The sequence below is a fragment of the Xyrauchen texanus genome, chromosome 4 (genome assembly GCF_025860055.1).
Source record: "Xyrauchen texanus isolate HMW12.3.18 chromosome 4, RBS_HiC_50CHRs, whole genome shotgun sequence".
NCBI lineage: Eukaryota > Metazoa > Chordata > Actinopteri > Cypriniformes > Catostomidae > Xyrauchen > Xyrauchen texanus.
The window spans coordinates 4,454,022-4,522,713 of NC_068279.1; the positions used below are offsets into that span (position 1 = coordinate 4,454,022).

At 38.1% G+C, this 68,692-nt stretch overlaps 2 protein-coding genes across 2 annotated transcripts in view; one reads left to right on the plus strand and one right to left on the minus strand.

The window, feature by feature from the left end:
* LOC127643052 (netrin receptor UNC5C-like) overlaps positions 1-8,786 on the plus strand; it is a 200,441-nt gene extending 191,655 nt beyond the window's left edge. The window contains exon 16 of the mRNA XM_052125591.1: positions 4,817-8,786. Within this exon, the coding sequence (XP_051981551.1) occupies positions 4,817-4,979 (163 nt within the window). The 3' untranslated portion in view covers positions 4,980-8,786. The remainder of the gene's footprint in view (positions 1-4,816) is intronic.
* A 3,332-nt stretch (positions 8,787-12,118) lies between these two features.
* LOC127643057 (bone morphogenetic protein receptor type-1B-like) lies at positions 12,119-55,363 on the minus strand. The gene is made up of 11 exons (XM_052125606.1): positions 55,178-55,363; positions 34,044-34,194; positions 32,432-32,531; positions 31,539-31,641; positions 26,406-26,502; positions 25,969-26,107; positions 25,539-25,731; positions 23,534-23,831; positions 18,181-18,356; positions 15,740-15,870; positions 12,119-12,893 (listed from the first exon to the last, which is right to left on the minus strand). Exons 1-11 carry the CDS (start codon positions 55,254-55,256, stop codon positions 12,768-12,770), a joined length of 1,593 nt encoding a protein of 530 aa, XP_051981566.1. The 5' UTR covers positions 55,257-55,363; the 3' UTR covers positions 12,119-12,767.
* Positions 55,364-68,692: the final 13,329 nt, after the last annotated feature.

Here is a 68,692-nt window from a genome sequence, read left to right on the forward strand (position 1 = left end):
TAACTTTTGAAAAATGATTGTACATTATTGACCTTATATCATCAATCATATCAGTTTGTAACTAAAACATAGAAATAACAATCATCTATTAGCATTTTCAGAGATTGCAGTGCCGTTTTTATTTATAAAACAACAGAAGAACAACTTCCCACTCTAAAAAGATCATTTAGAGAGCCAGAGAGTTTGGAAAAGATGAACAGTAGAACAGCAGGGGAACGGAAGAGAAATATCCTGTTCAATCACTCTTTTCTCTCCGTCTGTCAAGAGAGAATGAAGAGATCTGTCCCCAAAATCTACTTCTACATCTACACTAATGTCTATGTGCATAATTAGAGGAAAAGACAAAAAATAAATAAAAAGGTGCAGAACCCCTCTGGTTGGGGTATTACTGTAGGCCTTTAAAGGTAAGGTAGATCTCATTTCAAACGAGAGAGAGTTTTGGTTGGAGAGCACGCTGTTCACCTCTGAGGACAAACAGCGCATAAAAGAGGAATTTGGAGGCAGGAGACGAGAGAGTTAGAGTTCACAGGGGACAAGAAGTGCAGAGGAAGAGATAAAGGTGAGAGGATCCTGAGAAAAACAAGTTAAAAGTTAAAAGAAAGACTCTTAAATGTTCTTCATCAGTCATAGTAGACTCAACGCCCCTAGAGTTTGTGAAGTAGCTCTTTTTACAAAGATGTTTTTGTTCTGTTCCAGATCATAGAGGGATTCTACGTTAAACTCAGATTTTATGTTGGATGTTTAGGCTTTGATAAATACAGTATCCCTGAGGCTAGGCAATATGACTGTGTAAAGGTAGAAATGTGTCAACATTGAAAGATTTTAGGGGATTGTTCACCCAAAAAAGAAAATTCAGTCATTGTTTACTCACTCATGTGTTTTTATAACCCCATTTGATTTTCTTTCTTTTTCGTAAAACAAAGGGAGAAATTGTGAAAAAAACAAATGTGTGCTCAGTGATGTCATACAATGCCAGTTTATGGTGACCACCTCTTCAAGCTTCAAAAACATGCAAAAGTCCATCCATCCATCCATCCATCCATCGTCAACCGCTTATCCTGTGTACAGGGTCGCGGGGGGCTGGAGCCTATCCCAGCTAACATTGGGCGAAAGGCGGGGGACACCCTGGACAGGTCGCCAGTCCATTGCAGGGCCACATGCAAAAGTATAATTCAGAAATCTTACAAATTATTCCATGAGACTCACGATTGTTATGAAAACATACGATGAGGTTTGGTGCGAAACAAACTGAAATCTAATGTGTTATTTAGTAAAACTGTTGACAGACTGTTGATCTCTTCTGCGCATTTATGAGACTGCAAGAGAGCAAGTTGAAGCAGCCTCCGTTTGCTAAATAGGGCGTTCAGGCGACAACCCGTTTGGCTTTCTAAAAACAGGTCCACCACAGCGATAGAAACAACAGAACACAACACTTCTGAACACAAACCAGAGAACTGAACTTACTAAACATGTCTGATGAGTTTGTAGTCGGAAAATCGATGCATTTCTATGCCCAGCCTTATTTTGTTTGAAACAGAGTACTAAATGAAACAGAGAGAGAGATGGAGTGGTAGTGGGCTAAAGCACAGGTCTGTTAATCAGCAAGGTCACTGGTTCGAACCCCACGGCCACCACCATTGTGTCCTTGAGCAAGGCACTTAACTCCAGGTTGCTCCGGGGGGGATTGTCCCTGTAATAAGTGCACTGTAAGTCGCTTTGGATAAAAGCATCTGCCAAATGCATAAATGTAAATTTCTGGAATGTCTGGAATGTTCTTCTCCATTCTGAACCGGTGAGGGCGATCATTTGAGACAGACCTCCAACTGAAGAGAGTGATACCTCATTGAAAACAATCGGTAGGTGTAACATTCTTGGCCAAAATCAAGTACTCAGATGCTGGCTTCGATATACTGTTATGAGAACGTTTTTGGACCAGTGCCAGTTCACAGCGGGCGGGGTTTCACTGCGCTGTGCTGACAATAGAAAACAAGCGATTGACAGCCAGTGCTTGGCAGTAACAAATTACATGTAATTTGTCTGGATTATGTAATCAGATTACAAAAAACAAGTACTTGTAACAGTAAAGTGCTTAAAGTGCTCGTATTGAGCTTTTAGAAATTGAAATACTGGAATACCTGGAACATCTGCATGTTTTGTTGAAAAGTGCTACATAGTGCTTCAAATTAACAGGGAAAATGATTATACATTTAGCATGCTTGAGAAACACGTTAATTTTCCACATATCTTTTGATTATATTCGCAATATCTCCCACTCACGGCATATGTATTTGAACCGCCCAATATTGAAAGGGGCCAGTTGACCGATATGAAAAGCGACCAACCATATCGCGTTTTTTAACAAATGTCTGTGCTTTATGTTGTTGCCAAATGTCAATGTGTATACACAGACCTCTACAGCTTGCATATGCGACCAGATTTCTTTACTAGGTGGCCACTGGCCAGAGACTGAGTTGTGTAGTGGCGAAAACTTTCATTATGTGTGTTGTCGCATGAACGCCCACTGTGAGGAAATCGACCTCATGGATTAGCTGCATGGACGTCACCATCGCTTTAGTTTGAGACGGGATATGCCATAGTTACATTTGCATTGCACTTAATGATGCCATCTGTGACTGGTTAAACTTTAGCACAGACTTCACGAGTTTCTTTCTTTGAATGCTTATGACTCATGCGAGTTTAACAGACTAGTTTAAAGTGACAGTGCTCCATTTAATGTGTGTCCATCAAAGATGGGATACACGCAGTAGTAAGTTCGGTTCTCTGGTTTGTGTTCATCTGTGTTCTGTTCTGTTGTTTCTAGATAAACAAAACGTGTTGTCGCTTGAACGCACTATTTGGTGAGCGGAGGCTGCTTTAACTTGCTCTTGTGCAGTCTCATGAATGTGCAGAGGAGATCAATGGTCGGTCAACAGTTTCACTAAATACTACATTAGATTTCAGTTTGTTTCTCACCAAACTTCATTGTATGTTTTCATAACAATCATGAGTCTCATGGAATAATTGATTAGACTTCTCAATTATACTTTTGCATGTTTTTGAAGCGGTGCCATTGTATGACATCACTGAGCACCAAATTTTTTCACAATTTCTCCATTTGTGCGAAGACTAAGACAGTCAAATGGGGTTATAACAACACAGGGGTGAGTGACAGACTGATGTTTTATTTTGGGGTAAATGAATATTCAGTAAATTCAGCTTGGCAGGACTGCTTTACATTATTTACACATGAAGAAAACCATTTTCTTCAACGTCAGGTGATTTCATGTCTGATGGAAACTAACAGATTCCAACCTATTATATATATATATATATGAAGGTTACATTAAAACCTTTTTCCTGGCCTTCATCATTTATTTCTGGTACTTTTCAAATGCATTTTATGTATAGATTTTACAGGTTTAGCCTGACTTTCAACATCGGATCTGATACCCGAGTGTGACCACTGTGTGCATTTTCAATTCGGAGTGTCTATTTGCACCCCGGAAATAGCATCTGCCACAAAGGGCAGCTATTTGCACCCCAGAAGTCTGGTGGAGCCACAGAAATATATGACAAATGAACCAATAGATGCCGCTGCAGTGGCGTGGGGTGTGAAGTCGGTGTGTGATTGTGTACTGTTGTCCTAGTGACTGCGGTTCGATTTTGCTTCTTTTACCCATCCGATTTCCTGTTTCCACTCTTAATATTTTCCTTTCCACTACTTAAAGTTGTAAAAATTAATATAAATGTTGATTTCATCACAGTGATTTGGTCTCGGTGAATGTAGGCGAGTGCAGAGAAGTATTCGATCTGGAGACGGGGTTAAAACCAAGGTTATTTTTTGATGGTATGGTTAAGTTTAGGGGTAGAGGTAGAGGTTAAAGTAGTCTGGTGTGTCTGGTGGACTCTAAATAAATTGCAGTGATGCCAATATACCCCATGTTAGTATTTAAATATTGGTGCAAATAGCATCTGCCTTTTCAATTTCCCTTTTTGATTTGTAACTAGTAGCACCTAATAAATAAGCCAAAACATTTAAAATTGTAGCACAAATAGTTTTTCTAAAAATGTGTGTCCACATATGTGGACAGCTAAACTTAGTTATTCAATTTTAAATGATACATAATACCAAGCTATACAAAGTCAGATTTTTTTCATCAAATTGTTTATTATGTTTCCAGGAGTGTTGGTTATTCATGTTTTTGAGACGTTACAGACATTACAGATTTTCTATAAAGCTGAAATTAATATTCTATTAAAAGTATAGGCTAGCATCATTCAATCACTGCCAACCATGTTAAAATAAAATGTATCACTATAAAATTCTGAATCTATGTACTAATAATCATTGTCCCATGTTTGCTAAACATGTTGAGTGATCCAAACGTCATCTGCAGCCTGAAACTGAACTTTTGGTCAGATTTTATGAGTGAATGCACTTAGCTGCATAGAAAGCTATAGGATGCACCCTTGCTCCCTATTTAGTGAATGACTTAACCTCCAGTGTGCTGTCTTTCTGCACTGGTCTCAGAACAGTTTGAAATGCACCTTATGTTCATCCTAACTCCATATAAAGCCTCTGAAAGCAACATTTTCCAGCGTTTAGATGAATACATTGACTCTCAATCTAAAAATGCTCAATAAATATATAGGAATGGATTTACTAATGTTAATTAATGTTTGCGCCATTTCACAAGACTTTACTTTCTAGAAGTCCACAGCACCAGTAGTTGAAGAATCACGTTTACATTTACCCTGATGTTTTTGGTCATACCGTCCACCACCAAGTACCCCTGTCATCTCACTTGTCTTGCAGGTATCTGAACTACTTTGCGACTAAGACCAGTCCTACAGGTGTCATTCTGGACCTCTGGGAAGCCAAACACTTTCCACATGGGAACCTCAACCAACTCGCCACTGTTCTGGAGGAGATGGGTCGTCATGACAACAGCATAGCTTCCTTGACGAAGGAACACTGATCCTGTACGTTGATGTCTAAGCATAAAAACATGGCCAGATTGAGCTCATTAAAGACTCGCCACTGTTACTGAACTGGAAAAACGAGCAAATCGTCAACTGAACGAAGTCAAAAAGTCAGAGCTTTTGCCATATTGAGAGTCGACTGCCTTTTGCACCATCTCAGTTTAGCATCTTATTTAGTTTCCATGGAAACATGCGATACTGCTGTACATGTACGTGAATGCCGCTGATTTGGGATTGACTGCCGGGCTGGATGTCTAGAGGGGTCAAAGGTGAACCAGGAACAGGGTCAAGACACAACAGACTTGTACTAGACAACCAAACCGCTCACTCAGACCCCCGTATCACTCTTCAAAGTCCTAAAACCCTTCCAGTTTGCACGTGTAGGGACTGCCATGTTATCCTAATGTGCGTTTGCACATAAGTAACAGAAATCTCCTTCCTGTCTCCCTTAGTGATTGTTTTTACGGAATTTTGTGGTGCCATCTAGTGGTTGCTGAAACAAACGCTCATGTAATATATTTTGAGACATGAAAATATAGTATTTAGTGTGTGGACAGAGTACCTTAAAGTGGCCTTTAAAAATCCAATTAACAATTTCAATTGTATTATTTTTATAACGCCGACATATGTAAGATGGAAATAATTGTGTTTCTTTGTTGAACAAAAGTGCATATGTGTACTTGCCAGGGATTAAAGAATAATATTGGAAATTGATTTTTGATTTTCTTGGAATGCATAGCGTTAAACGTGAATTTTATTATTATTATTTTTTACTGGCTGAAATGTTGCATTGTTTATCGCATTTAACAAATAAAAAGTTTAATGTCAACATTACACACACACAATTATTGTGGAAATCATAGTTTGTGCCGAAATGTGATAGAATCTATAATTATCGTTATTAATATAATACATTAATATGAGGTCTACTACTTTGTCATTTGAAATATGTTTTATTATATCAGTGGGTTCTAACATCAAGTTGCCACAGTTTTATTGTCGGAACAATAATTGTAGCAACTGTTATTTTTGGCAGAAGCTTTGATTACCATGTTTGATTTTTGAAAGGGGTTTTTGTATCTTACAGTGTGTCCGATTCTGATCAACGCGACAGGTAATTTGTTTAACAGTTATTTTAGTACTTTTGAGGAAGTAATATTTGGAAATAAAATGCCATTATTATTGGATTTACTACCCTCTGCAGCCTGTTACCAAATTTTGTGATTCTTTTATATTTTAACTAACACGTAAAAAAAAAATAAACACGTTTACAGTCTTTATAGTATTGATGAAATGACTGTTTACAAACAAATGCTCCGCCCGCCCCTTCCGGGTTCTTTTGGTAGCCCAGAAAAGAACTGGTGTCTATGGGTGCTTCACTCAAATTGTGCTGAAATTGCCCCTTGTTTGTGGGGTTGGAACACCCCGTGTAACTACAATCTCTTTAAATTTCCACCAGATTGTTGCATCAGGAAAAACACAAGGGGCATCTGTGGCTCAGGTGGTAGAGCGGGTTGGTCACTAATCGCAAGGTTGGTGGTTCGATGCCCGGCCCACATGACTCCACATGCCAAAGTTTCCTTGGGCAAGACACTGAACCCCAAGTTGCTCCCAATGGCAGGCTAGCACCTTGCATAGCAGCTCTGCCGACATTGGTGTATGAATGTGTGTGAATGTGTCACAGTGTAAAGCGCTTTGAATACAGCTAAGGTTAAAAAGGCGCTATATAAGTGCAGACCGCATACATTTTACATAAATGATGAAAATTCACAGGTCACCGTCATTGTTATCGCGTCTGCACTATTAGACCCAGTTGACTGGATTGCACAATTGCAACTGTTGTTCGATATTAACTTTTCACGAAGAAATCACGTAACCTCTGATAGTGCTGTCACTGTGACAGATATGATGTCAAATATGATCTAACAATGATCTTATCTGATCAAGATCACCAGATACGATAGAACTGGAAGAACGGGACCCGTCTCCACCACCGCAGCACATGGACTGTTTGTGAAAGGATAAGTGAATACAAATAATGTCATACTGCTAAAATGTCTTTGCATTTATTTTGAATGCAGTAAATAATATTGTTCAAGCGATACGGCTGTGTGTACGTTTTGATATGGAATACGATCATATTGAAGAATATTGTTATTTGTTGTTCGTGGGTTAATAATGTAAGAAGCTAAGACACATATTGCATGTCTAATGGTAGTTTTGCATTTCTTAGCCATTAGAAGTGTGGTAAACATGTGAGGATGTGTCTTCATCAACCTGTTACATGTCCAGCATGATCACCATTGAAGTCTGCTGCTCGAAAGAACCCGGAAGCACGGTTTCCTGCGGTGTGATGTCAGAGTAATTTCATCTATAGTTTTTAGTTAAAAATGTCATTCATTCCCTTGTTGATTCTTATACAGTACAACCAAAGGCGTAGATTTGGCTTGAACATTTGGCGAGGATATCTCCCCCCTGGAATCTACGCCCCTGAGGTCCACTAATTACAACGAAACTCTTTAACTACACATTGAGCCCATTTACATGCACACCAATACACTTATAACTCCCAAAAATCAGATATAAAATAAATAAAATCAAAACAAGAATTTAGTTTTTACATGAGATTTGAAATAATAAGAGATATTCTCTGCTGTTGACGTCAAACCGGGAAGGGGCATGCAAGCACACATTGGGTAAGCATGGCGGTGAATGTGTTTACATGCAACGTGAAGTCAGTGTAATGGCAAAAACCTACCCGTTTATGACCTTACAATAATTGAAAGCCATTTAATGCATTTACATGATCACATGCATAGTTTTGCTTTTTCCATTATTACAAAGGTTGCACTAAATATCATGGATAAAATGTGGTTGATGTAGGAAAACCGTGGCTGATTGTCATAAGGGATGGACAAAGCTATTTCGAGTGAATGCAAACAACTGCCAATGAATGTGAATCTTATTGTGATTGAAGGCAAAGCAACTTCGGGACATAAATACCCTCCCTGTCCTCTAAGGGGCCCTGTAGACAGATGGTTAGAGGGGCTGAAAAAGTCACAGGGCTTGGTGATGTCAGCTGAAAAAGAGCAGCGTATCAGAGGGGGAGCGTGGTGTTATATTTTGATACAAATCAAACTTTGATTTCTTTGGATTAGAATAACATGCACAGATGAATCGTTAATAGGATCTACAGCAAGACCTTCAGTCTAACTCAAAAGACCATTCCCATATTGTTCTCTAACTGTTAATGACAGTCTGTGCAACCTCATTGCAAAGTGACTGGAACCACATTAAGACTTTCCGTAACAGTTTGTGCTTGGATACTTAGAATAAAGCATCCACAATAGGAGTTCTGTAAACAAACACTCGTCACACTAAATGTGAATGTTAGTGTGCTTGTAACGGTGCTCACAATGTGATGTGAAACAAGAGCTCATTATTTGTGGATCTCTCTGTATTATCACTGCCTGTGCCACCTTTTGCACAAACGTGTAAAAACCTCTAACCAACTGCCATTTCTGTACAATTCACCACGTCTCCAAAGAGGAGAGGATAAAAGCCAAATGAATGGGCAAAACAAAAAACAACAACAACAGAACCCCCTTTATTTAAGTGTCAAGCATAGCAAAGCATTGAATAATTTAGTCTGGCGTAAATGCTGTGCCAACTATGCAATGTTTGCTTCTGTATAGAATGATGCTGGCAAATGTGCTTTATGTCGTGCGTGTACAGTATAGAGCGGATTAGAATAAAGTAAGTTCATTAAAAACACTCAAAGTAAAATGCTTATTTAAAATAAGTCTGCAGCCAGTTTCTGTACAAAATGTATCAAAAGTTTTTTTTTTTTTTAAATAAATTATATTTTTAATCAGCACTGAAAGTGGTCTTGTGTTGGTTATTTCTTGACATCTGTTCTGTTTTCATGTGTGTGATCAGATATGTGCCTTTACAAACATCTATCATGGTTAAAAGTGGTACTTAAATTCACCAAAGTGTCATTCAATTGATCACAAAATATAGTCAGGACATTACTGATGTATAAAAAAAACAGCACCCTCATTATTTGAAAAAAGTCATTTTTTTTATCAAGTCTAGACAGACCCCACTTCCTTAACCTTATCCTTGAGTAATAATACTAAATTGCTAATTTGGTACTAGAAAATTACTTGCCATTATATAAATCACAGTTGAAAGCTATTTGGCTCATTAAAAGAAGCTTAACATTGTCTATGTGTTTCTTTTTGAGTTGCCACAGTATGCAACAGACTGGCATATCTTACGGTCAATATTAAGTCAAAAATGTCAAAAAAGATACTCTAGTCTAAACTCATCAGTAAATCTGAGCTAAAGCGCATAACTGTTAATCAGAAGGTTGCTGGTTTGATCCCCACAACCACCACCATTGTGTCCTTGAGCAAGTCACTGAACTCCAGGTTGCTCCGGGGGGATTGTCCCTGTAGTAAATGCAATGTAAGCTGCTTTGGATAAAAGCGTCTGCCAAATGCATAAATGTAAATGTCTATAAAATGCTTGAAATTGCCAAAAAACTGAAGATTTCAAACAAAGGTGTAACTACAGTCCTCAAAGATAAAGCACAACTGACTCTATCAAGGACAGAAAGAGATGTGGAAGACCAGATGTGCAACTAAACAAGAGGATAAGTACATCAGAGTCTCTAGTTTGAGAAATAGATGCCTCACATGTCCTCCGCTGACGGCTTCATTGAATTCTACCCGCTGAACACCAGTTTCATGTACAACAGTAAAGAGAAGACTCAGGAGGACTTATGGGAAGAATTGCAAAGAAAAAGACACTTTTGAAACAGAAAAACAAAAAGAAAAGTTTCGAGTGGGCAAAGAAACACAGACATTGGACAACAGATAATTGGAAAAGAGTGTTACGGATCTAAACCCCATTGAGCTTTTGTGGGATCAGCTAGACTGTAAGGTGTGTGAGAAGTGCCCGACAAGACAGACACATCTATGGCAAGTGCTACAGGAAGTGTGGGGTGAAAGGTCACCAGAGTATCTGGACAAACTAACAGCTAGAATAACAAGGATCTGCAAAGCTGTCATCGCTGCACATGGAGGATTTTTTGATGAGAACTCTTTGATTTATGAAGTAGTCTTCTTTTTTTTTTTTCAAATTGTATTAGTAATTTTTCACGTTATTAATGTCCTGACTATACATTGTGATCAGTTGAACGCCACTTTGGTGAATAAAAGTACCACTTTCTTTCCATAAGAGCCAAAATCTGTACGATATTCCAAACTTTTGGCTGTCAGTGTATATATATACACACTACCGGTTAAAACTTTTGAAACATGACTGAAATGTTTCTCATGATCTTAAAAATCTTTTGATTTGAAGGCATATGCTTAAATGTTTGAAATTAGTTTTGTAGAAAAAAATACAACTGTGCCACCACATTCATGTATTTAATTACAAAACTAAAATTGTATTTAAAAGAAAAAGTTTTGATTGAGAAAAAAAAAATTGATTGAAAGAATAATTTATGACTTGGACCAAATAATAAAGAAAAGCAGCTAATAAGTGCCCAACATAGATGGGAACTACTTCAATACAGATTAAAAAGCATCCCAGGGTGGTACAAAGGGTGAAGACGTAACACATATTAGATTTATTTTGGATTTTGTTTAGTGACAACATAATTCCCATATTTCCATTTATGTTATTCCTTAGTTTTGTAGACTTTACTATTATTCTAATATGTGAAGAAGAAAAAAAAGATATAATAAAAATGAGTGTTTCAAAACTTGACCGGTAGTATATATATATATATATATATACATATACCCAGACCCCCTATATATACACACACCTTTTAAATCCGCATCAACAATATGTTGTGATAATATGTACTTGGCTTTGTATTAAAAGAAAATGGAAAAATATATCAAATATTTCCTTAAAGGGAATTACAGTTTCATTACAGGGCATTTTTGCCACTTTCAGTAGCATGTTTGCCCCTAAGCACCCATTACTTTTGGACCCTGGTTGGATGCAGGAAAAATGGGCAAGCGTGAGGATCTAAGTGACTTTGACAAGGGCCAAATTGTGATGGCTAGACAACTGGGTCAGAGCATCTCCAAAACGGCAGGTTCCCGATATGCAGTGATTAGTACCTACCAAAAGTGGTCCAAGGAAGGACAACCGCTGAATCGGCGACAGGGCCATGGGCACCCTAAGTTCATTGATGCATGTGGGGAGTGCAGACTAGCCCGTCTGGTCCGATCCCACAGAAGAGCTACTGTAGCACAAATTGCTGAAAAACTTAATTCTGGCCATGATAGAATGGTGTCAGAACACACAGTGCATCACAGCTTGCTGCGTATGGGACTGCACAGCTACAGACCGGTCAGAGTGCCCATGCTGATTCCTGTCCACTGTCGAAAGCGCCTACAATGGGAACATGAGCGGCAGAACTGGACCATGGAGCAATGGAAGAAGGGGAACTGTTCTGATGAATCACGTTTTCTTTTGGATCATGTGGACGGCCGGGTGCATGTGCGTCGTTTACCTGAGGAAGAACTGGCACCAGGATGCACTATAGGAAGAAGGAAGGCCGGCGGAGGCAGTGTGATGCTCTGCTGGGAAACCTTGGGTCCTGGCACGTACCACCTACCTAAAGATTGTTGCAGACCACGTACATCCTTTCATGGCAACGGTATTCCCTGATGGCAGAGGCCTCTTTCAGCAGGATAATGCATCCTGCCACACTGCAATAATTGTTCAGGAATTGTTTGAGGGGCAAGACAAAGAGTTCAAGGTGTTGACTTGGCCTCCAAATTCCACAGATCTCAATCCGACTGAGCATCTATGGGATGTGCTGGACCAACAATTCTGATCCATGGAGGCCCCACCTCACAACTTACAGGACTTAAAGGACACAGGACACCTTCAGAGGTGTTATGGAGTCCATGACTCCACTGGTCAGAGCTGTTTTGGTGGCACGAGGGTGACCTACGTGATATTAGGCAGATGTTTTTAATGTTGTGGCTGATCAGTATATATAACCACAAAGGTCAGAGTGTAAAAATATTCACATCAGAAACATTCAGTGAAATAAGAACATTTATTCAAGTACAGTGATGCTCTCAGTTATGTACACAATAAATAAGGCACAGGCCATCAAGGCAAACCACAGCTTCTATGACTTTAAATACATTTTCAACATCAACCATAAAATTTGTTGCAAGTTAGATTGACTGGCAACAGGGTTAGAGACAAATCTGACACAATCATAATGGTGTTGCACGAGCTGAACAGATTGTCGTAAGGAAAAACGCAAGTCAGTCAGTTTCCAGCTCTCAAGAAAGTCTTGAGCTGAAGACAGTTTTTGTGAAGCACACATGTCCCTTCTTGCTCAATGAGGTCCTGCTTTATCCCACAATACTTACAGTCCTCGTAGAGTAATGTATTATGACAGACGTTTCGGGACATTCCACTCGTCACCAATAGGGGGAGCTCTCATTGACCTTTATGTCACACAGAAGAGCTTCAGGCACTGTGTCGGCAGATTTCACAGCAAGCAAAAGGCTGTATTTCTGTCCTTCATTCAATCACAGAGATGTGCCTTCATTGGCATTGGCCAACAAAGGTCTTTGGTGTCGTTCCTTTGCCATTGACCAGTCAATTTTCAGGATGCTCTGCCACAATGATCACCACTGCCGTTGGAATCCACAGTAGGACGTTGTGGGTGGGTGGGTGGGTAGGTAGTTCAGCGTTAGCCTCAGTGCTAATGGATTGATGGATTGTTCTCAGACTTTAATGTCCTGAGACTCCGACATCTTGGCTAGTGTCTTTTTAACGCGCAGGGCGGTTAGCCGGGAGGCGGGGTTATGCGCCCAACATTCTGTCATGAGCTTTCCCATCTGTCTGAGACACTGAAATAACACACAACAACGTCACATTTGTGTCGGAGTTGGATTCAGAATTGGATGTTGAATACGGGATGCTGAATTACACTTTGAATCGGAATGACAGGAAGAGAAATTCACGGAAGTCACACAACAATTTCATTAGTCAAACACAAGTTTTGTGACAAAACAGAATTACTTCAGATTATTTAACTCTAATTTTGGGCTATTAATGCCTATTTAATCCTTGATAGGTAGAATATTTTTTTTGGTATTTCACATTTAATGACAATTTATTTTAAGGGTCGGTAATAATGCAGTAGTTAAGCATGAATATGAATGTCATTAATCATTAAATGCATGCATAGTAAGGCTATCTTAGCCATAACTTACAATAGATTACTAATCAATATTAAGCCAGTAATTAGGGCTGATTAGTATTAGACTCCCTGTTCTAAAGTGAACCTTTTACCTATTCAAGTTATATGTTTGTTGTGCATTTATAAGGTGGTATTAAGTTTATTGAACTACATTAGGAGAGTAATTATGACTAATTAGAATTGGTTTTACCTAATTGTTACTGTAGAATTGCTTTAAAATAAAGACAATTTTACTCCTTTTTCTAATGTAAAACATTCACTTACACAAGTTATTAATTAGTTTGACATCAGTTAGGCGTTTACAGTATTTGCATTAAGCTTCAAAATGTTTTATGAGAGTTTTATTGTAAATGACATAACAATAGGCTGAATAGGTTAAACTTTCACTTTAGAAGTTGTCTTAGTATTTTTTAGTAACAGCTTTATAATACTAATTAACAATTAAAGGAATATTCTGGGTTAAATGCAAGTTTAGCTCAATCGACAGCATTTGTGGCGTAATGTTGATTACCACAAACATTAATTTCGACTCCTTTTCATAAAAAAGAAGCAGCAAAAATGGAGGTTACAGTGAGGCACTTACAATGGGAGTGAATGGGGCCCATTTATTGAGGGTTTAAAAGGCAGAAATGTGAAGCTTATAATTTATAAAAGCACTTACATTAATTAATCTGTTAAAATGTGTGTATTATTTGAGCTGTAAAGTTACACATTTTTAAATTGAACATTTTACAGTAGGATTTGTTGACATTACATCGTCATGGCAACGAAGTTCTAAAATTGGCTATAACTTTACACCAAAAATTTTAGTAAGCGATATTATCACACTCAAATCATGTTTACACATACTGTTTTTTTTGGCTATGCTAAAAAGTGTATTTTAACATAAAAAATTGCCCCCATTAACTTCCATTGTAAGTGCCTCATTGTAACCCCGATTTATGCTTTTTTGTTTCTTTTCTTTTTTTTTTTTTTACATTCATTTTTGTGGTAATCAATGTTATACCACAAATATTATATATAGATTGAGCTTAACTTGTATTGAACCCGGAATATTCCTTTAATATTGTTTAGTAAACTTGATGAACTCTGAAATTGAGCAATAATTACATTACTTTATATACACAAAAAAAAAAGTGTAGCCAACTCTCCATTCAGTTAATAAATGAATTAATGTCTTATTCATGCTTATTGTGGATCCTTAAAATAAAGTGTCACAATATTTTCATCTCCATATTTACTGTGTACTGTATATATGCTACTATCCAAATTTCTATAAGTGGCATTTCAAACATGTAATAATTATTTTCTGAAAATATCCCTTAACTCTTTCCCCGCCAGCGTTTTTAAAAAAAGTTGCCAGCCACCGCCAGGGTTTTTGACGATTTTCGCTAAACTTTAATGGCCCGCAGAATATTTTCTTCCTTGAATATATGAAGATGCTATATATCAAAATAAAGAGCTGAGCCTCTGCTTTTAGGCAAAAAAAACGATTTTATTTTATCTTCAATTGTTCTTTTTTATTGCCACTTGAACAGAGGTAGGTTTTGTCAAAAACAAAATTTCGGACAAAAAGCTGAGAAAAAGGCATTTTTATCAAACAAGTGCTTTAGTATTAGTATGGTGTTCCACTTCACGTTTGAGACGATCGCAGTCTGTTTCTTTGATCAAAGAGTTGCGTACTCTTTCAAAACATGCTGCTGGTCTGCCTTACCGTATACCACCTAAAACACGGATGCCCGGAAAATTCCGTGTTTGGCGGGGAAGCGTTTTTTCATAAAACCCGGAAAATTCTGTGTTTGGCGGGGAAAGAGTTAAGAGTGTTTCACATGAAACCTGTGAAGAAGAATAAATCTAAAGAAATATAAAAAATGTGGATATTTTTAGGACCATTAAGATTTTTTACATTGTGACATTATTTTCACTAGTTACACACATTTTAGCCCCAATTCTCATTAACGCAACCTGGGGGGGAAAACGTATATAATGTATATATATATATATATATTATTTGACTTGTAAAGTATTCATACATCATCATAGTAATCTCTTAGTACTGTCTTTTGGCTTTTTTATAAGAAAATATTAAATAATTAGTCTCCGGTTTAAAAGTCTATTGCACACTGGTCTGTCTTCCATTGTTTATTTATTGTCTCACATTTTTGATTGTTTGCTCTTGTTTTTGTCTTGCACTGTCAATAGTAGCACTATGGGGACTCAGTTAAACATCATTTCATCCATCTGTATACTTGTATATACAGTACATGTGCTATATTGATTTGGGGTTAAATCCGACCAGGATATTTTCATGACAGGTTTTGTGAGAATCCTCCTATACTACACTTAAAGCAGTTACATGCATTAATTTTAGATTCATTTTTAATTACATCTTATATTCAAACTCAAAATGCAATTCTGAATCCAGTTTCCTACCTTCATTTAAATACTAGATTTTTAAAAAGGCACTCACAAGTGTGAGTTTTGAGCGTTTACCTCATCGCTGCTCCAGCGGTTGGGGAAAGACGGCCGTATTCTCTTGATGCAGACAACCTCTCTCATGTCCTCGTATGATGGATCATTCGGCACATGATCATGATATGGTAACTGATATTCCTCTACAATACCTGCAAATGTGATGAAACATTGATCAATGCCCATATAAAGAGCCAGAAGGTAAGAAAAATCACAAATGAGATCTCTTTATGTAAAATATAAAACTGTTTAGAGATTGAATAGAGAGCAAATGGATAATTTTGAGAAATCATTGCACATGTTTTCCTTACATTTACATTTACATTTATGCATTTGGCAGATGCTTTTATCCAAAGCGACTTACAGAGCACTTATTACAGGGACAATCCCCCCGGAGCAACCTGGAGTTAAGTGCCTTGCTCAAGGACACAATGGTGGTGGCTGTGGGGATCGAACCAGCAACCTTCTGATTAACAGTTCAGTGCTTTAGCCCACTACACCACCACCACTCCACTCCACTCCTTAGAAACTGTCTCAAACTGTGCACAGATTTTCAAAGATACTAAAGTCTGTAATGAATAGTCAAAGAACTCAATATGATCTCATGTAATGGTTAAAATGATCATTTCCATTATTTTGCTAAAGAAATGTCATCATTTGAAATATTAAAAAAAATACTGTTGCCAATTCTTAGCTATGAATTCTTAAAAACAAAAAACACAAAATGACATCAAACAGTAGCTCTCATGTGGAACAAGGTGTAAAAACTACAAAATATTTCATGACTCCTTTTGACCAAAATGATGTCATGTTTTGCCCATTATTTACTGCCATTAAAAAAATATTGATATCCCAATACACAATAGTAATATACAATAGTTATACACCGATCAGCCACAACATTAAAACCACCTTCCTAATATTGTGTAGGTCCACCTACGTGCCACCAAATCAGGGCCAACTTACATCTCAGCATGCCATGGTCCAAATCACTGAGATCACATTTTTTACCCATTCTGATGGGTGATGTGAACATTAACTGAAGCTCCTGACCTGTATCTGCATGATTTTATGCACTGCACTGCTGTCACATGATTGGTTGATTAGATAAACGCATGGATGATTGTTGGTGCCAGACGGGCTGGTTTGAGTAGTTCTGGGATTTTCATGCACAACAGTCTCTAGAATTTACTCCGAATGGTGCCAAAAACAAATAAACATCCAGTGAGCGGCAGATCTGTGGATGGAAATGTCTTGTTGATGAGAGAGGTCAACAGAGAATGGCCAGACTGGTTCGAACTAACAAAAATCTACGGTAACTCCGATAACCGCTCTGTATAATTGTGGTGAGAAGAATAGCCCCTCAGAATAGCATCAGGGGGACCTACACAATATTAGGCAGGTGGTTTTAATGTTGTGGCTGATCGGTGTATATTTCTGTAATAATTTAGTATACAACATTCCTATACAGTCTCAAGCCTTTTATTTTGAAATTAAATTTTCATATGATGCTACAAGACTGAGGCAAAAAAGTCGAATATGTCACAATTGAACATTTCTAAGGGATATATGGATGCTAAGCGCAACCCTACAATAGGTAAACTGATAAATACAAAACAAAATAAGAGATGCTTATGTGCAACCAGAGCTCAGTGATGTGCTTAAATGTAACCAGAGGGCTTTCAGTTGCTTCAAAATGTTGAACATGTTGAAGATGGGGAAATGACTGTGGACCTCATGTCGTATTCTCAAGCATATTTGACGCTCTTGCAACACAATGGAAAAATTGCACCTGAGATGCCTAGAAGTTTAATGATGCTGAATGAGACCACTGCAGGATATTTAGAGATTTTAGCACTCATGGCAATCATATTGCCTACTCTTCCCACATCTAATAATGATGTGGAGGGAGCATTTTCACAAGTGACACTACTTAAGTCAATTTGCCACGTCATGGATGTGCGCAAAGGCCTGAACACTGAACAGCTGTCGGGAAACTTTGACTCTTCTGTGCAGTAGCCAATTCAACTGGCTGTTTAAAGATGTATCATTTCAATGCATAAGTGTCATTAGGGTTGTAAAGGCTATGCTTTGGTATTATGGTTAAATGTGCTTGATTTTCATATACACTATCTGGCTGTTTTTTTATATATTTGAGTGGGTTTTGAACAATCATTGGGCTGGAAAACATCAAACTAATCTGGCAACAACAGTTTTGTGCTCCTTCCATTCATGGCGAAATGCTCTCATCTTTTCCTTGATCCACAAAACCTCAGTCCCATGGGGTAACTTTACATTTGTTGACACATTTTGACATGTTTTGAATTACGTAAATGTGCAACTGAGGTAAATCTGTAGCACTTTAAATATAATGCAGTCAGCGAACACAACTGTGTGTCATACTTCACAACAATTGTCTTTGTCATTTTTGAATGGATGAATGAGTGAATGAATAATAATACCTCCAGACACGCATCTCCTGCCGATCTCCCACAGTATGAGGCCAAAGCTGTACATGTCTGCCATGATATAGGACTGAAAATGATTTCTGTTTAGAGTCTCATCCAGAACTTCAGGAGCCATGAAGCGTTTGGTGCCCACACGTGTGTTTAGTGGGATGTCCACTTCATTAGTGTCACTGTTAGATCAAACAAAACTGTGTTAATACAATAATTACATTCGGATATTTAGACAGTACTGTAGGGTCCTTCTTTATCAGCATATATACTTGAGCAGGGTTCAAATCACTTTCCTAGTTTATTTAGTATTGGGGAAGCTACTTTGAAGCTATTAATAATTTAAAGGTGCAACTTTTTGTTCATGTCATCTTGGACTTACAGTGACACCTAGTGGTGTGGATGTAGCATCATTCAAAATCAAGTTTTCAGTAACAGATGCCATTGTAGAAATGTTGTATTTACACCCAGTCATGATTAATTTAATCCAAGAGTGAAAGTGTCCAATAGCAAGACGGTTACTGAGATTAAGTGAGCAGCTGGTCATGTGATTCTAAAATGGCAGCCCTCATGAGGGCGCCCCTGCCCCATGTACAACAAAACAGCTTTTATAAGGTTACTGATATGACTAGAGTCCTTATCTCATGTGAGAGCTCATGATTGTATACATGTTTCAAAATTACAGTTAAAGAGTGCACCTTCAAAAAGATAAACTATTCGCCACTCTATTTAAAATGTAGTTATCTACAGCAACAAATACAAAAGTCGCTAAATACACTGAAACTCTACAAGAGGGGCATTTTTTTCTATTATTATAATTTATAAAAATTATTGATGTACTGTTTTAATTATTGAACAATCAGAACTGTATTTATCTGACACAAAAACAATGAGGATCTAATTTAAACTGTATATACACATTTATTTACTCTAAATACAACTAGTAAAAATACAAAAACAACAACAACACTGATTTATACTGTATATCTGAATTGACTTATGTATTAATATGTACTAAATAATAGCAGTGACTAATATTTTTTTCAACAAAAACATACACAAATATATAAAAAATGAATAAACAAAAATAAATGCATAAATACCAAAAAGTAAAATGGACTTTTGGACGCAAGGAAACATTCTGAAAACATTACTGAAATTATATTTGTAATTAATTATTTTTATCTTTTTTACTGATTAATAGAAATGAACCATCTGGAATTCTTATTTTATTGAATTCTAGACATGTGCATACATTGTTACATAAAACTATGTCCAACAACAACAATGTCATGTTTTGACAAGCTACAAGTTACTTATTAAAAACGTACATTAAATGAAATTAGAAGATTATATTATAAAATATTCTGTTACGTCCTGAGACGTATTATTATTAGTAGTACTGTTGCTGTTTTTAGTTGTTTTCATGTTAGTTTGTTTTTTCAATTGGCCCGATAGAATCCTTTATTTTTGGTCACACATTATACACACAGTTTTTTGCATATATACAGTGAAATGTATTCGTTTTCACATATCCCAGCTAAGCTGGTGTCAGAGTGCAGGGTCAGCCATGATACGGTGCCCCTGGAGCAGATAGGGTTAAGGGCCTTGCTCAAGGGCCCAACAGTGTCATCTTGGTGGTGCTGGAGCTTGAACCCCCGACCTTCTGGTCAGTAACCCTGAGCCTCAACCACTGAGCCACCACTGCCCTGATAGCACATTGCTATCGGGACATTGGCATGTGCTATCAGGTCACTTGGGTATCACGAAAACATTTTGTCTCCCAATACTTTTTTGGCCCAGACTTATATATGCTGTGACTAACATTTGTATGCCGTTCGCCATATGTCAACTTACCGGGACGCCAAACCAGAAAGTGCCAGTTGCCACTTTTCTACCGAATCCGGTCATGAGAGAACCCTTTGAGCACCTAATTTTGGATTGTGTAGGTCAGTTACCCAAATCCAAGTTGGAACACGAATATATCCTGACACATATGTGCACATCGACGTGTTATCCGGAAGTGACACCATTGTGCTCGATCAAAGCTCAAGTGATAATCAAAGAATTAGTCAAATTCTTTGGTAAGCCAGGTGCGGTGCAAACTGATCAAGGGACAACATTTATATCAAAGGAATTCACACAAACTCAAACTGAGTTAGGTGTCAAGCACGTACCACCCAGTCTCACAGGGCGTACTTAAATGATTCCACCAAACCCTTAAATCGATGCTGCGTGCCTACTGTGTCGTGAGTGGAAGAGATTGGGCTGAAGGTCTTCCATTTCTCATGTTTGCATTTCGAGAAGCAGTGCAGGGGTCTCTTGGCTTCAGTCCTGCTGACCTCGTATTTGGCCACACTACTCGTGGGCTAGCTAAAAACTCTTCCCCTGTCTCTATCCTTGACTTTGTCAACTCGTCTCGTGAAAAGCTTAATAAGGCCCGTGGCCTTACTAGCGAGCATTGGCCACTGCTCAGCCGAGGATGAAATCCTGCTATGATAAATAAAAGTGTACATCGTAGTTTTCAACCTGGTAACAATGTTCTTGTCCTCCTACCTGACTCTGGTTCTGTGTTCCGAGCAAAATCTTCGTGCCCAAATAAGATCAAGGAAAAACTCTATGACACTGACTATAGCCTCTTTTCCACCACCGGGCCGAACTGTTCATGTTGCCGATCCGAGCCACCATGCACGGTTACAGATTTTTTCCCTACTGTGGTGCTGAAAACAGACTTTGAATGTACACAAGAAATATGTCAAACATTACCTTGGTAACACAAGAGTTTAAGGACCGTGTGAAGTGTTTACTTTGCCCAAATATTCCACTTCACCAGCTACCGAGAAAAAACAAGTAACCTTGGCAACTGACAAGTGACCGATCTAGAGTCGCGATGTCACTACAGGCATTCCAACGGCACACTTGAGCATGGTTGTCGAATTTTGGGCCGAGAACAGTTACTAATCGTGCGGTGCCCAGGTGTAAAAGCTACTGTAACCATTCCTCACCATGCTCAGAGCCGTTCGGCTAGACGGTGAAAAGGAGACTTATGTCATTCGCACCCTGATTGCAGGCGTAAAACCCATGTGTGTCACATAAACATGTTGAAGAGGTTTGTTGTGCACGTCGAAAAGTCCACTCCCTCGCCTGTTTCTGTGTCCGTTATATCTGTTGCTGTCTCTTCTGCTGGTGATATGCTGGAAGTGGACAGGTTAATTGAAAAAAAGAAAAGCCCAAGCTGTAGCTAAGTGGTTAGAAAACTCTGCTATACTGAGTTCTCACTCATTTGTCCAAAAAACAGAGTGAACAAATTATCCAGTTGATACACGCCCATCCATTTTTCTGATGTGCCTGGCAGAATGACTGTGTTAAGCCATGACATTGATGTAGGATCTATTCCCCAGTTACCTGCATGCATTACCTACTAACATCCCAATAGAGTAAACCCTGGAAAACTTGACATGATGAGAACCAATTAGGAGTACATGCTACAACATGGTCTGGCTGTACATAGCTGTAGTACTCCCTTGTCTGCTGGTGCCTAAAGCGGATAGTTCATATTGCATCTGATATTGGCAAGTGCCCCTTACTACACGCACATCTGAGATCTCCACGTTCGTCACTCCAGAGCATTTTTTCTGCAATACGGTGCTGCCGTCCGGCATGCGAAACGTGCCTGGTACATTTCAGCACCTCAAGCGGATAGTTTTAGCCGAAGTGCCGAATTGTGACATGTGACATGATGAGATCATCTGGGAAAACAAGTGGTCATGGTTGTTTCAAGCCAGTTGATGCTAAGGTGCCTGCCATACTTGAGTTCCCCACACCATGTAACAAATGTGAGCAACTACGGTTCTTGGGATGAGTGGGTATTACCAGTGATTCTGTCAGAACTTTTCGACACTAGTGTCACCCCATACTGACCTTCTCAGTACCACCAAGATTTTTAAGTGGAACCCTGAGTGCAAAAATGCATTCAGTGCTGTGAAAGATCTTCTGTGCCATGCTCCTGTGTTGTCTGCTCCTAATTTTGACCTACCTTTTAAGTTGCAGGTAGATGCCAGTGCCACTGGCGCTAGAGCAGTTCTGCTACAAGAAAATTATTGTGGTACTGGACCACCCGATCTCCTACTTCTCATAGAAGCTTTCAAAATGCCAACAATGCTACAGCACGTTCGAGAAAGAGACCCTTGCCCAGCTGTTAGCCTTAGTACTGTCTCTATTGTTGTTTACATTGACCATATCCCCTTAATCTTTCTCTCTCGCATGTCTAACGCCAACCAACATTTGATGTGCTGGGCCCTTATTGTCCAGGAGTACAACCTCGATCATCACCACATACGTGGTACAGACAACTTAGTGTCAGATGCACTCTCTAGGGCAGTGGATATGGAAAGTTAAGTTGGTTTATCTCAGTGCTTAATGTTGGTGATTATACTACTTGTGGAGTGCCCTAATTAGTCTGTTTTACAATCCGTGGGTTGTAAAATTAATGGCGGGGTGTTACATCTGAGACATATAATTATTATTATTATACTGTTGTAGTTTTTCTTTGTTTTCATGTTGCCTCAGTGGACAAATAGTTTTTGTTACTTATTGTTTCCATGATTTATGCAGCGCTCTGCTCAGTCAGGTGCTGATTGTGTTCACCTGCTGCTAAGTTGCTGCATGATAAACTCACTTACACTGACTGCCTCTTGCAAGCAGAAGGCCAGCATAAAAGCCAGCCGATGCCTCACAGACAGAGAGAGATGAAAGAGAGAGACTGAGAATTTGTCTCCCCCACAGGGATTCCTTTTCTCCAGCCCCAGACATTTTGTTGTAGTCCAATTGCTACTGTTGGAAATTCAGTGTACTGTTATACAAGATATAAGTGATTGAGGAAACCAGTAAGGAGGTGGCTGCCATTTTTGTTTGGGAAATCCATTTTCCCCTGTTTATCTGAGCTAGCCAGGGGTAGAGGGAAGTTTTATTGTTGTTTATTTAATTCTTTGTTTTGTGTTACATGAAAGTTACAGGTGTAAAAAGGAGTCTAGAATCTTTTTGTTTATTATTTTGGCCTTGTTCCCTCCCATTCAATTTCAGTTTTACCCTTGTTGAAAGAGTATTTCTAGTGCTGGGGCTGGAGACGTGATGTTTCCTGGGTTCTCTCTCCACTTTTGTTACTTCAAGTAAATTGATCTTGTTTTAAGGATGTTCAGATAATCATACTTGTCAACAAGACTCAAGAAATGATTGAGAATATGATTTTTGTAGTGCAATACTACCGTCTACAATCATTAGCAATACTACTAATGAAAACCGAGCTCAAAGAGGTATTAAACTGAAACATGAACCTGAGGTTAACCAAATTCACTCTGACCTGATGAATTTAACGGCGAGGCCGAGGTCAGCGATACAGCAGGCTCCGTTCCTCTTCACCAGGATGTTTTTGCTCTTTAGGTCTCTGTGAGCGATGGCCGGTTTGCCCTGCGTGCCAAAGATCTCGGTGTGAAGGTGGCAGAGTCCAGACACAGAGGAGTAGGCCAGTTTCAGCATGGCTCTGCTGTCCAGGGTGGTGGATTTCAGATAGTCGTACAAAGAGCCATTCTCATGATAATCAGTGATGAGGTAGAGTTGAGTCCATGAGCCCGTGCCTTTAATATCTGCAGCTATGAACCCTGGAGAACACAACACACAGAGGTTAAAATGAGTAAATGAGACTACAATAAATAACTTCTGACCCGATACATTTCACAGCAACGCCACGATGAAATTAAACGTAATAATTCATTTCATTTCAGGGAATTAATTGCTAATCAAGTGTATTACATTTTATGTTACTACATGGTTATATCCCACTAATAACAGACCTAATGTTCACTAGTGTTGGATAGTAGCATGCTAACTACAGTACCTAACTAGCTAGCATGTCATTAGCTCAGCTGTAAATAAATTCAAACTGTAAATTCTTCTCCAGTAACAAGCTATATTTTCCCAATAATTTGTGATGTAACATTACAAAATGCAATATCACTGTTTTATTAATCACCTTGTATTGCTCATACAGCTTCACTGTTCAAAGAATTCTACATTCATATTTAAGGTTTAAATGTATTAATGTAGAAGGAAATGTGTATGTTTTAAGTGTCACCATTTTTTTTACCATTTCAAATATGTTCTCCCCTTTTCTCCCCAATTTGGAATGCCCAATTCCCAATGCACTCTATATCCTCGTGGTGGTGTAGTGACTCGCCTCAATGCGGGTGGCAGAGGACGAATCTCAGTTGCCTCCACGTCTGAGACCATCAATCCGTGCATCTTATCACGTGGCTTGTTGAGCGCGTTACCGCGGAGAAGTAGCGCGTTTGGAGGCCCATGCTATTCTCCGCGGCATCCACGCACAACTCGCCACGCGCCCGACCAAGAGCGAGTACCACACATTATAGCGATCAAGAGGAGGTTACCCCATGCGACTCTACCCTTCCTAGCAACCGGGCCAATTTGGTTGCTTCGGAGAGCTGGCTGGAGTCACTCAGCACGCCCTAGATTCGAACGTGCGACTCCAGGGGTGGAGCGGTGAGCTTCCAAGGCCCCCCTCATTTCAATCAACTTTTAGCTTATTTGCAGTTCATTTAAATCATCCTGTGGTGTAACAAACATATTTATAAAATTACAAATATTCCACGTAGTATCTCAATTGAAATTAGATCATAAAACTGCATACATAATAATTACACAAGAATTAGAACAATGTTGTATAATATCTTAGATGAAGTATAGTATGCAACATTGCTGTCAATGCTTGCCATTTAATGTCAACTACCTACAGATAGTCAGTAATATAAATTAGAGTGGTTGTTATTTTGAAGCCTATTGTGCAATATGTTTTTATTAGGTCTGTCAATTAAGTTAAATTGAATGACGGTCCTAATGCAAACATATTGCACCATTAAAAAACTTGCTACTTTTCATAAGTAACTTGTAGTATAGTTTACTACTATATAAAAATAGTAAGATTGCTTTAGTTGAATTACTTTAGATTATGAGTATCTTTTAGCTTGTTAAAGGTGCACTACGTATTTCTTTATTGGCATCATCTTGGACACTGACACCTAGAGGCAGCATCATTCAAACGCAATATTTTTCAATATAGAATTCCATCTCGTCATGGAGTTTTCATCTCATGTGACGTGAGTGGTCAGGATTTTAGACATACATTTCAAAATGACAATTAATCACTTTCGTTTTAAAACTTTTTGAAAGCGGGAAAAACATATTAAGTGCACTTTCAAGCTACAGTTTCCCCAATAGTTCTCAACAGTAAAAGCATAATGGTATCATAACCAAAGCACAACACTGTTTTGTGTAAGCAGTGTGTGTCTCACCCAATATATTCTCATGTCTCATGAGCACAGTCTGATATATCTCAGTTTCTCTAAACCAGCTGGCCTCTTCAGTGGTAAAAAACACCTTCACAGCCACTTTCTCTCCCCTCCACCTGCCCATCCACACCTCTCCATACCGACCCTTCCCAATCTGGGTCACCATCTGGATCTGCTTCGCTATAGTTCGCTGCACCTGAAGACAGCATTCAAAACCCATGTTACTTCTATAATGTGACATATTTCCGAGTGAAACAGGATATTCACAGAGAACGAAACGTAGTGCTTGTTCTTTAAAAATTTTTCGTAGAATAATGAGCACTGATTAGTTGTGCACAATAAGACTGAGGGGATTCATTAGGAAAGGGAATGGATGTGATATGTTATCTTTAAAAGCTGACTGTGTGTAGTGTGTGTAGTGTGTGTTTCTCACCAGCAGGGGGAGTCCTGACCCTGAGCCGGAGCTCTGAGACTGTTCTATGAGATCCCTCAGGGATTCACCTGGAGGAATGAATGTTTCGTCCTGCTGTAGACCCAGACTGTAGCGCGGCAGTAACTCATGACGCTTGTACCTGAAACACCATACGGACAAGAGTTCAACCAAGACAAAAACATCCATTGTGGAGTTTAAGGTTACTCTAGTCTGTCTCACATAGCCAGACTTTTGACTATCAGCATAAACGCTGGTCCACAGCGCAGCTTATTCTTTTAAAAAAGTGACTGAGGATATCATTCTGCCTTACATCTCCTTTTGTGCTCCACTGAAGAAAGTCAATCAGGTTTGCAACAACATGAGGGTTTGTAAATGACAACAGATTTACTACTTAAATATGTGTGTGTGTCTGTGTGCGTATGTTACAAATGACATACCTGAAGTAACAGAAGATGATGATAAAGGTGAGGATGAAGCTACAGACCATCACAGAGACGAGTAGAGCGATATGATGAATGTCTCCATCCACATAACCTGCAAACACACAGTCAAAAATGAGCTGTGAACACACAACACTCATCAGACCGAGCTCACTGGCTTCCCTTGTGAGCTGTGTGTGTGTGTGTGTGTGTGTGTGTCTGTGTGTGTGTGTGTGTGTGTGTGTGTGTGTGTGTGTGTGTGTGTGATGCCGAAATAAGAGCTTTGTCTGTACAGTACACTCACTGAGCAGCACAGGTGTGAGAGTGTGAACACACAGGTGTTTGTAACTAAGACAGATACTTATATTTTGCTGTGTTGATTGACAGGAGTCTTATCATGACAAGAGGATTGTGATCAATCCAATGTGTGTGCGCATGTTTGAAAAGTGTCCATTCGCACTCACATGCCCAAAAAAGGGAATTTTAAATGAATATACTGTATAGATGCCATGAACATGTTTGTGTGTCATTCAGTTGAAGTCTGAGTCCGAGCATCACTGAGCAGCACCGCAGAGGTCAACCAGCTCCTGTCCCGAAGAGCGTGTGAAGCGATCTGATGCACGCGCTGTCAGCAGAGGCTCGCGCCAACTACCGCGAAAATATAAACAAACAAGTATGTACTTTAATAGTGAACGCAGAGCGCTCCCGTTTCACTTTAAACAATTGTGTAATGGCAAATGTTCCTGGTTCATACACGCTGTGTTAACAACATGCTGTGGCACAGATGAAGGAGACGCACTTACTCTATATATGTGGAGTGAGAAAATGATGAAATGAAATCTCAAAGGTTTTGTTTCATGACAAATAAAGGCTCCTGGGTTTAACCTGTTGATACGCACATCCATTTTGTGCCCATGAAAATGACATTCCTGAACTTAAATGGCTGTATTTACGGGACCCTTTGCAGTATGGACACAGTTGTAGTATCTATTGGAAGAAGACACTTTGGTCTTTATTTCACAAGTTTCAGAATTAATATAATGTTGTTGTTTTTTTAAAGTTAGAGAAGCTGAAGTTTATAGTAATGGAAATATTTTGTGCTGAACATGTTTTTATAATCTAAAAAACAATAATAAAAGTGCCAAGACAACCCAGAAATACAATGTTCTCAAAGCCACGAGTCTAAAGAAGTTACGTTTAATATTTGAAGATGATCTAATAATAAATGAGGTTCCTGCAGCTTTATTCTCTGTAAAATCTCTGGAAGTGTTCAGAGTAAAATTAAGGCTCCGCCTCTCAAGATGTCACAAAATCTGACGGCACCGCTTGACTATTATGAATGAAACAACGCCGCATTTTTAAAAATAGACTTTGGAGACGGCTGGTTTTGTTTATGAGACTCTAATATATCAGATCATATACAGTTTTACAACATGAATGCTGCTCAGATTGCAGTTTGTTGAAGAAGGATGACGAAGGGTAAATCTTTCAGGAGAGATCTCATGTAAACAATGGAGAATATATCAATATTTCTCAGATTTATCACTTTTATGGACAAAAAGTGCTATTGGATGTTTTTCAATGAATGCTTGTCATGGACGATTGACCCAAGTGTGTTGAACTGGATTCATCTGGCGATCGTGATTTCATAATAAAGGTATAAAGTCCCGTTTTCATATTGCAAGTTTTCATTTGTACTCCTGCACAAATAACTCAATCACTGTTTCTGGAGGATTGCTATCGTGAAACAGAGATCGGATATCAATGTTGAACTCTTAGACCTTTGAAAAGATGTAGAATTTGTTAACATTAATTACATTTATAGGCGGTAAATTATATATTAAATGTAAGCAGAGTGACGTCACCACCGAGTGCGAACAATTGCGTATCAACAGGTTAATCAGAGCCGTAACAATGAAGAAATTAGGAAATAAATATTTTACTATTGCATAATATCATACAAATGTAATATAAATATATATAAATTATATTTTATTATTTATTAAAAAAAATATATAAAATATATGAGTTCAAAAAACAAGTGTAAATGTAAATGTAAACCAAAAAGAGATTATTAAGTATTTAGAAATATAAAAAAAATTATTTATCATGTCATTCATAAGGAAATCACAGTTTATCCCTATTTTATTATTTTATTTATATATTTCAAGTTAAATAACACACACACACACACAAAAACACTGAATCTGAGTTAGGGGGTGATTCTTACACATCCAACAGGGGCATAACTAAAAAGGTAAAACAATATAATATATATATATATATATATATTTTAAAGTCAATGTTGTACTGAATTGCTTTATTTATCATACATTTCCCCCTTAGGCTAACCTATAGTGTTAGTCAAGGACATTTCTGTGCCAAAAACAGTAATAATTTAGATTTCATGGACATTTGCCACCCTGTCTGTGACCCTTAGAATTAAATGGGTCTTTTTTAAAACATCTGTTAACTTCCTTTTTTCATTTGAAATGAGTTGCAGTGATTGGTTGCGCTGCTTGTTTTCTGTTGGGTCTAAATATACTGTAGTTTGCACTGTAAAGCCTGCAGGTTTACAAAACAACTTGCAATGACATAAAATGACTTCTTAAGGTGTATGAAGCACCCTTAATGGGACAATTAATTGTCACAGCCCTAAAACAGACAATTAATCATTATAATCATGTTTGACAATTAATCATCAGCCAAGTTTCATAATTGTGACGACCCCAAGTTGTCATATATATAGATTTACATATATTTTTTTTCATTATATATTATATGTATAGATTATACATTTAATTTGAATTTTTCACTTTTGATCCTTCTAATCACATTTTGGCATGTGTACAATTTGTTATTGTATATAGCAAGTGATACAAGCTGTTGTCACTGTTTGAAATTTCATACAAACTTAGTATTAATTAATAATTATATTATAAAAATAATCATTTTAGAGCTACTACATCAAAACTATATGCCAACATTTTTTATTTTTTTTTACCAAACCCTTGCATAGATGTGGCACAGGCCTATTTGTTACATTCTTTTTCCTGCGTAGAGAATTACGAGGCGGCCGCCTCCCTCAAATTTCGTGCCGCCTCCGACTGTCGACGAAACTCAGGCAGGCAGTAACATGCAGACAGACAGACCCCAAGTGGTGCTCAAGCACCCGCCCTCTTTCACAAGATATGTGCCCTTTTTGCAAGTCCATCCATCCATCCATCTTCAAACGCTTATCCGAAGTCGGGTCGTGGGGGCAGCTGCTCCAGCAGGGGGCCCCAAACGTCCCTATCCCGAGCCACATTAACCAGCTCTGACTGGGGGACCCGAGGCGTTCCCAGGCCAGTGTGGAGATGTAATCTCTCCACCTAGTCCTGGGTCTTCCCCGAGCCCTCCTCCCAGCTGGACATGCCTGAAACATCTCCCTAGGGAGGCGCCCAGGGGGCATCCTTACCAGATGCCCAAACCACCTCAACTGACTCCTTTCGACGCAAAGGAGCAGCGGCTCTACTCCGAGCTCCTCACGGATGATTGAGCTCCTCACCCTATCTCTAAGGGAGAAGCTCGCCATCCTTCTGAGGAAGCCCATTTCGGCCATTTGTACTCGTGACCTAGTTCTTTCGGTCATGACCCTTTTTGCAAGTAATTTCTCACATTTAGTTTTTATAAAAATGTGGCCCTTGGCATCAATTCTCGATTAAACGTGTGCCCGACATCTGCATTTAAGTTGTATTTCTGCGAGACCACACGAGCCCCTGCCCCTCCCCCTCTTTGACATTCTTTGTCACTGGCTGGACTGGTAATCTGGCATACCGGCATTTTCCGGTGGGACAATGCACTGTGGGGCCGATCAGGGGCGGACTGGCCATTGGGAGAACGTGCCGGTGGGTCGGCCGCGATACACCGAGTTATGCAGAACAGACCACAAAACAGAGCCTCGATATGCAGAAGAGGACAGCGAACCAGTGGTTTTGTAAATAAAGAAATCATACAGGAAGCGCTTTCTGCGCTCAGTCTCAGTGAACTTCTGTCTGGAGCGTGTCACGAAAATGAACTGAAACTCAGTGTATAATTGCCTCGCAGACATGAGAAATATGTCTATAGAAAGCTTGAACTTTTAAATGAACCAATTTAAATTGAAAACAATTATGCTCCGATTGTGTAATCCGTATGAAAGCAACGAGAGGCACAGTCTTACCCGTTTGAGCTCATTATGGTTTTTGGGAGAAGACGCTGTGAATTTACCTCAGAAGAAGAGCGTGAGCTGATACTGCCTTTCTAACACAAAAAGTGTCCCACTCAAGTTAATTTTGTGAATGAAAACTGGAGTCTACATAATCTATGCACATGTACGCTTTACATTAAGTTTACATTGATTTGTATAACAAGCGCTAAACTGGTATCTTTAAGAGAATGGTTGCTCCGCGAGCAGCTACGGTTGAATGAGCGCAGCGCACATTAACGAGAGAGAAGTTGCGCGGTTGTTTTTCCCTCATCCGTGAAGTGTAAGATAACAAATAATGTTTATTTTTATCTTTTTGATCACCAACTGACTATAAATAACAGAAAGGATTTTAAAAGAGGGTGCCTGAGTCTCGTCTTTGGAAACTTTTACTTGTATTATGTGAATGACTTGCTGGTACAAATATTTATTGTTCAGGCTTTCAAATCTACAAGCTCTCGAGTTTTGCAACACTTTTACCTTCCAACAGACATCCAACGGGCACATTACTGGTCATGCTTTTCCCCACAACAGTCCAAGGAAAAGTTGAACCAAAGTCAGAGCTGACGTTGTTAAATGCAATGTCAGTTCCATGTCACAGCTGATCTAAAGGGATGGTGACAGCTTGATCACGAGCGATCCCACTGCGGTCAAAAAGGTCAATTTCATTCAGGAAGTGCGCTCATGAGACATGCTGTAAAAGACAAGGCTGTATCCAGCTTCTTATTCAGTAAAAGGATTGCAGCCTCAAGTTCTTCTTCGTCACTAAACAACTCAAGCTCTGGCGAGTACAATCGGAATATTTACTCACCAGTGGCTAATAAAATACCTATTTTAGTCGCATAGCAAGTGATTTACTTGCTTTGTAGAGGGTGGTTATGTCTATGAGATGTCCTCAGTAAAACAGTGTGTGTATGTGTACTCACTGGGTGTTAGTAGAGGAGGCAGTGTGGGGTTCAGGTCTCTGTTACAGTAGTCCTGGTCTGTACAGCACTCAAGTGCTCGCCTCTGCTTAGCGTTCCCTGTGTCCTAAGCACACACACATACTATATTAACACATCAGGATCTCATGTTGGCTGTATACATGTTTAACACTTGCATGTTTAATTCATGAGAATAGAGGGATTTTTGTTTTGTTGATCAATGCTTAAAGGCAGTATAAAACATAACTTTAATTGTATTATATTAAAACAAAATATTCAGGGGGAAAAAATGTAAGGGCTTGAGTTTTAACAACTGGGATTTGATTGGATCACAAAAAAGTGGGCTGTGATATTATTGGTTAATGTTATTTTACCCTGCCCACTCTGACTTGGTTACATCAGCAGAAAATAAATAGTTGTTTTGGGGTGGAAAAATGATGTGATGGAAATGACATTCCCATCTCGGATGGATCCCACTCCCGCTTGGCCCAGCTACATTTTACACCACTCTCTGCCCGCAATGATTTTCATGCCAACCTCCCGTTCCCGCACCCCATATTTTTTTTCTCCCACATTGAGACTGTTTATTATTATCAAAAATAAATTGTCAATTTAATGTAATCCCAAATTCATATTTTTTTAATGCAACTCACTTTTTTCTCCATACAATGTATTATGATTTGATTCAGAGGGGAAGATTTTCAGTGAAGAATGACTTTACTTTTGGTTTGATCATCACACAAAGCTGTTGTATGGCTTCAGAAGACTTGGATTATAGCTCAAAGGTCATATGGATTACATTTTGGGGCTTGACAGCATAAATCACCATCCACTTTAATTCCATGTAAAAGCCTTCTGCCTAATGTCTTACTTTAAGGAAGTATTTTATTACTCACTCGGCACTGAAACTCTGATCCGACCAGACCCAGACACCCTGACGTCACCAAGACGATTCCACCCTCTTCTTCCACCATGGTGAAGCAGTAACCATCCGTCCTAAGCACAAAACACACAAATGATCCCGTGTATGTGTACATACTAAGGATGGTAAGATTCACCGATTTGAATCGGTGCATCGGTATAAAAGTTAACGATGCAATGCATTGATTTAAAAAGTGTGCATCGGATACAAGTTGGCATTTGTATCACGATGCATCGTTTCTAACATATTTGCATCAGTAAAAAACGATTTATATATAATTAGTAGATGCGCTACACTTTTATTATTTGAAAAGTGACCAATAATTTGTGACCATATATTATATATAGATTGATTTCTCCTCTCTAAACTGTTTCTCCAACGCATTCTCTCATCGCCACTGCTGCTACGTGAACATGACGTATCACAACACTACGGAGACCGAGGCGTGTCCTGACAGTCACATACGTCGATCGCAAAGGCAATGCTGGTAGATCGCACAATTTAAATGTTTTTTCGTTAAATTTTTATGCAAATAAATATAATGGCTTCTTTTAGTTTCTGTCTGATTTGCACTTGACGAGTACATTTTGACCAGGTGAGATTTTTGTTTATTCAGTTGCCATGACAACTAGGTTCGCGGCTTCCAAGGGCTTCTGAGAACAGAGCACGAAATTGCGAAGCTAGCAGTTTTTGAGGCTAGCTACCAGCAGCTACTGCCCGGATTATACAAAACTGTCTGATTAAATTCAGTGCAAATCATCAGAATAAGGTAAATGCCCTGGCTATTGTAATCTATTGTGCAGTAGGTGTTTTGGGTTTAGTGTTAAAACAGAATGACATCAACATTGAACATTATTAGATATTTTTTAATTAATTAGAAGATGAATTCCATGTAGGGATACGTGCAGTAGTCCCAGCAAACATTTTTTTTTTTTTAATGAAAATGTGTTTTTTTTAGTAGGTAGATCTTATTGAGTTGGTCATTTAAAAGTAGATCATCATGCAAAATGTGTGGGCACCCCTGACATAGAATATAGATTATCATGGCAGAGGCAGAGCTGCATCTTCCACCAAGTAATTACAAATCTAATTTTTGGAAACACTTTGGGTTTTATAAGAGAGATGGAGATTTTGATAAACCCATGCAGTTTGTAAAATATGTCATGCTGCTATAAATTATACAGCCAGTACGACTAATTTAACAACACACTTGAAGCGCCGACACTGAATCACATTCGTCTGCTGGCAAGTTACCGAACATTTCTTCATTGTTTATCCCTGAGCATCCTTAAAAGTGAAGTCTCTCTATCCTAGCATATTGAATTGCATAGCATCATATTTTTTCCCATTGCATCATATTGCATTGAATTGCATTGTGTTGAATCGAATCAAAAACGGATTGCACTGCATCGTAATAGGGGTGAATCGTATCGTATCGCATCGGTAGCTGCTTCATATGTATATTTAATGTATCGTATCATTGGCTATGCATTGAGATGCGTATCGCATCGGCCTCAGTTATGGAGATGCACATCCCTAGTACATACTGTAGATGCGGAGTTTATGAAGTGGAGTGTGTCCAATACCTGCATGTGTTATTGGTGGAGTCCTCCGGGCAGTGATGGTAGCAGTAACACCACAGGAAGTGCTGAAGTAGAGCCGCTGCATCACTTCCAGTGTCCCGACTTTCGGCCACCTTCCCAGAATTCCTCAGCAGCATGCTGTCCAGAACATTAGCTGCATGAGAGCAGATACAGGACATGGGTCAGTTATCTCCTCTACAAAAAGTTAAATACTGGTGACTGTACCATGGTACTGAATTATTACCATATTCATCCAGTATACCATGGTATTTAACTGGTTTCTTCAAGGTACTTCAAACAATTCAATGGCAATGATTAAATGTGTACCTTAAATGCACTGTAAGTTGCTTTACAAAAAAAGGGTCTGCCAAATGCATAAAGGTACATGTATTATCATTAAATGTACGTGTCCTAAAAACTGTGGTATTACCACAGCAAATGGTGTAAAAACAATGGAAATACACTGCTATTGTTTTGCAAGTGCTGTTTTTTGCAGGATTCACACTCATATCACACTTCAGTTCCAAACACGCATTTTTCACCAGAATTTGGCCATCCAAAGGCAAACGTGACCCAGCCTTCAAATAATATTAACGCCTAAAAATTCAATAAAAACTAAAACAGAAAAACAGGAACTAAAACTAGCAATAATAATGTAAAAACAAATTAAAATGAAGCTAAATTTGAATGACAAATTGAAACAAATAAAATGAAAACAGAAAACTATATAATAACCTTCCTGCGAGCACAATTCTGCTTTTGTGTCTTGAGTGAAACACTTAACCCCAGGTTAACCCCCACAGGGACTGCTGCTGTAATTAGTAGCTCACTTTGGGTGAAATGTTAGAATTCAGGGCTGTAAAGCTGATGTGTGCCCCCCATATAAATAGACGGCCACAAAGGTGTATAGAAACTGACCAAACAATCTTCAGCCAAAATAATTCCACATCTGTAAGCTGTTAAAAAGTGAGAGGGGGGTGTGGAGAGATGGTATATATAATTTTGACATAGTGACATAAAATAAAGATGCTTATTATACGGCTCTCTGGACTACTAAATTCTTATTAGTCACTCATGGCATTCTGTGGTCAAATATTTTGGTATAATGACCGTTAAACTGTATTACTGACACAAATGCTGTTAATTGAGCTTAAGTTGTATTATGATATAGACACTAAATATATGGTTTCAGGAATAAATCATGAACTAAATATTATATAAACAAATTATTCAGCAATATCTTTCCTAACTTAGTTTAGCAAAATTCATGTGTTTAGTGGAAGCTGAGATTTATGTGCACAAGTGTTGAGAAACACTCATTAAACAACTTTTAAATGCAGGGACAACTAATTCATTGGCATAGTTTTACAGTCTTTTTTAAAAAAAATTTGCCAGGTCCCAGGATATAATAATTCTAACTCCAATATTTCACATCCATTTATTTGTTAAGTAGCCTTGTTATAAAAAGGATAATGTTGTCTGCTTCTCGTTGGGTTCCGGATCACTGCCAGGATTTATTTAGTGATAATGGCCTGCTAACGGTACATTATTCCATATTTAGTATGTTAAAATGAAGTCAAGTTGAACAAGTCCTCTCTTGCTCTCTCGCAGCATACTATTCTTGTCTTTCACTCTCTCTATTACAAACACTCAGTAGTCTAAACTCACTAATGCTCTGCTTATATTACACTCAAACATGATGCTTTAGTCTAGATTAAGAATGGAGGCAAGTCACTCTGTGTCAAGCCAAGTCAAACTTTATTTATAGAGCACATTTACAAACAACAGAAGTTGAACCAAAGTGCTGTACAATCTAGAAAACTAGTAACAACATGGAAATAATAAAAACAACAATAAGAAATAATAGAGGAAGAAAATACATTATATAAATATTCAGTGAGCAGAGAAAAAAAAATGTAAAGCGTAACAAAAGGCATGTAAAAAGATTGTCAAATGAACATGTCACCTGGTCTGGCAGGGAGGTAAAGTTGGGAATCGTCAGCCTAACATTGATACGAAATATTATATTTGTCAAATTTAGAACTCAGTAGAAGCATATAAAGGAAAACAAAAGAGGCCCCGGAATGGATCCCTGTGGAACACCACACATTATGGGTGCAGATGATGATGAATAGGACCTAATGTTCACAAAAAAGTTCTGCCCTTTAAATAAGAAGCAAACCACTGTAATGCCCACAACTAGCTCAAGGCGTTTTAAAAGAATATCATGGTCAATAGTGTCAAACGCTGCGTGCGCTTAGATCTAACAAAACTAAGATAGCACATGACCCAGAATCAAGGGACAGCAACATGCAATTTGAAACATTCAGCAATGCTGTCTCGGTATTATGCAGTTCCCTAAAACCAGACTTAAATTTGTCTGTAATGTTGCGTTTATCCAGATATGAGTTGAGCTGAGAATGGACCGCTTTCTCCAATTCCTTAGAAATGAAAAGTAGTTTGGAAATGGGTCTGAAATTATGACACACAGTGGGGTCAAGATCATATTTTTTTCAATAAAGGCTGTAAAATAGCTTGTTTAAAGCTAACTGGAACATCTCCATTTATAAGAGAGCTATTTATTATAGCTACAACAATAGGACTGATGATATCGAAGACTTCACTAAGCAAACGTGCAGTGCAGACAGTACATCCGATTGGCAGTAAGTGGGCTTCATACATGAAATGATTTTGGCTGATTGACCTGCAGACAAAGGTTGTAAATTTGAAAAGCAGCTAGGGGGTGGCACTAACTGAGGGTATTCCATGGCTGAGGGCAAAAAGTGAGACCTAATGTCCTGGATTTATTTAACAAAAAATTCCAAAGATTGTTTACAGGTCTCAGGATTGGCATACAGATGGGAACAGGTGATGGGATTTAGGACGGCGTCAATAGGTTTAAAAAGAACCTTAGGCCTACTAGCATTTGTTTTAGATATTTTAGTAAAATATTTTGATTTTGCCTCGCTGATAGAACTTTAATATGCTGTTAGGCAGTCCCTCAAAATGTGGTAGGAGACTTGAAGTCTACTTTTTCCACCTAAGCTCAGTCCTCCAGTATTCTTGCTCATTTAAACCAGGGCTGAGGGTTGGCCTTGCATCTCTTAGGCCTCAGTGGAGCAGCCGAATCAAGAGCAGCAGAACAAACTGCATTAAAATGTTCAACCAGCTGCTCAGTGTCCATATCACAGGATGGAGCAAATATATCATTTGAAAGGAGAGTCAAGTAAGACTCTGAAAAATGTAAAGCTGTAGAGGAGTGTATAGCATGAGAATAGTGTACAGGCTGAGATTGAATGGGCAGATGACAAGAAATAACAGGTTCAAACACAACAGCTATGATCTGAAATCCCATGCAGAAAACCCGTAAGTAAAAACACAATCAAGTGTGTGGCCCATGTTGTGTGTGTGGGACACGAAACCGATTGTACAAAACTAAGAGATTCCATGAGGCTTAAAAAGTCTTTGACCAGAGGTTAAGAAGCGCAGCAGACATGTATGTTAAAATCCCCCAAAACCAGCGACCCTGTCACTGCGAGACACTAGATCAGACAGAACTCGGAGAACTCATGGATAAAAAAACTGAATTTAGGAGGTCTATACACCAATACACAAAGCAGGGGACCATTGAGATCTATATTTTGGACCTCAAAACACAAAAAGACATCAACAAAACGTTTTCTAAAAATAGTGGCCAATCTACCACCATGTCCAGTAGTCCTGGGAGAACTGAAAAAAGTACAGTCAAGAGGAGTTAACGCGCTAAGAGATGACAAATCTCTAGCGTTTAACCAGGTCTCGGTCACATATAAAAAATCCAGGGCACGAGAGGTCAAATAAAAGTTTTGTTTATAGATTGAGTGATTCACTAAGGCCATTTTGACTGAGGGTCAAACTATTGTTGGTGGTGCAACGAAGTCTGGTGCAGTCTTTGAAGGTAAATATTCCAAAAGACGAAGATTGGCAGAGTTTACATGTCCTTCACCAACATTGGTTTTAGTGGGGAAACAGTGAGAGGTAGACCAACGAGCCAGTATATTATTGCATCCATCCAATGGGGCAACAGACTCACTCTTGCAGAATTTCATCGAGTTCCCCAGTGCACGTAATGCGGCCGGCGAGCAATTCCTAGAGCAATGCAACGGTTGTAAATTCCAGTGGGCAACCGGGCTGAAGAGTTGAAAGGCAGCAAGTCCTGGGACAAGCAAGAAACCATATCACAAATTGAATAAATTCCAGACGAGACGGAAGAGCAGAAATATCCTGTCACTGCACGTCTTTTAAAACAGCCTGGAAGACCAAAATGGGCAACAAAAACCAAAACATTCTGTAGTCATCTACAAAGCCAAATTAAACAGCTACGTTAGCCATACCACACAGCCATACCAACATCGAATGCAAGGTAACGGCCAGCATCCGACACCTGGTAACCAAAGAGAAAGTCGATACACACTCCCGGGAAAAAGAGTCAACCCGAGTGGTCATATGGTGGAGAGGGCTCGTGTTAGGCTGATAGTGAGTCTTGACTGAAGCGGTTTCAAAGTCAATTGAATAAATTCTTGTTTCATAGAAAATGCATAAAATACACAGTCCATAATACACAGTTGTATTATGCTACAAATGTGGTTTATCAGGACATTTCTAGTATCCCATAATACAAATCAAGGGGAAATTTGTGAGGGTTAGGTTTATGGGTAGGGTTAGGGGATAGAATCTATAGTTCACACAGTATAATAATCGTTATGTCTATGGAGAGTCTTCATAAGGATAGCCACACCAGTGTGTGTGTGTGTGTGTGTGTGTGTGTGTGTGTGTGTGTGTGTGTGTGTATCCTAGTCAGTCTTACACACATAGTTAAGAGAAGAGCTTAATCCTACAAAGCGCAGACACACTTTCAATGACATGTGAGTGTATACAGTAAGACTCATTCATTACCGTGGCTCTGTGAGGCCCCGGACCCTCTCTGAGACATAAACACATGGGATGCACCAGTGAATACCTCATCCCATCCCCGTCTGATCCATACAATACAAATTTATACATTATGACACTCATAAACATGGACAGATTTTGCCTCCTGTGCACAGTTAAGTGTGTCCTGTGAAAACAGTCATAAACACAGAGACATACTGTACTGTACAAACATAATAGCTAACCTGAGTGCTTCCAACTAACAGTGATGCTCAAAATATAAAGTCAAAATTGTTCTGCTACACTACAGGAATTTCATAATTCCTTGAACTACAGACTATTTGAAAACTACTCATTTCAGTGTTAAATCAGACAAATTAGGTTTAGGTTTTTGAACAACCACTTAACCCCAAGTAGTGAACTTTGGCACATAACTCGTCCCGCACTGTACTACAGACACCTCAAATCATGTGACTTGTTGAAGCAAGGCCATTACTTAAGGCTATTAAGATTTTTCTTTGTTTCAGGTGGGCTCTGTTGACTTAAGACCAACCAAGAAAAACCAACCAATTACGTTTTGGACATTAGTGTTTAAAACTAAACTTAGTTTAAAAACAATTAATAAATCATTTAAATTTAAAAAGCAATAGAATTGTAATAAGCTTTATTTAATAACAAAAGCATTCAACAGGGTTTCCCCAATTAGACAGCTAGGTAAACGTGTGAGTGTGTTTGTGTGTGTTGTGAATGCATGGTAAGGAATGACCTTTAACCTCTAATCCCAAATTCAACCACATGAGCAAGCCATTGTAAAGCCTTCTACTCCTGTCAATCAAAACCTAGAGCCACCCATCAAATCCACAGGGGTCTGAAGATGAAGAGTGTACACGGGTGAAGAGAAAAAAGATCAATACAACAAATTCAAGAAAGTGAAACTGCAATGAGCAGAAGAAAAGATAAGAAAGGATAATGGATTGAATGCAGACAAAAGAGAGCTACAACTGTGTCATTATCTACTGGGCTTTGTCAAGCAAGACTGGTTGCCTGAATGGGCTCTGAACTCAATCAAATTCTTTCTTTCTCTCACTGTGTTAGTGGGATGGTTGAATAAAGACCCCGAGGACAGAGATTTTCACACAAAGCGACACCTTTCATCCCCTGACACACTCACATAATCACTGCAAATCTGTCAGAGCCCCAACTGCTCTCTAAAGCTACTTCCTGCTCAATATTCAGTCTAATCTACACGTGTGGGTCTATTATACATACTTAAGGAAATGTTACGGGTTATTTGGAACATAATTTCTATATTAGTTGTCAACCGGTATGGGTATTTGTAATGGCCGTTACAGGGTGGGCGATGTGTGTATGTATGCTGTAAAACAAGGTTATCATCATAAACTAAAACAAAGACAAAAAGTAAATGATACAAATAAACACTTCGTAAACTGAAATTAAATTTAAAAAAATAATAATAATAAATAAATAAAAATCACATAATTGGAAAAACTGAAACGAAACAAATACATTTCCATGGCTCTGAAACAAAATAAAATACAAATAATCTTGAATAATATTTTTTTTTTCGTTGTTGTGGTCTTTTTTTTTTAAAACCTTTAAACTCGCCATTACCGCAACACGAAGACGCGACTATACGGTGATAATAGACGGCCTATTGTATATCCAAGAAACCAATACTTTATTCTGTCTTTCTCTTTCTCTCTCTCTCTCTCTCTCACACATACACACTAACATACCAATGTACACACACACACACACACACACACACACACACACACACACACACACACACAGTTTTGTTTGAAGTTCAGTTTTCAGAGTTGCAGGAATAGTTACTTTCTCATGTCCAGTGCATTAAAGAGGACTTAGTGGTTAATGTTCAATAAAAAAAAAGAAGCATTGTTAAATCGGAAATATGTGATTTATTTTACTCATATCAGCGAAGAAATTCAGTTGGTCTAATTTAAATGAAATTTTTTTACATATTGGACATTAGGGAGTCCAGCTAGACCCATATTACAGTAAATACGACAGCTAAAATGAAAATACTGTAAATGTACTGAAAAACTAAAATCAATCATACACTAGAAAATATTAAAAAAACATTAACTAACAAACAAAATGAAAACAAAACTAAATTGTAGTTACAAATTAAAAATTAAATAGAAATAAATACAAAATAAAAAAATAAAAATAAAACAATTATGACCTTGATGTGAAAGGTACACAAAATAGCTCAATTTAAATACTAAAAATACTATCAAGACGACACTGGGCAGAATGACTACTTTACTTCGGCCAATGGCAAAAATCTTAAAATGGCAAAATACCTGCCAATTTAAAGTAAGACAATAATTTCAACCCTTAGTTTGTAAAAACAAACAGGCAGTAAATATACTTACAATGGAACCATTGCAAACAAGCTTTCCGGAGAGTTAAAAAGCAGAAAAGTATTTCCATGAACTCTTCAATAAAAAATGTTTGTTATTTGATCTGTAAAGAGAATCTAACTCCATTTAAAACAGTTGTGTGCCATTTCTGTTGTGTTATAATAGCTTATTCTATCACAGTTTAATATCCAACAATACAAAATCCATCTGTATGTTTAATGGACTGAAAAATGTAAACACTGCCAGACTTTACTCTAAGTTTTAAAAATATGTTTGCACTTTTGAAATACACAAAACAATTGTTTGTACTTTTTGACAGAATTCCACAGATGCTGTCCACAGATATTAAGTGGAAAAAGTACACAAATTGAAATGCATATGCAAATACAGGTCCATAGATTCACCTGCACGCACAACGGATTGACCGTGACAGATTGACTCTCGCTTGTAGTCTGAAATTGTGTTCCTGGTTTCAGACACGTCTGTTTCCATGGTTCCAAAATGGGAGTTCTGCGACTATCTGTTATGTAAATAAAGAGAATTCCACTCATATCTGCTGTGAAATGCAGTTTAGAGATCCAAGCGATCTTGAATCTCAATAAAAGACGAAAAGGAACTCTCCTACAGCAACAGACTGTTTAACGATAATTTGCTGTGTTGTTAATTAGCTCGTGTGATAACCTTGATTTAAGTTTCCTAAAAGCAATAAAATAACCTGCATCAGTCTTTAATCACTGTTTAAAGACAAAGCAAATGATATAAGGGCGCAGTAGAGTAGTGAAACTAATGAAATCGCCTTTATCTAGCACACACAGACTGCAAAGACTGCTAACAGCTGTCCTAATACATTTATATAAACACCCACAGACACAATATTGAGACACTGCAATCTGCTATTAACACACACACACACACACACACACACGTGTGTGAAGAGAGACAGTGAAGAATTTGTAAAGGGCTTATATGCAAACGCTGGCCTTGTGTGTTGATATGTGAGTGGTTTGCTATGCTTATGCTGAGATGGTAATTTACAAGGCCATCTCAAAACGTGATCACCTGACCCTGAACATTCCAGCGACCCTTCACACGGACACGCACTCCGCTGCCGCCACACTGTATGAAATGTAAAATAAACACGGCACGTTCAAATAAACAGCAGAAGTAAGACTCAAACTTCAATTTCAAGTTGCTTTCAATGCCATGAGAGGAAAAAAAGAAAGACCTTCTGGCCTGTAGAGAAAATTCAGAGTGAAAAGAGTTGGAAACAGGAGCTCGTAACACATCTTTCTCTGCCAGTTTAACAGCGAGCATGTTCTTGCGCTCAAAAACAGCTCGCCAGTGTGCAACAGAATGGAGAAGAATAATGTCCTTTTCACTAGAGATGGAAATCATAAGAAATTTAGGAAACGCAGTTACAATTCCGACTCTTCTTAAAGGGATGGTTCACCCAAAAATTCAAATTCAATCATTATTTACTCACCCTCATGATATCCCAGATGTGTATGACTTTCTTTCTTCACCAGAAAACATTTGAAAAAAAAAAAAAGATCATTTTCTTTTTAATAAAATAGATATATTTTATTAATGAATCACATGAATCAAAACATGCTGATATTCAATACACTTGCTTATATATATACAGTGAGGAAAATAAGTATTTGAACACCCTGCTATTTTGCAAGTTCTCCCACTTAGAAATCATGGAGGGGTCTGAAATTGTCATCGTAGGTGCATGTCCACTGTGAGAGACATAATCTAAAAAAAAAATCCAGAAATCACAATGTATGATTTTTTTAACTATTTATTTGTATGATACAGCTGCAAATAAGTATTTGAACACCTGAGAAAATCCATGTTAATATTTGGTACAGTAGCCTTTGTTTGCAATTACAGAGGTCAAACGTTTCCTGTAGTTTTTCACCAGGTTTGCACACACTGCAGGAGGGATTTTGGCCCACTCCTCCACACAGATCTTCTCTAGATCAGTCAGGTTTCTGGGCTGTCGCTGAGAAACACATAGTTTGAGCTCCCTCCAAAGATTCTCTATTGGGTTTAGGTCTGGAGACTGGCTAGGCCACGCCAGAACCTTGATATGCTTCTTACAGAGCCACTCCTTGGTTATCCTGGCTGTGTGCTTGGGTCATTGTCATGTTGGAAGACCCAGCCTCGACCCATCTTCAATGCTGTAACTGAGGGAAGGAGGTTGTTCCCCAAAATCTCGCAATACATGGCCCGGTCATCCTCTCCTTAATACAGTGCAGTCGCCCTGTCCCATGTGCAGAAAAACACCCCCAAAGCATGATGCTACCACCCCCATGCTTCACAGTAGGGATGGTGTTCTTCGGATGGTACTCATCATTCTTCTTCCTCCAAACACGGTTAGTGGAATTATGACCAAAAAGTTCTATTTTGGTCTCATCTGACCACATGACTTTCTCCCATGACTCCTCTGGATCATCCAAATGGTCATTGGCAAACTTAAGACGGGCCTTGACATGTGCTGGTTTAAGCAGGGGAACCTTCCGTGCCATGCATGATTTCAAACCATGGCGTCTTAGTGTATTACCAACAGTAACCTTGGAAGCGGTGGTCCCAGCTCTTTTCAGGTCATTGACCAGCTCCTCCCGTGTAGTTCTGGGCTGATTTCTCACCTTTCTTAGGATCATTGAGACCCCACGAGGTGAGATCTTGCATGGAGCCCCAGTCCGAGGGAGATTGACAGTCATGTTTAGCTTCCATTTTCTAATGATTGCACCAACAGTGGACCTTTTTTCACCAAGCTGCTTGGCAATTTCCCGTAGCCCTTTCCAGCCTTGTGGAGGTGTACAATTTTGTCTCTAGTGTCTTTGGACAGCTCTTTGGTCTTGGCCATGTTAGTAGTTGGATTCTTACTGATTGTATGGGGTGGACAGGTGTCTTTATGCAACTAACGACCTCAAACAGGTGCATCTAATTTAGGATAATAAATGGAGTGGAGGTGGACATTTTAAAGGCAGACTAACAGGTCTTTGAGGGTCAGAATTCTAGCTGATAGACAGGTGTTCAAATACTTATTTGCAGCTGTATCATACAAATAAATAGTTAAAAAATCATACATTGTGATTTCTGGATTTTTTTTTTATAGATTATGTCTCTCACAGTGGACATGCACCTACGATGACAATTTCAGACCCCTTCATGATTTCCAAGTGGGAGAACTTGCAAAATAGCAGGGTGTTCAAATACTTATTTTCCTCACTGTATATATATATATAATATTAATAATATTAAGTTAATATATTATTGTTACTATGAATATTATTACGACTGCTTAGAATATTACACTTTTATACAGTCGTAATGTCTTCAATTTCACACAATCAGTTGAACAGAGCTCTCATTTCAGTGAGAATTTTATTTTGAAAGATCTTTGAAGTTATTCCTGTTTGTGAAGGGTTCATTATATATACCCTTCCGCAACTCGTGAACTGAAATCTCTGAGCTGCAATAGAGAAAGTGTTCATTAAAGAGTTCACAACCATTTATACATTCAACAAACTGATTGGTGGCTCTTCAGATGGATACTATTGGACACACTGCATGAAAATCAAGCATTAGTAGTGTGTGTTGCATTTGTGTGTGTGTTCATGTGCGTCCCTCTATGTGTGTTTTCGTGTGCATGCCTGTGTATGTGTGTGTGTGTGTGTGTGTGTGTGAAGGAGATGACAGGGCAGAGGCGCACCACTTATTCATACTGTGGAGACCAGCGCTGTGTATATTATTTCATTCAAAGTCTCTTCTGCTGTTTAATGATCACACTTGGTCATATAGAGGCATTTTTATTATTATTTTAAAATGGTCTTTGATTTCCTCTCAAAACTCTCACATTACATTATGCTAATGGCAGCATACTTTAATATGGTACAGAAATTAACAACAAGATGATATCGTACCATTTTTACATTTTTTGGTATCGTGATATTTCTTTAGTACCGTTATACCGTGCAACCCTAACAGAGTGCTCTTTTTGAGTGTTACTGTTTGCAGTACCAATGTTCCCTATCATTAAAAGTCCATTCATAAATCAAGGAAGTTCAGGCTCTACACACACACACACACACACACACACACACACACACACACACACACACACACACACACACACACACACACACACACACACACACCTGAGCATTGTCAATTCACACAGGGACCTGAGGCTCATTCAAGCCTCATTCTGTGCTTATGAGTTCACTAAATTGAAGACAAAAAAAAACACTTTCAGACCTCACTAGCCACTCCAACATTAAAGGGATAGTTCACCCAAAAAATAAAATTTATTAATTTTATTTATTCTGTCATATCATTTATTTAGGAACTGACAGCATTGGTTGGCATTCACTTTCATTGTATATAATGCAAAGAAAGTGAATGGTGACTGAGACAGTCAGTCCCAATCATTCTTTTTTATATTTCCTTTTGTGAAAGAAATTAATTATGTCGAATTTATTCAAACTTTCGTGTGCACAACCCCATTTAAGTACCTTACTCAAGGGCACGACAGTGATTGTTCATGAATCTAACCCCTGAATATTTGGGTTGAATATAATGGAAAATATGAGTTACACTCCATGGCGCAGCAGAAATTTGGGCAGCCTCCGGAGTCGTAGCTGGGCACAACCGAGAGACGCCGAGAGAGACGTTCTTCATTGAAGACGGTAATTCAAATTTTAGAACACGCAATGTCGTCCGCCATATGCATCCGATGTGCAACCACCATTACCATGCAATTGTAAAAATGCACTATTAGCAGTCAGGCATGATTCAACATGCCGGCACTCACGAATGTGCGCCCAACACTATATGCAGAATAAAACAATGTTTTCTTTCGTTTTTATCTCACGTGAGTGTACATTATGTTAAACGTATTTTTCAAAAATACTATTATACCATTTATAATTGCTTACAAGTTAAGCAACTAGCAAAAATATTACTGAGTGTACCTTTAGGTATGTAAAAAGGGACTGCATGCTTGTAAAGCATTTGGCAAGGTATTTGCGATTGCATACATCGAGTAAGTATGTGTCTGGTCAAAGTCACTTTTGATAAAAGTGCCAGCAAGTTTATGCAAATTGACACTGTACTTCTGCTTGGCTTAGAAATAAGAGACTGAAATAAGTGAACATCTTGGTTTCTCTGCCGTACATAGTCTCAAACTCTCTTTCATTCTCTAATTGTCTATTCCTCTCTTCGGCACCTCTGTCTATCTCACATTATGGAAATCTGAGCGTGAAGCTGCATCTGTTGGCTGTCCGTCACAGGATTCTGGATTTCAGCCATCAACCAGACTGCAGCTGGAAGTTTCATGATATCAAATTAAACCAGAACAGAACTGTTCACGGCATGAAACAGTATGCTGGGAATCAATACTCTGCCTCCCAGAAGATACAGTAGAGTGACTTTTGCAGTAAACCTCATCTTAATCACTCCATTTATTCAACAGGTGGCCACTGACCGTAACACAGCAAACCTCATATATAACAGCCATCATTAATCAAAGCCAGAGTGAGGCAACCATCAGAGGATAAAACACATAGCCTCTCAGGAAAAGAGGTGGGAAGGTGATGAGAACGTTGATGAAATGCAGGGCAGTAAAGGCGAGAGCGAGGTTTTACACTACGATGAGAAATGTGCCTTCTCTCCAACCCAAACAGGAAGTGAGCCGTTCAGACGGCGCTGTCAGTGAGGTGTGACTGAAGACTGAAGCAAGCATCACACAGCTTCAGGACTGAAACATTGTGGTCTTCATAATTTTCTCAACTAGGGATAAATTCATGAAACATTCTTAAGAATAAAATCCTTTGTAACTACTATTTTCTTATTTTCTCACATTTCCCAAACTATTCCCAAAAGATATCTGAAAGGGATAACCAAAAAATGAAAATTCTCTCATCATTTACTCACCCTCATGTCATCCCAGATGTGTATAAATTTCTTTCTTCAGCAGAACAAAGATTTTTAGAAGAATATACGTATCAGCTCTGTATGTACATAAGGAGTGGTGGTGGTGGTGGCATAGTGAGCTAAAGCACTTAACTGTTAAGCAGAAGGTTGCTGGTTCGACCCCCACAGCCACCACCATTGTGTCCTTGAACAAGACACTTAACTCCAGGTTGATCCGGGGGGATTGTCCCTGTAATAAGTGCACTGTAAGTCGCTTTGGATAACAGCGTCTGCCAAATGCATAAATGTAAATGTTAAGGAAACATATAATTAATCCTTAAGACTTCAGTGGTTAAAGCGATGTCTTCAGAAGCGATATAATACATGTGGGTGAAAACAGTGAAAGCTAGTTTAAAAAATATTTAAATGTTGTTCTGTTTTTCACCCACATGTACTATATCACTTCTGAAGATATGGGTTTAAACACTAGAGTCATATGGATTACTTTTATGTTTCCTTTATGTGATTTTTGGAGCTACAAAAAGGTCTGATCACCATTCACTTACAGAGCTGAAATATTCACTTTGGACCTACAGAGCTGAAATATTCTTCTAAAAATCTTAATTTGTGTTCTGCTGAATAAAGCAAGTCATACATATCTGGGATTGCATGAGGGTGAGTAAATGTTGAGAGAATTTTCCTTTCTGGGTGAACTATCCCTTTAAGAATGTTACATTTGTATAATGTATTGCACTTAAGAACATACCAACCTCTTAGAATTTATCCTAGAATGTGCTTAATAGTTTTTTTTAAAGTAGATTTTTGTAAATCCAGCCAGTGGAGCTTGCTTTCTTGCTCTGTCTGACCAGAATTCACCTGTCAAGAGCAGGGCCGTCAATTTACGTGACGATGTTTGCTTAGACCAGCTTGAATTTCCATGCTGGTTCAGGCTAGTTGGAGCAGTTTGGTGCGGTTCATTAACAAAACATGGTCTACAAGCAGTCTTTCTGGTCAAGCTGGTTGACAAAGAAGTTTAGCTGGTGTAGCTAATTAAGAAACACTAGTGAAGTGCTGAATAAAACTAATCAAGCCCATTTATGGTGGTCCAGTTTGTTTTTGGAATGTGGTAGCTGGTTTATTGCTGGTACAAGGTGGTCTACAAGCCCTAAGCACCTTGACCAATATGATCGACCAGGTTGACATCAACCTCACCAGCTGGTCGTCCAGATGATTAACCATCTAGACCAGCTTGGACAAGTTAATGATTATGAATGACCAACTTGGATCAAGTTGAAACCTTGTAACGCCAGATACAGTACCATCAGAAACTGGATTCTGCTAGATTTTATAGCAAGAGTGACACCAGCATCCAAAAATTGACATGCTGGTGAGCAGATATGTTGGTCTTTTGACCCTTACGAATGTGGGTTCATAGGAGGGTAGTGACGGAGAAGGTGAGACACTGTAGACTGTAGACTGTAAATAAACTCTGACAGAGACACCACGGCTCCAGGATGCTCAGGGAACAGGAGATGAGTTCATTGAGCGTCTGGTTGTCAGGAGAGAGGTCTGGGTTCTGTCTAAAGGTTATTATGGAATGGGAAATGATGGAAATCAATGATGATGAGGTCACACTCTCTCTTTACTGCTCAAGAGGAAAGCAGAGATATAGTGTGAGAATCAGCATTCACACTATGGTAGACTACGGTGGCCCTAAATTGTATTTGTACACTCAAGACACATTTACAAGGTTTGAATGTCACTGTATTCTATAACAAAATATTAAACTAAGTGGCATCAATGTCAGTTCCCCTCAAGTTCACACATGTGTCCAAACAGAGTAACCACAGGAGGAGTTCAGCACATTACATAGGTGGAGCGTCACAATGCTTGTGTCTTCATCTTGAACAGTATTGTCATAGTTTTATTATTTAAAACCAATAAAATTTTTGGGGGAATGGTTCCACTTGAAAAGTGTGCTTGTGCCATTTTTCTTAAAAATAAATGCCACTTAGTTTTAACATCTTGTTTGACATTTCTGATGCAATGTGTTACGATTGAGGACGGGGGCTGACAAAGGTTGAGGATCCAAATGCGGGTTTATTGATGAACAGACACAACAGGAGCAAACAAAACAACCACGATGGGTAAAATGAAAGCAAAACACAAAAACGCTGGAATACTGGAAACACGGGCATGGGAGCGAACATCAACATTCAACAAACGACAGAGAGTGGAAGGCAAACAGGGTTAATATGCACACGAGGCAGGATAATTACAAACAAGACACAGGTGAGAACAATGACAGTGAACACGAACGCTAACAAGGAGACTATGGAATTAAATAACGGACAAAAGTGAAAACTAAGGAGCAAGGTGAAACACGACAGGGTAATACATGACACAATGACATTCATGACTTTAAAGGAGTGTTCTGGGTTCCATACAAGTTTTTGTAGCATAATGTTGATTACCACAAAAATTATTTTGACAAAAAAAAAAAAAATAGTTCTTCCGATGGAGGTGAACAGTGCCAACATATAAACATTAAAATGCACAATGTTTCAAAAGTATAGCCACAAAACAAAAACATAATTTGTGTTAACCTGATTTTAGTGTGACAAAATCACTTACTAACCTTATCTGTGTAAAGTTATAGCCCACTTTACAACCTTGTTGCCATGACAACACAATGCCGGTAAACTCTGAATAAATGCAGGATGAGTCGTGGTAACCCACATGACTGGAATATTACTTGAAGCTTTTTTGTGCAATCATTACAAATTCACCATCATCATTAGTCTATAACCAAATAAATCCAATATTAGATTAAGCAAATAATGTGTGTGTGTGTGTTTGTGTGTGTGGGGGGGGGGGTTACGAGGACATTGATTTTAGGTTACAAACTGGTAATTACATGGGATTATGCTATATATGTGGTTTATGAGGACATTTCTAGTGTCCCCATAATTTAAATAGCTTAAAAAATATATTAAAGATGTTTTTTTTGAAGATGTATAAATGAAGAAAGTTTTTTGTGAGGGTTAGGTTTAGGGGATAGAATCTATAGTTCGTACTAGGGATGCACAGATATATCACTTTTTCTCTTCCATCCTATTCCGATATCGGAAATCTCAGTATCGGCCGATACCGATCCGATACCAGTGTTGTTTTTATGCATAATAATAATTCCTTACATTTATATACCGCTTTTCTAGGCACTCAAAGCGCTTTACATAGCATATGGATGATGCAACGGCAGCCATAGTGCGCCAGAACGCCCACCACACACCAAATATTGGTGGGGAGGAGAGAGTAGAGTGATGTAGCCAATTCAGGGATGGAGATTAATACGAGGCCATGATAGATAGGGGCCAATAGGGGGAATTTTGCCAGGGATTTTTAATGACCACAGAGAGTCAGGACCTCGGTTTAACATCTCATCCGAAGGACGCTGCCTTTTTACAGTATAGTGTCCCCGTCACTATACTGGGGCATTAGGACCCACACAGACCGTAGGGTGAGCACCCACTGCTGGCCTCCCTAATAACACTTCCAGCAGCAACCTTGGTTTTCCCCAGGAGGTCTCCCATCCAGGTACTGGCCAGGCTCAACCCTGCTTAGCTTTAGTGGGCAACCAGGCAAGAGCTGCAGGGTGACATGGCTGCCAAATAATCAGTCTAGAATATCTTTACATTATTGTGTGGAACTAATTGGGTGAGCTCTTTAATATGTAAAGACACACAAACCTCTAACTACACATGATTTCAATATAAATGTATAGCTTATTAAGAAACACTTTATTATTAACTATTATACTGGATAATATAGCAGCAAAATTAACAGTAATTCCAGTATAAGTCATCAGAATTCTTTTTTTTTAATTTGTCACATTTTTTCAAACTCAGTATCTGGACTTTAAAGGATTCAGATCTCTTTGTTCAATTTAGTTGTAAGAAATCAGCTCACATTTCATTCACACTGTTATTTTTGGGAACCCATTCAACTTTGTAAACAAATGATAATAATAATATATTATAATAGTAAATATATATCAATATATCTCAATCCTGCACCTTTTGTCATGGATCCACCGGTCTCTCTCTCTCTCTTTCTTCCTCCCTGCCGACACAGTGCTCACTCCTGAGTTCTGATTACATGCACCTGCATATCATTAGTGGCTAATCAAGGACTGCGCATATATATATATATATATATATATATATATATATATATATATATATATATATATATATATATATATATATATATATATATATATATATATATATATATATACACACACACACCACGCTGTCACACACACACTCTTTGTCTATTCTCATCGATAGTATCTCTGAGACTCCAGACCTTTCTACTACGTCAAACATACCCGTGTCTTCATTATTGCCTGCAAGTATCATAAGACTGTTGTGAGCTATCTGTCCTTGTGTCTATACTCTGTCTGGATATTACTCACCTGCTGTTTGCCACTCTGCTCAACTGGATTTACTCACAATGTTTACATCACTGTTTCCATCATCTGTTCAATAAACCCTGCTACGGAGTTCATATCTCTGCCTCCATGAGTCTCTCCATGACACATTTAACTTTTAAACCCTCCCGCTTTTATTTTGACATTCTGAACTCTTTAGGAAGTCCTGTAAGTGTGTCTGTTTAAAAGGCAAAATCACACTTGTTTAATTCGCATCTTATTCAAATTCTGGTAAAAATGCACCTCCGGTGCCTTTGTGAACACAAGTGAACCGAACTATAGAGCATCTACAACTGAGATCTGTTTGTGAGTAACGCTCAAATATTGCGCACCGCGTGAAGGCTAAAAATAGCCACAAGCATGTGTGAAAACAGAGCAGCGCCATTCAATAACGCGCTGGAGCTGTGCATGCATTTTATATATTTACTTATTAAACATTGTCTTTTGTGCTTCGCAGAGCTATCACACATCTTCAAGTAGCTATGAATAAAATGCACGAGTCACATGAACTACTTTAATTGTGTTTTAATGGTTTTTATGTAATTTTTTTGAGCTTGACGGTAATGGACATGACTAACACACAGTATCGGATTTGGATTGGGCTCGTCGTACCACTACACGATCCATCTAAAAGCTTCAGTATCGGAGCCGATACCGATCCAGGTGCATCCCTAGTATGTACAGAATAAAAATCATTATGTCTATGGAGAGTCCTCATAAGGATAGCCGCACCAACATGGTTGCAACGTGTGTGTGTGTGCGAGAGAGAGAGAGAGAGAGAGAGAGAGAGAGAGAGGCGCAAGAAAGAGTCTATTGTATAGAATAAACATTGAGTGATTTTCAAAGCCGGACCTCCAACTGTGAGTAAAACAATTGTTAGGCAGCTGAGAGGCTTATATACTCGCCATACTACTATACGCACACTACCAAATGAGAAACACACACATGCAAACACCTGGCTTCCCATTTGGCTGACAATCACTTGGACCAAGCCATGAGTTTCTTTAAAGCCTAATGGTAAAGTCCAACATACAGAACGTATGTAAAGCACAGAAATATGCCATACCCATAGACTAGACAAATGAATGATGCACCAATCAGAGTTTCCGCTAGAAAAAAATGGTGCCGGGAGGTTTCGTTTTACGCACATTTTTATGATATGCCGGTCAAATATATCGCCTCTTAATTAGTCAAGTTGAGGAAAACTGGAGGCAGTCTATGTAACTTAAAAAATGACATAATCAGGCCGTATAGAATGCAACATATTATTATTAAGCTTAACTTTCAAATAGACGAAAAAAAAACATGAGCGTCCGATTGGCGTCAATCAACGCCAATTGTTTTTTACTGTGGTTTCACACACATTCACTTTTTGAAACATTGAGGCACGGATGTACCTAATACAAATAAATAAAACATCTCCAGTTAACTAGCAGATCATTCATTTAGTCCGTTATTAAATAAGAGATCTAGCGCTAAAATCTGTTGTTTTTGAAATCAAGCTGGCCTTCGTGTCCGCTGCTATCAGTTGCATGGACGATGCGCTGCGCTGAGTCGCACAATCTTCACTAGGGCCAGCGTTTCAATCTATCGCCGTTCGCGGAGACTCTCTATTAATTCGGTGAAATCACAAAATAAAATGCACACAAGCGTGTCCCTGCTTGATATAGACTGTAACCATGCACTGATGAACATAGGCTATTCAGTTTTGATGATAGAGAAAAAAACTGCACGAATCGCGCGGATTAGAAGCACTGATCTATCTATAATGAGATGTTCCTGATTCACCATCGTCTGGCCTCTGAAAAAAGCTTTTAAAGCTAGTCTGCCTGGGCCTGGCCATATTTGAAACGTCTCACTCAATGGTTCGTTGTTTAGGTCTATATTGCAGCCGTTTTAGGCGTGCGCTTTATTTGAAATGCAGCATGCGATGTTGTTTCATAACTTTCAAGCGATAGAGCCTGTTCCTTTATAACATAGCAAGAGATCGGTGTATTTTTGCTTTATACATTTTAGGCTTATTCTCAAATTTAGATTGTGTTAGGGGGACGGGATTATTAGGCAATTTTAATCGGACAATTTGACCGGAGAGATTTAATTTTGTCGGACATTTAATTTTTTTACCGGCCAATGTCCGGTAATTACCGGACAACGGAAACCCTGGCATCAATGTATTGGACAATATTTGGTACCAGCCAATAAAAGCAATTATCTGCGCTATCAGACATCGGCTGAATGTTTTAAAATATAATAATGTGTTTTTTGTTTATAACTGAGACCAGTTACTCTGAAATATGGTAGACATGAAAGTTATTTAAATTTCTTTCAAAGTCGTGAGATTAATTATCAGATATTTGAAACAAGGTAGCATTAAAAAGCAAACGTAGGCGTCGATTTTTAACCAAAACCAAAGAATCTGAGCTATGTAATCCACAATTATTATTAGGCTAGAGCTAAACACCCTTTTTGTATGCCAACATTTGCCCATTTGTGTCTATTTTTATTTGTATACGAGTTTTAGGCGAAACATTGAAGATAAAGTTCAGATATGAATTAAACTTAACTGAGGACTCCATTGAAGGAATGTTCCGGGTTCAGTACAAGTTAAACTCAATCAAAAGCATTTGTGGCATAATGTTGATTACCACAAAAATTATTTTGACTCGTCCCACAAAAAATTGTGGTTACAGTAAGGCACTTCAAATGAGCCAGTCCATAAACATTCAAATAAACAGTTTTAAAAGTATCGGCACAAGACGTAAACATTATACACATTAACATGATTTTAGTGTGATAAAATCATTACATGGTGTACTAGCATTGCATCGTCATGGCAACGAAGATGTAATATTGGATATGACTTCGCACATAAAAGGTTAGTAAGTGATTTTTTTCACGCTAAAATCATGTTAACACGTATAACGTTTGTCTTGTACTTTTGAAACAATGTGTATTTTAATGTTTATCGACTGGCCCCCATTCACTTCCATTGTAAGCACCTTACTGTAACAACTATTTTGTTTTTTTATATATAAACAAGAGACGAATCTAAATACTTTTTTGTGGTAATCAAAATTATGACAAAAACTCTTGTCGAGGGAGCTTAATGTTTATTGACCCCGTAATGGACTCCTGAGATATGGAAGTGCAACCTTTGAGCAATACAACTTTGCTTTAAAACAGAATGGCATGAAAATTCATAACACCCGTGCCAAACGTTGTGTGTTATAGAAATCCCCGAGCCGGAGTCCACAATGGCCATTCTGCAACCTGTCATAATATATTTCAATGTAACTGTGTATATCCCAAGAGAGCAAAGTTAACAGTAGCAAAACTCGCTGCATTACAAACACACAGAAACACAGTGGTAAAATATTCTGCTGGTTGTCACTCACCCAAGTTCTCCTCCACAAGTCCCAGAAGTCCAATCACAAGTGCACAGATCCAGTGCATGCATGTCCTTAAGAGATTCATCTTCAGTGTGTGCGGTACTCCACGGAGCGAGTCAATCCCTTGGCTGTCTGCTCAACACACACTCTAGATCTGTGTGAGAGTGTGTGTGTCCTCAACAGAATGTGAGAAACTGCACACCCCACAGCAGCCTCAATCACGGCTTTACACTGACTGTCCAGTGAGAGAGAGAGAGAGAGAGAGAGAGAGAGGGGAGGGGATTAGTCAGAGTCTACACACAGCAGTCTCTGTTTAGCTGGGACAAACTCTGCCCACTCACTGTGAAACTCCACCCCTTACTTTTTCACTCCGTCCTCCCTCTACCTTTCTAGCAAACACACTGGCTATGGTTTGACTGGAATACTAGCGTACTGTTTACTGCATACTGTGCAGTATATACACTGACACTATTTATTCGCAGTTTAGGTAGTAGTATGCTACATTGCTGCATTTTCAACATATATGATAATTGTTTACACAATTTCTTCTAAAACAATTTTTTGGCAGTTCAATAAAATCATGAGTCAAGAAGATTGTGTCTGATATTACTAGAGTCCCATGATTTCTGTGATGCGGAAAATGCAGACGGAATCGTGGAATCCAGTATTAAAAATGGAATTAACTACAAAGCACGGAATGTCATGGAATTTGACACATTTGGGAGAAAAGAATCATTCTTTGAACATTCAAATAAAAATCAAATACACACATAAACTGAAATGTTTTCACTCAGTTTTCCACCGAAATAAAAGTTGGATTTAAATGGATGCATGAAATTAAACTTATCACGAATTGCTGTATAATTTACTATATACTGTATATAATTACTATATAATACAATTGCATTTCAATATGGTATTACTGCTACAACTACTACTAATATTTAAATAATAATTATATCATATTTAAGCAATCTCACAAGCAAGAATGCTGTACTGAACAACTGTGACACTCTGTTGTGCAGCAGTTTATTTGATAAAAATGCTATTTCATGTTAGAAATAAAAACAGAATTCACATGGCTCGAGCACAATACATAATGTATGCATGCAAACTTCAGAAATAGTTTGAGTGTTTTTATAGTACGGTATTCCAAACATGCCCATGAATGGAGGAGGGTCAGTTTTGATTGACAGTTCAGAACGAAAGAAATGGGTTATAAAATAATGTGTATAAACAACAACAAAAGAGGAAATCTCATTTGTTTGCATTGATCATCAATTTCATGTAGTAACATCATCAAATCCATACTAGCAACCCCTTACAAAAATGATCATGGTAACCATAGTTTCTACCAAAATAGCATGGTTACTACAGTTATTGTTACTATAATAAAACTGTATTATGTCACATTTGTATGCAATTGCTAATGTTTCACGTTGGTTGCTTGGTTCAAATTCAGAACCCACCATGTCCAAGAGCCCACTGGTAATCTCTATGATATTCTGGTATCTAGATATGGCTCGGGTCCCTCCTTCAATGTAAGTCTAAGGGATTTTAACACGTTTACATGTAACAGAAATAGCAATAGCACAAATGGTGTGGGATAAGTTGCATGCCAAGGTTTAATACTGAGGGTTAAATGTTTGTTTAAATCCACAACCCCAAATATGTGCAATAGTAATGGTGATGCTTGCCTTAGCAAACACCACTAATTGAACAAACACAAATCAGAGATGGATAGGTCACATGAACACTACTCCCTCTTTCTATGGTCTCTGGATATGTAAATAACCAGTAAAACCGTGGAACACACAAACACACACTTCTCCAGAACATAATGAGGTGTGATCCCGGTCATCTTTAAGTGCTCACCTCTGACCTTTCCTCCAATTTGTTGTAAGTTGACCTTTAATCTCTATCAAACTCTGCCAAAGTGAAGCCGAACCAAAACAAAACCTTGCTACTTTGAGGTTTACTGCCTACATTGGCAGCAACAGGAGACTCAAGTTAAGTCATTGTGAATTGTATAGTGCTTTTCACAACACACATCATTTAAAATGGCAAGGAACACAAAACTCCATAAGATGTTGGTTAACGGAGAAAAATAATATTGGGAGAATCCAGACTCACTGTGGGGGCCAGTTCCCTCTGGCTAACATCATGAATATGGTGTCAATGGTTTCACCATTGATTGTCATAGAGACTGATATTAGCCTTTTGCTAAGCCAACAACACAACACTTAACAAGCATAAACATTTATATTGCAATGGAATATTGGCTGAAAAAGTCCATTTCAATTTGATTAAACTATTGTATCAATATTTTTCGGTATTGAATGAAATAAAAAAAAGTCATAATTTCTCTTGACCGTTCTGCCATATTAGATAGATTTTTTTCACTGTGATTGTAACAATGTATTCAGGGAATGCCTTACCCATGAAGGACACAACACGGCCCTAGGTTTTGGCCAAAATGAGGTATCTTAGAAGACTGCAATAACAACATATTCTTGCTGACTACTGTACTTTCAGTCAACATGACATCAAAATTGACCCCAGTTTAATTTCCTATGTTCTTAGTCGTATCGTAAACATTTTTATTGGTACACATTGTGCACAAGTTTGTTGTTCAAACATAATCAATTGCTCCGTCTCTGAAATTTCTTTCTTTAGTTGACACCACAAATCCCTCTTATTTTTCTATTTTTCAACCTCTCCACTCCAACCACATGCCATTTTCACACTCCAATCAATTCTCAATGGATAAATCCACATTCTGCCCTACTTTTCTTGTCGTTTCTTGAAAATAGATCACATTTCAAAAATGGGTTGTGAATGTTGATTCATCTTGACTTTAAGTGTTGTCTAGGTAGGTAGCCTACTAGGAATTGGAACAGTCATTTCTTTTGTTTGGTTTTCCATTAAGAAATAAATATCAAAAAACATAAACATCACTTCTAATCATAAACACAAAATATCATCGATGAATGATGGGAATATAAATTTACTTGCAAAGATTTGTTTTCAGAGAATACTTCATTTCATGAATGGCAAACCATGTTTATGTTTCTTACCTCATAGGAATTATTTTTTGCTTTGCTTTCAGCATAAACCTAATTTTATTAGATTTAGATTCATTCATAAAACAAGAACAAACTATTTACCAACGCGTTATTAAAACTCATCATGTTTTAAGAATGTTTAAGTATTTTTCTAGAAAAACAATGAAAAAAAACACTGATTAAAACCATAATTTTTTGCAGAACAGAGCTTCAATGTATTTGTTTATTTTATGTCTATATTTGATGCTCAAATGACAAATTCTATGTATCAAATCAGCAAACACACATTTCCAACTAAAGCCAACAGACTGACGCAGTAACAACAACGACACCTAAACTAACACCCTGTAATCCGTTCCATATTACCCCGGCACAAACTAAAAATGCCATCTTCCAAACGTTTGCTCCTGTTTTGACAGCTGACAGAAGATCTATTAGTCTGTTTAAAAAGCATCAGCTTTTGGTTTGTGTGTCGATGCCATTAGGAAAGGTGAGTGTGTTGTCACTGGCATTATGTGTGTGTGTGTATATGTCATAAGGTGATGTGTCGATTGTCCAAATGTGGAGGTGTTAGGATGAGCGGCAGAAATAGAACTTCAGCTGTCCGAACAACACACACACACACGCTTTCAAATACTGTGATCACCTAAATAGCACCAAAACTAATAAAAGAATAAACAGTTTTAGCCTATAGCTGCTCAGAGAATGTGTGTGCGTGTGTGTATGTAGGTGTATGTGCATGAGTGAGAGTGAGCCGCTTCTCTCTCTTTCTCTCAATGGTCAGGGTTTTGTGGAGAGAAAGGTCAGAGGTCAGTGTAATGACCGGAAAAGTCTCAGTGACCCCACACCTGTTGGAGATCACCCGTTTGGTCGGAAACCATCAGACACCAGTGTTTCCTGCACTGCATTTTAACAATGATCCTGTGCTGCTACTGAATTTATTTGAGCCATCTTTTTTTAAATGAATCTGTTGAACAGATCAACAAATCAATGGAACCGTGCAGCATTACACCACCACTCTCAGACACCTGAATAGTCTCTTTAACATGCCAAATGTGTGCCTGAATAAACCACGCATCTGGATATAGGACAGGTTATCTTGCTCTTCTACATCATTTGATCATTATTGGATGAATTACTACCGTCATGATCACTAGAAAATTTACGCAAGCATCTCTTTTAAATAAAATTCAGTTTGCCGTATCCTTTACTCTGGATGTTTATTGCACTGGGCAAATAGTACAGTTTTGTAAATAAAGCACAATCTATTATGAGCTTAAATTTACATAGCAAGGACAATGACTCAATTTAAATACTCAAGATGCATTCCTATATCAGCCCTGATTGTGCCTGCTTAAATTGCGGGAGGTTAGTGAATAAGTTTATTTTAAGGCTATGTCCACATTTAGCCGTATAATTTAGAAAAAGGCATTTTCAGTAAAACGCTCTCCGCCCACAACGCTGTTTTAAAACATTTTCCAAAAGTTGCTCATCACACTGAAATCAGGGTTTCTGCAGGTTTTATAAGGCTAAATGTAAGATTTTTTTAAGACCGACTGAAGGAAAAGTAATAAATTCAAGGGAACACAATATGTCATTGCATCATTCTCTAAATTTAAATGCCTAGGGAGCACAAGAACAGTCATATACTGTATACAGTACTCACACTGAAAAACGCAACTTAACAGATCTCCATTACTTTTACTCAATTTTACAAAAAGTAACACAATAAGGCTTGAATACCTCTGCTCCAAACCACCAGAATGTGGAAATAACCTTTACCTTCTTATCAGACCCATTGTATCATCTATATTCCTCAACAACACTGCTGTTTAAAGAACACCCAAAAATATACCTCAAAGCTTTGGAATAAAAGATGAGTGGACTATTTTGAACTATAGGTGGCGCTCTCTCCAAACTGCTCAGGTACGTTCAGGACATGATGTTAATGATTCATACCAAATTTCTTATAAATCAGATAATGCATTCAAAAGATATTGGGAAATATATATGACTTATGTGTGTATCTTTGAAATCTTCATATGGTTCAAAGGTTACGGGCAAAAATAGTAGGGCCGCAACGACGCGTCGACGTCATCGATTACGTCGACTATGAAAATACGTCGACACGAATGAAATGCGTCGACGCGTCACATTCATTATTTACGTTTAAATATCGAGTAATGGCGGCTTCTGCTCCAGCTCATGGTGAAAATGACAATCTGGCTTTATCACATAAAGCCAGACCACGATCATCCAAAGTATGGGAATACTTTAAACTACAGCCGAACAGAAAGGTGCTTTGTTCACTATGCAAAGCGGAAATGTCATACCATGGCAGCACAACTGCTATGAACGAGCATCTTAAAAGGAAACATCCATTGACTCTGCGAACTCAAAACGACGAGCCAGCTGGGTAAGTAGTAGGCTTTATTACAGTGAGTTTTTGGAGTTGTTGTTGCGGTCATACCTTCTTTTTCAGCTATTACAGCTTGTGTGCTAGTTAATAGTGTTAATTGCTAACGGTGCAGATGTAATTTATTGGCCCATTCGGCGACAATAAAATGGACTTTCATTTATAACTTCAACTTAAATCTGTCAACGAAGCCTTCAGTGCATTTAAATTGCCCGTTTTTAAAAGTTGTGTATGCACATGTAGACTAGAGACATGCAATCCCGCGGGACCCAACACAACAGAGTGCGGCACGGGATCTGATGGCCGAGTGCGGGCGCGGGCGGTAATGCACTCGTGTGTGTGTGCTGGTTGCGGGAGAATAAAACGATTCGCGGGACTCCCGCAAAATAGAAATCTATAAATTGAACATCTCAAAACAAATAAATTGTCATTCATCTGTTGCACAAAAGCAACAAGAACAACTAAAACGAAATAGATAGACCCTGGCCTGTAAATCGTTTCTATGTATAACATGTTGCAGCGTTTAACAATGTAGCCAATCACAGACATATGTGTTGATTTCTTGAACGCAATGGCCAATCAGAAGCATTTAAGATGGAATCTCCTCACCGCTCAAAATGGACTTTTTGTTCAGTGCTGAATTCTGCATACTGGCAAATCGATATAATGAAAGATTCATTGTGCAGTCAGTTTCATTGATAATAACTGAGATGTCCGCTTTTTAGGAATTATTAAGGGAGAAATCCGTCCCGTGCATGTCTCTAATGTAGACTTTAAAAACAAACAATAATGTTATATTTACATATTAACAGTAGCCTATGCTGTAATCTAGTGTATTTATTTATTTATTTATTTATTTATTGTTTATTTGAATGGGGACAGATACAAAAAAAATTCAGAAAATGAATTAATAAAAGTTTGAAATACTAATGTAGAAGTTGTACTTATTATTTATTGGAAAGTTTGCCAATGGATAAATCGGCTAATCCCAAAAATATGCATTAGATTAATCGGAAAAATAATCATTAGATTAGTCGACTAATCGAAGAAATAATCGATAGATTAATCAACAACAAAAATAATCGTTAGATGCAGCCCTAAAAAATAGCCATTTTTCTTGACCCATAGATGGCGCTGTCACCAAACTTTGCATGTACCCTCAGACCCTGGTGAAGCATACCAAGTTTGGATTCAATACGAAAAACCATTGACAAGATATAGTCTCACTTCCTGTTTTACGTCAACCTCGTAAAAATTGTTTAAACGAACAAAATCAAAAATCTAAATTTGGTATAATTAATTCTGTGCAGATCAGTTTAGGTTTAGGTAAACCTAAGTTACCTGTTTAGGTAAATCAGGCAAAGTTTGAAGGAATAGTAGCAAATAAATGACAAACGTCATAATCCAAGATGGCGGCCACAGTAATGTTTTAATTTAAGCAGTCCATTTCTATCATCAGGAGGAGTGTAATTACATCCAAAGTCTTACAATTTAGTTTCTAGGACAAATGGTTTCAAAGATATGTGCAAAAACAAAAGTGAATATTTAAACTGGTGGTAGTGCTATAGAGTGTGCCTTAGAGACATACCAAATTTGATACAGGGGCTATTTGTGCACAGAAATTACCCTTCCTTTTAAAACTACTTAAATGCAATGGAAAACGAATCCCTCTTGCAACATTTAATACCATGACCATGAATTTAAGACTTTTTGCTACAATTTAACAATTTTTAAGACTTTTTTCAGACCTGCAGAAACATTGGAAATGTCGGAGAGTGCTTAAATCCCCTTACTGAGCATGCAAAAAATTATAATTATAAAATCGCCATTCCATGTATGGTCTGAAACGCAACTGTCCTGGTGTTCTGTCGCCAGACAGCAATTCTGAGTAAACTTCCTGTGGCCTTTGAAGAAATGCAATGAAAAGGTTGTACAAGGTCACATTTATCTTTAACAATGCTATCAAAGTGCAAAGCAGGCACAACAATGCCACTGCAACATGGGCCGTCATCTTGATTCTTTTGGGTAGGATGGATCACATGTCTGAGTCTCATGACAACAAATACATAATTGTTTTCAAATGTATCCACTTGAGAGAGCATTTTCAAAAAGCTCTGATTTCGCTGGACAAAAACGGTGTCTCAGTGTGGAAGGAACGCAAAAAATTCAGTATTTTCAAATGAAAATGTATTAGTGGGGGACGTCACAGGCCTAAATAAATCAGCTTTTAATCCCTTCAGGAAGTCAACATATGAATGTTTTATAGTTGTCTCTGTACATTAAACAGAAATCTGAGAAATTATTTTAACATCGAAAAGAATAAAAAACATTCATGATTGTGTTCTTGTTTTGTCATTAAACTGTCATGTCTTAATTTGTACTGACAACAATTTGTAGCTTTTGTTTTTTAAATTTATAGTACCGATACTTTCTTTTTGGTACTAGCTAGGAATGTGCAAGAACTGTATCTCTAATGTGATCCCACCCACCAGCAGAGCTCGCCATTCATACGCTAATATGCTGAGACAATCAAGGGAAATGTACACGCCCCGACAGTGAGGTTGTAAACTCATTTAATTCATTTTTCTGCTCATTTGCAACGATAAACAGGCGAGAAAGCTCCTGGATATTAAGGAAGAGTTAACATTTTCCTCAGAAGAAGAGCGAGACTCCAATGAACGTTTGTATTTTGAAGAGAGACTTGATCCAGCCGAGGATACAAATTCAGACGAGTAAGTCATTTAGTTTTCATTAGCTGACATGCTATTTTATATAAACATATACATATTTTACTAGTGGGACTGTTTCCAGACTTGCCAGCCGGGATTCAGAGTATTGAAATTTGAAATATGAATAAGCAAGATTTAGTTACATTTAAATGCTGTTTTGGCTAAAGCAGGTATTTAAATTGTATGCTGTATGATATAAAAATAATATGAATGTTTAGATTATATTTTATCTAGTGTTTATGCTGCCTCATTATCATCAACAAAGCTTGTGCTTGCAAATATGTGTTAGGGTTAAATGAGTAAAATGCACTTTAAATATGCCCATATAAGAAAATCAGCATATTATAATGATTTCTGAAGGATCATGTGACACTGAAGACTGCAGTAATGAGGCTGAAAATTCAGCTTTGATCACAAATTGCATTTGACAATATATTCAAATAGAAAACTGTTCTTTTAAATTGCAAAAATAGTTCAGAATATCAATTGTTTCTGTATTTTGGATCAAATTAATCCAGTCTTGGTGAGCAGAAGAGACTTCTTTTAATGGTAGTGTAGGTCTAAAATTAAGTAAAGTCTTTATGTAAAGAAAATATATAGTCAGATTTCTTCTTTTAACTTAAAACTTGATTTTGATAATTAAGTCTCCTCACATTCATTCTCTATCCATCATTGATAGGCCCAGGGGAGGGGTCTTTGTCTCTCATGTGTGAATTACAATGAATATTCATGATCATTCACGCCTCCTCGCATATAACCTTTCTAACACTAAAAGTGTCTTACAAAAGTTAAATTATTATATTGTTTTGTATGAATGACTGATCAGGATGGTTTTCACATCATTTTGTAGCAAAAGTTCTAGGCTACAAGATCCAGTTCTCAAAAGTATTGTGGACAAATGTTTAGTGTGTGTTATATGGCCTTATTTCAATGACTTAATTTAGTTTTTTCAAAAACCCTGCATAAACGTTATTTTCTCAAAAATACAAACATGTACACACATGTTGCTCACATATTATTGTAGCCCAGTTTGTGCTGAATACAGTGTAATCAGACTTTAGCCATTAATATGTTTTTAAGCAACTGAAAAAAAGCACAAATGTCAAGGCATGTCAAAACTTCTCCAGGGCCCAAAATCCCCTCAGACCCCAGAGGGTTAAATCCTGAATACACAAACTAAAACAGGCGGTTATAACAGAATGCACTGGGTGGCGCTGTTGAGTGTGGACACAAGTTGATCACATTTGATGAGCAAACTGTTCTGTCAGTACATTAAGACGGACACCAAAAAGTGGGTTATTGCGATATGGCGTACTGTGAGAAAGCTGGGTTCCTGTTTAAATGGACTGAATAAGCAGTGTACGCTTTACTCTCATATACGTGCAGCTTGTCAGAAAGTAGTGTCCCTGTAGCAACGTAATCCCCACAACGCTTCTGTAAACAACAAACATGGCATCCGAGAAAGACTAGGCTAGCTGAGGTAAGGGACATTCCATCATATAAACTGGTGTGTATAAATTAGTATAGTTTACTGAGCATGTGGATATGCTTGATTTTCTCCAAAAAAAAAACATGACATGAGATACAATATAAATGTAACTATTATTTGTCAATTGTTTATATTTGTCCTGTACGTTAATTGCATCAGTCTACTTTATTAGCGGTTTCCTTTTCAACATAATATTGTATTATTTTATCAAATGAAGCGTTTTAGAACCTCAATCAAAATACAACATCTGACTTATTTTTGTTAAATAAAGTGCTGCATTACAGAGCATCACAGATTTGGCACACTGCTTAAATTTAATAAAGATAATAAATCAATAGTAATAGTAGTAATACAGTGAATTTTACATACTGTTGTTGTGATACATTTCTGTCTGTATTCTATTTAAATTGAGCTTTTATTTTCTGAAATGATTCTGTGTTATTGACGGTAGCTTCTCAATTCAGAAAGCCAGTTGCAACATGTTTCAAAGTGATTATTAAACCATAAAAGGCTGCTATTTAATTAAATAAATATGTAGTCTGAATGTGCCTCATGCAACAAAGTGAGTTAACGCAGTGCTCGCGGTCATCTGCAACAAAAAGTGTGTGCGATGCTTATGATGGCGTTTTCTGTGTATGAGCAAATGAGATCTAAAAGGTATGAGCAATTTGTGTCTTTACCAGCTCAACACATTTGAATGTGTGCAGCACATGCAAACTATATAATCATCTAATTAAATCATCGATTTGACAGTTTATTATCTCACTATGACATAACATGATTTTAATTTGTGCACTGAATGTTTACGTAACGACAGATGGAGCATTTTCCGACCAGAAGTACAATTATATGAGCGTGGTATCAGACCTGATTCCGATACCATTGGACATTTACAATTTACTACAGTTTTTAGTAGCAGTAAATCAATATTATTTAGCATGTTGCCAATAGCTGATGTTTTATTATGTGTGTGTGTGTGTGTGTGGGGGGGTTTACAAGAACCACTTTTTTGTACTTATTTTTTATTTTTTTTGGTTACAAACTGGTAATTACAAGGGTATTATGCTATAAATGTGGGGACATTTCTGGTGTCCCTATAATTCAAATCGCTTAAAAATCTAACTAAATTATGTTTTTTTTGAAAATGTAAACATGCTGTTTTTTGTTAGGGTTAGGTTAGGGGAAGGGTATAGGGATAGAATCTACAATTCGTACAGTATAAAAATCATTATGTCTATGGAGAGTCCCCATAAGGATAGCTGCACTTAAGTGTGAGTGTGTGTGTGTGTCATTGGGCTCTGAGGGGAATGTGTTAGGGTTCAACATGGGTGAATGGAACATAATCAACAGATTATGAAGGCTGCTCCACATTTATTCTGCTTATACAAAGACAGGCAAACACACACTTTCACACACTAACGAGGGCCATTGCTGCTCGGCTGCCACCTGGCTCATTGCTCCAATTACAAACTCCCTAACAAGGTGCCAAATAAAGGGTAAGAATGAATGAGACAAAAGCAAAGGGTCGGAGAGGGCAGAAAAAAAGTGAGAGACAGAGAGAACGAGACAAAACAAGGCAAAAAGGAAGTGATGGCAATTACTCACGATAAAGCAAAAAGAAACGTGTGTTTAGCCTGTGAGCCTGCATTTTCAAACGATTTTTGTGTTTTCCTCGTTATAATCAGGAGTTGAGATTGAGCAAATGTTTGTAAAGTTACATTTGTGAAGCGATTAAAGCAGCAAAGTAGGTCTGTGGTTGAATGAAGCTCTTGTTTTTTTTTTTATCTTTGTGGATGGGTTGTTTAGTGTAGTAGCTGGTAACCTAAAATGTTTAGGTTCAAACCCTAGAAGAGGGTGGTGGTGTAGTGGGCTAAAGCACATAACTTGTAATCAGAATGTTGCTGGTTCGATCCCCACAGCCACCACCATTGTGTCCTTGAGCAAGGCACTGAACTCCAGGCTGCTCCGGGAGGATTGTCCCTGTAATAAGTGCACTGTAAGTCGCTTTGGATAAAAGCATCTGCCAAATGCATAAATGTAAATGTAGAAGTGGTTGGGTCCAAGAATTGTGTGCTTCAACAAGACACTTTGAGGAAAATTCACCTACCAGATGTGAGTCTTGAAATGTCCCATTCAAACAACAGTGTACAGTAGCAGATCGAATGTTCTCTGTATGAACGAACAACCAAAGTCACAACCGTATTCTAATGACTAAAAGATAGCGACGTCCATAACACCAGTATATCTTATCACAACTGCCACCACATTATTAAATAAATGAGTCCAATCAAGGCACAAGTTCATCCATCAGATCATAATTAACCGACAGCGGCTTTAAATGCTTTTTAACCACATGCAGAGCGCAGCTTTCCTGTCGCGCGGCTCGCACCAGTAAGCAGTTCCAGTGAAAATCAGCGAATTTCTCGGTCTACACGAGTAAAAAAACAAAAACAACATGAAACATACGAGACACAAGCGTGTACAGTGCAGCGTGTCTCTCACTGTACAAGGCGTAACTAACAACCAGTTGTCCAGTGCAGGTCCGTTCACACAGCACATGTTTGCTGAGAATGCGGTTGTGAGACATGTAAATATCCATCCTGTGTGAACGTAACTGTATTAAGCACTCAAGACAGGTCAACACGTGGCCCAAGTGTGCTGCTTCGTGAGTATTTTAATGAAGTCATTGACTTTATTTTGTTCAGTGCAAACACGCCTAATTTCTATGTAAATGTGTTCATGTATTTCATGTCTTTTGTTTTGAAAAGTCTAGTTCCTGTTTCATGTCATGTGGTTCCCTTGTCATGTATTTCATGTTTCCCTCCATGTTCATGTGTCTTGTTTTCATTGGTTTATTGTTTCATTATGTTGCTATCAGTTCTAGTTTGTCATTGGTTTTAGTTTATTAGTTCTCTTATGTAATTGGTCCATGTTGCTCATGGTCTTGTAATCTTGTTTATAGTTCGGTCTGTTCATTGGTTGATGTTTCCCATGTCCATGTACTTAAGCCTCATGTTTTCCATTGTGTCTTTGTCAAGTATTGTATGTTAATGTGTTCATGTTAACTTTGTTTAGCCAAGCCAAGCTTATGTTTATGTTTATGTTTTGTTTTATAGTTAAGTCCAGTCCAGCCAAGTCTAGTTCATGTTTAGTTCACGTTTTTTGTTAGAGTTTTTAGATTTCACGTTTTTTTTAAATAAACTGCACTTGCTCATCTTCACACCTTCATCATCATCGTTACAGTAAATTATAGCTGATGTAATTTCTGCGCCACTAGTGCCACCAAATGGAATTTGCAAAAATGAACTTTTTTTCAAAACAGCTATCTGAATACTCACCCCGTCTGCCGTTGGTCAAAAAAAGAGATAGTTCTGTCCCCAGCTCAAGGCACTGGTTGAGTAACGATGTTGGGGCGGGTCTAAGTGGGTCTCTCAAAACAAACAGAGTAATTTTTATGGCGCCAAAGAAACAAAGAGAAAATTAACCTTTGAATGGCTTACTAATAATTATCTATAAATATTAAGCTGGAATAGGAGTACAAAAGTTATATACTTCAACTTTAAGCTTAATATACACCGCACCTTTTACTTTTAATGGCAGACTTTGGTATTTTGGTAAATCTGAGCACAGTTTGAGACATTGTTGAAATCTCTTGTGAAACTCTAGGAGACAAATATGAGATTACTGAGGTCTTTTTCTCAGGGGAAAAGTCTGAGAAGCAGATGACTCAAGCAATAGTCTCTATTTGTTCTCTATTTAATCACATTGATGTCTAGGAGAAACAATTGAGCTACTGCTGAAATTCTTTAGATTTTAATTTCC

What these genes read in the sequence shown, in the direction of transcription:
- LOC127643057 (XM_052125606.1), bottom strand. Translation starts at nt 55,256, where the DNA reads ATGAATCTCTTAAGGACATGCATGCACTGGATCTGTGCACTTGTGATT. An exon ending in GATCAGAGTTTCAGTGCCGA is followed by an intron (nt 31,642 to 32,431) that starts GTGAGTAATAAA and finishes GTGTGTGCTTAG; the next exon opens with GACACAGGGAACGCTAAGCA. An exon ending in ACCGCTGGAGCAGCGATGAG is followed by an intron (nt 12,894 to 15,739) that starts GTAAACGCTCAA and finishes GTGTTATTTCAG; the next exon opens with TGTCTCAGACAGATGGGAAA.